General features: G+C 40.8%; 2 protein-coding genes and 1 pseudogene across 2 annotated transcripts; all 3 read left to right on the top strand.

Annotated features, from left to right (window-relative positions):
• The first annotated feature begins 486 nt into the window (after positions 1-486).
• LOC139444210 (glutamate receptor 1-like) lies at positions 487-13919 on the top strand (annotated as a pseudogene).
• Positions 13920-28361: 14442 nt separating this feature from the next.
• Positions 28362-39821, top strand: LOC139444115 (probable glutamate receptor). The gene is made up of 13 exons (XM_071225018.1): positions 28362-28440; positions 28932-29069; positions 29469-29768; positions 30799-30980; positions 31960-32133; positions 32615-32704; positions 33204-33389; positions 34806-34906; positions 35085-35172; positions 36494-36818; positions 37493-37710; positions 38595-38863; positions 39518-39821. Exons 1-13 carry the CDS (start codon positions 28362-28364, stop codon positions 39819-39821), a joined length of 2454 nt encoding a protein of 817 aa, XP_071081119.1.
• Positions 39822-43152: 3331 nt separating this feature from the next.
• On the top strand, positions 43153-71273 carry LOC139444218 (glutamate receptor ionotropic, kainate 3-like). Its single transcript, XM_071225139.1, has 13 exons — positions 43153-43228; positions 43611-43748; positions 52028-52321; positions 53333-53514; positions 54030-54203; positions 54421-54510; positions 55902-56090; positions 58867-58967; positions 59152-59239; positions 60259-60583; positions 66605-66822; positions 69486-69754; positions 71030-71273. The coding sequence occupies exons 1-13, from the start codon at positions 43153-43155 to the stop codon at positions 71271-71273; spliced, it is 2388 nt and encodes a 795-aa protein (XP_071081240.1).
• Positions 71274-72089: the final 816 nt, after the last annotated feature.

Here is a 72089-nt window from a genome sequence, read left to right as displayed (position 1 = left end):
AGGGATGTCAACCTGAAGGTATCAGACAGAAGAACATCACTTTGAGGTTGCAATATGCGATCAGGTATAAGTTTAAGGTCTGTGCATTACACATGGCGTGGAGATTTACATTGACTTCAGTCGTGTAACTGAATAGTTTATTTGTATTGACAGGCATCCATGTCGACTTGGATGTTTGTCAAATGGATGCATCCAAGCAACAGCAGTAACAGCGTCTTTCGGGTGGTGAATATTAATCAACTATGGTGTCACTCTGGAGCTGGGATGTTGAGTCGATGATGTACACGGCAAAAGCCATCCGAATTTACACCGACATATGCTAATCGATGCTAGAAAGCGTTTCGTAACAGGTGTTATTTTTGGTATGTATAGGTTTAAAACATATTATGGCCTGAGGAAAACAGCCGACTTCCTGTTTTAATTGACCAGTTTGGAAGAAGTTATCAGGTTTTGTCCAGACACACACCCTCGGAACCAGACGCCTTTATGATGTCTTGGATTTGGACCTTGCAGTTGATCATCTTCATGATGAACACATCCTCGCACGTTTGGACACTGTCTCTGGGTAAGTTAATCAGTTCATTATGCTACTATTTCCTTCAAATATATCTTGGTTTGGTTTTCGTTGTTGTTTAACGCCGCACTCAGCAATATTCCAGCTATATGACGGTGGGCTGTAAAACAATCGAGTCTGGACCAGAAATTACAGTGATTGACATCATGAGCATCGATCCACGCAATTAGGATACGATGACATGCATCAACTAAGTCAGCGAGCCTGACCCCGGATCCCGTTCGTCGCCTCTTACGACAAGAATAGTAGCCTATTACGACAAGCATCGGTTGCTGAAGATCTATCCTACCCCGGATCTTCACTTGTGTATCTTCATTCTGTATTGAGTATTTAGATCTGTCGAATTGGTAATGTGATGACATGTTTATCAAGCGCAATTGTACACTGGCACCCAAGAAACATTATTTTATATGGGCATTCAGCCAAATAAACTGACGTCCAAAAGAAACTTTACCAGAGTTTGAAATCACTCTTGCTCATAAACAACAAAACATACATGCATGAAGTAAAGTTTATTGAGAGGATCAATATGTCAACAAAATCAACACTGAAAATGACAATCATACCGCGACCGAGAATGACGTCAGAGCCCCCCAAAGTTGGGTGTGGTACAAAATTCGAGCTTTCAGAATCATGGACAATAGGCAGAGTACATAAACAATCGCTCACGTTCAATAACAAGTCATTAGTAGCGTGTGTGACCACCAAATGCCTCAATACACGCAAAAACTCTTCGACGCACAGAAAAAGTCAGTCGTCTGATGAGGTCACGTGGGATTTGACGCCATTCTTCTTGGAGGGCCAAGATCAGTTCTTGCCGGTTGGCTGGAGAGTGTGGTCGTTGTCGAACACGACGATCCATCAAGTCCCAGAGGTGTTCTATGGGGGACATGTCGGGTGAGCGTGCAGGCCACGGCAGGTGGTTGACGTACGCGTTGTTGGATGCGAGGAAGTTAGTGACAATTCTGGCTGTATGGGCTCTAGCGTTGTCATGCTGATAAATGACACCACGTGGCTGCTGTTGGAGAAATGGTAGGACAATTGGACGAGGAATGTTATCCATGTAACGCTGAGCTGTGAAGTTTCCGTTAACGATGACCAGCGGTGTCCTCACCTGCCCACAAATCCCTCCCCACACCATGACACTCCCTCCACCATATGGTACGACCTCCTGCACGCAACACGCCGCCGTTCGTTTACCCCTTCGGCGGTAAACACGTTGTCTTCCATCAGCCCAAAACATACAGAATCGACTTTCGTCAGTGAAGACAACCCTCTGCCAGTCACGTCGTTGCCAACGTCGTACAGTCCGGGCCCATCTCAATCGCAGACGACGATGTTGCGCTGTCAATAGCTGTCCTCTGTATGGTCTAAAAGGCCTGATTCCATGAGCCCTAAGTCTCCACTGTCTGTCGACTAACCCTGTGACCTTAGGCATTTGTCGCCGATGACGTCACTGTCAGGAAGCGGTTTCCGAGGTGCAAGGTACGCAAGTACCGGTCATCATGGGGCGTGGTCACCCTGGGTCTGCCTGTTCTTGGCCTGTCAGCAGTCCGCCCTGTCTGTCTGTCTGTAACGTTGCATCAAGTTGGTAACGGCAACACGAAGGTTCGTGCAATATGGGCGTGGGTGGTTCCCATCTGTACCATACCCAAGGCTCGTTCACGTTGTTCGACTGTGAGTCGTGGCATTTCTTTTGTGTGGATGTCTGACTTGCCGTTGCAATCGTTTTATACCCTTACCCGCAAGTGCATTTGCAGTTGTCCGTGGGGCACGTGTTTTTCACTTTTTCGCGTGTTACAGACGATTAACATTTTCTGCATACGTTATTGTTGTATTTAGGTTATGTGTTTTAGATAGACTTCATCGGGGAAAAAAAGTATACTTTGTCTGAAATTTATATTTTCAGTAGGTAAAGTTTCTTTTGGACATCAGTTTATTTACACCCTGTGCTTTCATTTTTTTAATTCTGATGATACCCTTTCACCGTAATCAACCTGTAGTTTTAATAATACCATTAGTACAATTTATAGAAAGATTATGTCTGTGAAACAGTAATATGTTGAATATGGTAGTCATTACTTATTTAATAATATTGTCAAATGTGATGAAGCGAAGGTATGTGTGATGAAGAGAAGGTATGTAGCATAGATTCTAAAGAACAACGGAAGCGGGTCAGTTTATTGTGTGTATTCAGTGAGTAATATGATATATTATTCTACTAGGTTCATGCATGTAATCGGTATACTTTTCTTACCAGATATCTTGCTGAATATCAAGGAGCATGATAAATGCCCACATCCTGTGGTGTGCCATAGAAATGTTTCAGTCAATAGTCAGTTAAATGTGACCAAATGGCTGGTTTCAGCTGGGGACCAATTTACTGCGTCGAAGACAGGTAATATTTGTTACTTATTTAGAATATCGCTCAGTTATCACTTAACATGTTTACAACTTCAGTTTTAATATGACTGCTTCGACTAATTAAATACTATATGTAGTAATATTGGTACATACACTCTCCATAAAAGGTAACGCACAGGTAGAGTTTTAGTAAATTTATTGTATCTAATAAAGTCTATATATTTAATTTAATATCATAGATACACAAATACAATTTTGGAGCTCGATAGTCACATGTTGGCGTTGTACAAAGACATTGAAAACTGTTCATTGTCATGTCACATAAGGCCACAAGATTGCACTGAACTCAGTATCTCGTGTGACCGCCCCGGGCAGCAATCACGGCTCTGCATCGCCTCGGCACTGTCTGGATAAGTGTATGAATTCAGTCCTGCGGATTTCTGCGCCATTCTGCTTGTAACGCGTTGGCCAGTTGTGGGAATGTCTGCGGCCTGTTCTGACGTTGTCGTACACGTCGATCGAGTTCATCCCAGAGGTGTTCCATTTAATTGAGATCTGGAGATCTCGACGGCCAGGGCAAATCGTTGATGTTGGCATTATGAAGGTAGTCTACCGTGACACGAGCTGTGCGGTGGAGCATTGTCCTGTTGAAACAGCTCCCTCTGGCGGATTGGGAGAAGGTCAAATTTCCCAGAAAAACAACCAAGTCAGATCGCGTGGTATAGGATATGTCCTCCCACACCATGAAACTGCCGCCACCGAAATAGCCACCTTGTCTTCCATCTCGCCGGTGAAGAAGAAATCGGGATTCATCGCTAAACCACACTAAGGCTACACAGGGTATGGCACCACCGCAAGCGACGCTGTCGATGGATCTGTTGCAAAACAGGGACGATAACTGGTCTTCTGGGTCGGATTCCAGCCTCGCGAAGATGGTTCCTGATAGTCTGGTCCGACATCCTCCTCAAACCAGGGATGCGTCCTGCAGTCTCCGTAGCTGTGGCACTGCGATGACGTAGGTAGAGCAGTCGAATGTAGCAATCCTGTGCAGGGGTGGTAACTCTTCGTCGGCCGGTTCTCGGACAGTCTGCAGTGGAACTGTGTTTATCGGTGACAAAGGCGGTAAATGGTGCTGTGAAGGACGTTGAAAAGGCGTCCAGCAGAAGACTGAGATTCCCCTCTTTGTATACGTTTTATGGTGATGTTCCGATCGGCAGCGCTGAGTCTCGGCATTTTCGAACTTGAAAAATGTTGACAATTGAATGACAAATTATTGGCTTATGCTTGCCTTTTTATAGCCACTACCACGGGTTACGAATGCCATAACTTGCAAGTGCAGTTTGCTTTACTGTTTTTCTCCATGACATTTTTTAACAAGTGTGAAAACAATGCCGTTTAAGACATTACAAATCGACAATGGTTGCGTTTTGACGCACCGTTTGTCGAATATCAGGCCACCATAATTTTCCCATAACATATATCCAATTCATATATCGGATTTTTTGTGTAGCCGGGTTCAGTCAACTACATACTACCTGTGCGTTTCTTTTTTGAAGATTGTATCTCCTGGTGGCACAGTTACGGCAATACAGTGTTCATGAGTTTCAGTGAGATCGGTACATGGGGATGTGGTGGTCCTAGCATCTCTCTCTCCCTCTCAGCATACCTTCAATCCCTCCTCCCACAGGGATGATCTCAACATCAGCCTCTGCTCCGTGGTCTGCCCCGACTTCCTATCCAGACATACAATATATATTCAATCAGTGTTCAGCGTCAAAAACACAAAGCAGTCCTACTTTAATGCCCTTGTCAGACCCAATTCTATGGAGGTTGTCATTGGAGGCATTAACTTGATACTCGATCATGCGAAGTGGAAGACGTTCGTTGTTATTGCTTCATCTTATGATGGTAAGAGCACGGCCGGATAATATACTCACACGCAAAAGAAACGCAAGTCGAGTATGCAGTAAACATGATATTTATTTTCAACAGTAAAGACAATAAATACTAATAGGGCAAGATTGACAAAAATTTGACTGAAGACAGTTTAATGGATTAAAAGGCAGATGACATAATGTTTTTTTTTCAAATGTTAAGGGCTTACACAGTTTCGGGTCAACACCCAAAGTGTCTGTCAATACCTAGCATTGATCACTGCCACACATCTCCTGTTCATTGAGTGGATCAGACGATTTGTGAAGGCCCTAGGGACCCTCCTGCACACATCCAGAGCAGCTGTGCGTAGTTCATCGGCAGTTGTAGCGACTGGGCACACATTGTGCAGACGCCTTTGAACCTCATCCCACATGTGTTCGATGGGGTTCAGATCAGGGCTGAGGGCTGGCCACGGTAGAACAGTGATGTTGTGTTGTTGCAGAAAGGCCATGGTAGCTCTGGCGACATGGGGACGAGCGTTGTCCTGCTGGAAAATGTGTTGTTGATGTTGTGGAAAAAATGGAACAACGTGGGGTCTCATCACATGGTCGATATACCGCTGAGCAGTGACGCCGTGTCCCCGACCTTGACCAACATTCAGAAAGCACATGGGTCCAAGTCTCGCATTAAGTACAATGCCTGCCCATATCATGACGCCAGGTCCACCCCATGGATCCCTTTCCACAACGTTTCTGTCAGCAAAATGATCACCTCGACGCCGCCAAATTCTGACTCTTCCGTCTGCATGGGAGACACAAAAGCGATGACGCCAATTGCGATGACCCTGTGTCCACTGAAGTCATGCTTGTCGATGCCGTGGTTGGAAAACAGGACGACGTGCTGGTCGGCGACATCTGAGGTTGTTGGAACGGAGACGTCGGATCACAGTGTCCCGGCTAATGTGTCGATTATGTGTTGCTATGGTCTGTCGAGCACTTTCACTTGCAGTTAGGAACGGATGTCGCTGGTGTTGACGGGTAATCTGCCGATCTTGTCGAGGTGTGGCGAGCCTAGGACGACCGCTCCGAGGAAGGTCATCTGTGGTCTGTGTAGCATGGTATCAATGCAGGAGACGGTAAATTGTGGTTATGTTAACGTTGAAATGAAGGACAACATCTTGGACAGACTCTCCAGCTTCCAAACGTCCGATAGCCTGGTTTCTCTGAAAATGAGTTTGGCGTGGCATTGTTGACCAAGGAGTGGTAGGTCCAAGAATCGGCCACAGTTTTATACCCACTACAGTTCGTGACAGTTCGTGCATTTTCGATTTCGCGAGAAATGGGTGCTTGATACCCACATAATTCATTGAAATGGTGCGTTTGGGCGATTCGTTTTTTATGTTGCGTTTTAACTCGGGGCTTCCAAAATGCCACCAGGCTTCACTCCATGCTAAAACTCGTATCAATTTATGGTTCCGTGTTTGTTACCTATTTGCTTAAAACAACTTGCGTTTCTTTTGCGTGTGAGTATATACAGTATTCTCCTAAAGGACCATTTCTTACAATTACAACAGTCAACTACGAATGTAATATACAATTCGGACATAACATACAATTATGGATATAGTATACAACTTCGAACACAATAGACAGTTACTGATATAATACACAAATAGGTATAACAATTGCCATTCAACCAAGCTATCGTACTGCTAAGACGATTATAACTGACATACGTATGACAGTTATAAAGCTGGGCTATCAATTGAATAAGGCCATGTCACCTACATCCGAAATTGACTATCTGCATACAAGATCACTTGCGTTAGATCTCCGTGTGGAGTAAAATATGTTTGGTTATATTCAATACTTCACTTATAGCTTTCTTCGTTCGGTCCGAAGTTAAACATTAACCATTTTACACTGAATGTATGATACTTCCCTACTGACAATTATTTTAATACATGACGTCGGACAAAGATATGATTAATCTTGTAACTGACTATCCCATAAGAAAATCCGTGTTAAACATATCAGCAGAGAAAGCTATAACGGATATAATACCTACAAAATGACGTTATTTACAGTTTTGACTGCACTATCTGGAGGTCGACTGGGTTCTCTCAAGTTACTGTTGTATATGATAGATGATCCCAAGAAGCCACAAGAAAGTACTGACCTCTCCAACATATACCAGCTACTTCATGAGAAGGACCTCAACCTTCTTGCGATGTGCCCCTCCGATTGTATACAGAAGCTCCTCACTCAGGTAGTGCCTGCAAATTGCTGGTATGTTTCTAGTTCAGTTTAACCAACAATAACATTACATCGCTTTCTACATGGAATGAGTTTGTTCCTGGAAACTGTTTAAAGTATCACAACATAAAGAAAATACATTATTACTCATATTACAATTCCAGAACGAGATTTTACTATGATCTACATCTACAGTAACTAAAGGAACGATTCCATTTCACAACACTATGGATAGGAATACATAGTTTCTGAAGTTTTACACCTGTTGTAAGGAATATTAATGTGTTATATTTCGTTACGTATTTCGTACATTTGCACAAGGATTTGAATTAGGCATAAGTGTATGGGATGTTTGTATGAAGATCATACAATCAATTCTATACTGCATTGATATTGCTTGGAGAAAGGGAAACGGATGTACATTGTCGATGTACATTACTGTTTTTTGTCAGGCTACTTCTTGGAATCGAACATGTCAGTGGCGAAGGCAACTGGGTTCCCACAATGGCTGATGGTTCCTTCATCTGGAAGTGTCATGGACATTGCTCACAGTCGTGAGCCAATGAAAATTGATGATGTTGTTTTCCTGGAGTTCACTCCGTGCTCTCAATTTTATTCACCACTGGTAAGCAACTATGAGATGTGGGTGTTATTATATCGTATGGATATGTATTTTCCATCCCCCGAGGAAATGAACTTATAAAAATACTTTCAATTGAATTCCTTCATCAGAATCAATACCCTTGTAATTGAGTACATATTTTATTTATATGTAATGATGTGTTAGCTCCTGTCATATTTACAGAACCTGGAGAATATCACGAAGCATTTGTCAAGCTTAGAAAGGACACATGTGACAGCCCAGGCGGCTGACAAATCAGAATGGATACAGAAGGTATCTGTTTTCAATATCAGAAGCTAGAGAGTGAACTATTTGTGGCCTCATTAACTTTTGGACAGGGTGATTAAATCCCAGGTTACGATCTAACACATGTATGTCTGGCCCAAGTTGTATTCAGGCATATAGTTCTGGTCAATACCTTAGAACTTTCTAAAACCCATTTATCAGCGCATATACGTTCACTGCTAACTTGCGTGCGCTCATACAGATATGTGGTCTGCCTTCAGTTTTAAAGCATATGTATTTCCATTATCTGACTACGGTGAAAAACCCTGTTGGTTCAGTAAACAGTTGTATTACCTGACAAAGGTGTACAACTTTTATAACTATATAGTTCAAGCACCAGCATTGGAGTACTTTTACGTTTGAATAGTTCAGTGCAAAACTGTACATAATTACACTACACATGGGGTAGAGCAAGCTTTTGTACTGATCTTAGATGCCCAATTGAAGACAAACCGCATGTTTCATTGGAGACGGGTTTAAAATCAAATCTATCCACGAAAGTAAAATAAATAAAACAAATTTGAAATTTGACAAACGTTCATTTTGAGCTGCATGACGTGACTTTTATTGATTCGTAAACACCGTGCAGGTTTTGGCCTCGTAGCAGTGTGCAAGAGATTTGTTGTACAGCCTGTTTTTTTTATGGTAGAGCATAAGAGATTTATTCCCCGCTCAGAGATTTATTGCCGTCTCCTCTCAGGCAGGTTACCCAGTATTTTATCAAGATCACGTGAACAAATCAGATCTAAAAATTCTGACATGAATGTAATTCATTCGACAAATTTAAAGAAACTATTTCACTAGTGTATAGATAAGTTATGTAGATTGAGTGATGGTAATGACAAAACACTGTAACCAAGGATACGAGGGAGTACGGGGGAGGTAATTGACGTCAGCCCATTATGACGTAACGCAGAAAGTGTACGTTATCGCAGTATAACATGCAGTGGGCGTCTTTGATTTCGCAGTGAAACCTCTTTGAACAGCTGATACAGTTGTATTGTCTACGGTGTGAAACCCCATTGGTATGCTAATACGGGTGTATTGTTTGGCTACGGTGCAAAACACCAGTGGTCAGCTAATACATTTATGCTATCTGACTACAGTGTAAAACCCCATTCGTCGGCTCAAATGGACACCATCTTATTTTGCAGAATGCAACCACAAGTGAATCCCCCGTTCAAGCTAAAATGCAAATTATCAGTAAAACCCATACTGGAACAGATGTTGAAACAGTCGGCTATATTGGGAGAGATGAAACAATGGAGCTCAAGCATCAGCTCTATCACGGCAGCAATTATGGATTTCACAACCGAACGTTAATTGTCGGGACTCTGGAGGTATTTAGAATACACTTCATATTTGTTCTGCTTTTTTATGTAGTGTATAGTGTAAACAGTGCACGTGAAGATCATATTGAGAACATCATTGATTCTCCGCCGTTCCCTTTGGCAATTTGTTAATGTGTTGATTTATTCCCCTGTGCGTCGTTAAGGCTTTTGGGTAACTATTTTCTAAAACTATTTTAACTTGCTATAAACCATGGTCCACGTGGAGAGACTTACATGGTGATCGCACATTTAATCAAAACGTTCTTGAATATTCTTTTTGATTTATGGAGCCTTGGAGAGTAATAAACCTTTTCAACGATTAGACACGTGGTTGTCGAGCTTTACTTGTTTTTCAGCAGGAACGGTTCACCTCCATACAGTTTGACATTAATGAATTATCGATCCAAAATGACATTTTTAGTCGTACCAGAGTACCAGAGTGCAATTTACATAATATCGTAAATATATTTATACCTACTTGCTCCCAACCATATATTTTTAAGTAAACTGAAATTCGATAGAAAATGTATTGTGTAAAAACTTATAAACATGATGGGGTAGAGTTAACTGCCTCCGTCAATGCGTTCAGTGAGTGAGTGACTTTAAATTTAACATCTTATTGGCATTATTTCAGCCATATAGCGACGAAAACAAATTGATATATACACACTTAAGTTATGAATACATAGTTATATTTGAAAACGTCTGTGTGCAAACAAGGGTAACAGCGGTCGCGGCAGTAAACGCAAGTCTTTCGTGTTTAGTAGAAGGTTATATAAGAAGACGTCAATCCTTACCAACCGGATGTAAGCTTGCAGTGCATGTGTTACGTTCGCAATTAATACTGAAAGTGAACCTTGAAGGCGTCTGTAAATCGGTGTTTCAAATTGAAATACTCCACAGCTATTTTGTTAATGGCAAAATATTTTAATATTTATTATTAGAGATGTCATTAGTAACATGTTCAGCAGCATGTTACATGTGTAGAAGAAGTAGGCAATTGTTGAAATTCATCATGGGACAAGAAGAACATGAAATAGTCGGGGCGAAGTAGGTCATCACAACCTTTTTTGTATTGATACAGTGGCCGCCATTTGTGATCAAGCGAATGGAGAATGGTTTTGTCAGCTACGACGGCCTTTGCATCCAGCTGTTGCAGGAACTGGCAAAACAACTCAATTTCAGGTTTCATGCCATACTTCTACGTCCAATCAACTTTAATAATCGGCAAACAAGACCCCAATACCAACAAATGGTTGACCCTACTCTCCCTGTTCCGCTATGAGGTTCTCATTTGTATCCTTGTCTCCCTCATCTTCTCCACTGCCTTCCTCTTCCTGATAGAAGAAGTGACACCTGTCCATTCGTGGACAGACGACAGACCCACGGATATGCCGACCCGTTATTGGGATATACTCTGGTACCATTTTGGAGCTCTCATGGCGAATGGTAAATCAACATAGCTCAAAAGCAAAGGTTCTAAAATTCCATTAAGTTTGCTTAGCTTTCTAATTGTGTTCGCTCTAATACGTTCGTATTATTGCAACGCATTTTCATTTGCACAGCAACGTTCCTCCTTTATCTCCGTCACTGGTATGCAAACATACTATCTTATTACAGGAGTATTTGTCAAGAGTTTCATTTGACATTGAAAACGATAAAAAAAGATACCATAAAATGCATATCACCTGATGAGACCAAATCACAGGTTCTACATGGCGATTCGTGTCATGCACCGATGGAATTAATTGATTTTGATTTTCTGAAACATAGGTCAGCCTGTTCCATGCACGACCCCATTGTTCCGTGTCTGTAATGAGGTTCCATATACACATATGATTACAACAAGCACACGTGTGGATGACAGCTTCGGTGCAGATGTTTATCAAAGCTTTTATCAATATTCCAGGAGGAGCATATCTTCCCAACACTGAGTCCGGACGTACAATGCTCAGCTGCTGGTGGATGTTCGCGGTGATAATGGCGGCAACCTACAGCGGTAATCTCATAGCCTTCCTCACCGACGGACGAGAGAAACCTCCCTTCTCCAACCTGGCTGAGATGGTGCAGCAGGACACATACCGATGGGGGTTTAAAGGGGGATCTGTATTGGTCACTCTCTTTCAGGTCAGTAAATTAACGTTATGTGTGAGTTTTTTGCATGACGAGCCAGTTAATACAATCCATCTCAACCGAACATATTGACCAAACCAACTGAATCCTCTTTTTAAATATATAAACATATGTTACCAATCACACGTTCTATCAACTGATTTTATCATACAGTAGTGGCTGCATGAACTACTAGCACAACATAAACCTTTAGGCCAGGCTTTGACGACACTTTGCTCATAGTGATCTGTGAAAAATGCATGAGATGATGTATTATTAATTATGATCAATGATATATATTTATAAATTTGAATTTTATACGATATACGGCTTTTCTATTGGAGGAAAGGCCGTTTACTTGACCGCGAAGCTGACGTTCATAAGCGTATGAACGACACAATTTGTATTGTGTATTCTTAAAATGAATTACACACTGACGGACTACTTCCACATTCCTGGGGGGAAAACGGTGATTACCTTGCACGAATACATACACCAGCGCTGCTTCCGAATAGTAAGACCCTACAATCTTAAACTCAGCGTTTTAGGATACATTGAGAAATGTCAGAGAGTTTGACTGCGTTCACGAATATCCTCGTTACGACCAATCCTTGTGACCAAAGTGTGGAAATATCCATACACCATGTAGTATCGACTCTATCCGTGTCCAGACTGACAGTGACAGTCTGCAGCAATATATGAATTTACCTTAGCATCACATCTTTATAAACACCTTTAAATGGTCGACCCACTGATCAGTGATGATTAACACATGTAACCACAGGTTGACTAACAACTTCCGAAACCTCTCCCGTCACGTTTATCGTGTCAGCCAAATGTCTTGTACCAAATGTATAACAACGCGGTGTCATTGTGACTGACTTACTGAGGCAGATCTTAACATATCTTTCTCATCCATTGATGATATTACAACTACAACAGATGGTCCTGTAAAGCAAATTGTTAAAACATACGCGTATGTCACCTCTCCTTTTGGGGAACTATTTTATTCCCCAAAACAGCTGGTTGTTGTATGACTGTCGGTGTTAACATGAAGTCACACGTCCTACATAAAAGTGTGTTGTGATCTAGGCCGACATTCTATGAGGTAAAAATAGTGATATAACAAATTATAAACATTGACTTTGACATTGTGTGAGTTATGAACCTAAATAGAGTGAGTCGCAAGCTCCGACGTTCGCTCTATGAAGGTTCATACTCCAATGAATTCACATAGAGTCAACGTCATTCCTTAAATATGGAACCTATGCCCTTTTTCAGGAATCCAACATCTCCGTCTATCAGAAAATATGGCATCGTGTGGAGGATATCACGACCAACGACCCGGATTGGTTGAGTAAAGAGGGCGACGAGCACCTGCGCCGAGCGGCCGAGAGCCAGTACGTCTACATCGCGGAAGAGTCTACTTTGGAGATGTGGGACGACCCACGGCGGTGTGATTTACAAATGCTAAGCGACCACTTCTATTTCAGCAAATATGCAGTTGGCCTACCCAAACACAGTATATACACACAGCTATTCTCTAAACAGTGAGTACATGATGTGCTGATTCTTTGTTTTGTTATCCTTGTAGTTTTTCAGGCGCTTAGAAACATTCGTGTTTGTTTCACTAAACACATGAACTGCTGTAAAATATCTCACTCACCTATAAAAGACAACTTTATTATTTGAAAAGAAATCATCATCCAAACGATGTCGGTGTCACGCGCATCACTCGCTGAAGTCCGAGAAATCGCCGAGGTGCGTAGGTGATGTGGCGGTGAGTGACTCGGAATGTATCTAATTCTTATCAAGACTTATCTTCAAGATGGTTAAATGTGCTGAACCTACCATGCTGTGATACTTCAACTTGAATGAGCAGCTGCCACCCGGATACTTTCTTTGACCTCATTTCATGCTGTTTCACACCCATACATTCATTTAAATCTTATATCGCTTCAATACAGTCAACGGTATTTTGCCTCTCCAATGCAGGTTAAAGTGCTATAACACAGGGCGCACAAATGGATATTTGCATAGATATCATTTTGTTGTTTTGTAAGTACAATCCACACCAATCTCAATAAATCATGGAAACATATTGATGGAATAATTACGAAAGTAATCCGGTGTCCGAATAGATGTTTGCGTAAGCATGTTGAGGAGGAGGATAGTGTTGCATACTTTCTGTTCACTTTTGCAGAATATTGAAAATATATGAAAGCGGCCTCCTGCATATGTGGTGGAATCAATGGAAACCCAAACAATGTGAGCCACCAAGCAGAAAATCGAAGAGGATGGACATCTGAGCCTTGCAGAGTGCTTTCTATGGCGCAGGGGTGGGTGTGGCCATGGCACTCGTGGTCCTTATGATTGAAATCCTTAATAACCGAAGATGTAAACAAAGAGAGCAAGGACAGTCTGAGAGTGTTGAAGAGTCAGTTTGCCCTGATAACTCATCCCAGGATCAATCCTACCAAGACACACCTTCCACCACCTGACGTACACCAATCTTGCACAAGAAGGACCTTTTGGAGGCTTGGCATATGTTACCCCATTTTGATCATATATGTTGAAATGCATAGGCCAAAGTTTAACTTAACAGTTACTGTTCTCTGTCCGTTTGGGTTTTACATGACAAGATCATCAGTGAAATTGTCATGGAACCACTTTTGATGTTGATCGATGTTTTCTGTCAGGGATGGTCTTCACAGTACCAAATGTGACACATACAGTCAATACAATGCACTACTCTAACCTGGAAAAATACTTAAGCTTCAGAACATAATTTACGCAGATGTTATAAATGCCATGAGTGGAAGACTCCCCAGTTTGGCATTTATAAGCTGCAAATGAATATTGTTTTAATAACAATTTTACTCATTGTCAAGATTTTAAGATTATGTAAATCAGTTAACATTGTATAACTGAACCGATATTAATCGTTCGTGTTATGAACTATTATAACATTACATTTCTCTTGTTAAATAAAACTTGTTACAAGCAAATTCTATAGGTTTGTTACCCTTTGAATCATGTAGCTATTATGTTTTTGTTTCTCAAAAATAATATGTTGAGTGAGTAGAAACTATAATATATATTATGATGCATAAGTGAGTACGCTGCTTCAAGCAATATATGGAAGGAAATTCCAACCGATCAATGCCTCAACCGATTCCCATCATGCATTATCAGCAAATGGGTGAGTTAATATCTAACATAGCATCCAGGCAGAAGACCCGACCAACATGTACCTTTGTGTGCAGAGTCAATACGTTGATGTTGTCATTTTTCTCGAAACCTTTCCACGGCGTCCTATATGACGATGGCATCGATATCGATCGGACATAATCAAGGCAACCTTGGGAACCAAGGTAAACGTCTTGACCGAATTCCCTAGGTTCAATTTTTCCAATCCGAGAAGAAGGAGAGGTGGCACGGGTGGCCAAGTCGTCTAAGGCGCCGCGATTTGCTGTGCAGAGTTGCGTCCCTTGGACACGCCAGAAACTTTGATTGGAGGCTCGAATCCCCGTTCACCCCAAGTATGCTTCTAGGTTCGTCAGCACCATAACCGTGCTCGTGGGTTTCACCGAAGTGGTAAAGGTCTAAGACTGCATCACTTCGGGCTTTCTCCCACATTAGGCTGACACGCCGCGATATAACTGGAATACTGTTAAAAGAGGCGTTAAACCCAACTCACTCACTCACTCAGTGGCTATTCACATAATTTTCACACCTATTTGGCACTTTACCCCAAATGGAATCTGTTTCGGCGGATGATCTAGACAGGTTATTCTCTTGGTTTGACAATTTCTATTTTCTGAGTAAACTGCAGATGACATTGCCTTTCATCTTGGAACAACTGACAAAACGCTTTGACGGCGGAACTGTAACTATACCTATGGTTATCACGTTGAGTGGTGAAAGCCCCATGGATCAAGGAATGAAGTATTTCCTCACGACATTTGCTGGTCAGCTCGTACGGTATCTAGTAAATATGTCTCGTCATTAACACGCAAGAAACATTGAAGAGACAACGTCTTACGTCTTATGGCGGTTCGATTCCACCTTGATAGAACCTTTGTAATATCAGCGAGTGTGAGCTTATTGCTTTAGATTTAAAATGTCAATGCAAGAGAATACAGGGCAAATAGCGGTGAAACATATATAAATGGACCACTGAAAATGAGTGAGACTTCATACCTGTGAAGATCAGGGACAGAATAGGTCCTTAGCAACCCATGCTTGCCGCCGTAAATGGCGACTATGCTTGTCGTAGAAGGCGACTAAAGGGATCGGATGATCAGACTCGCAGACTTTGTTGATGCATGTCATCGTATCCCAATTGCGTGGATCGATGCTCATGATGTCAATCACTAGATTATCTGCTCCAGACTCGATTATTTACAGACCGCTGTCATATAGCTGGAATATTGCTGAGTGTGGCGTTAAACAACAAATATTTTTTTTAATTTGAAGTTTATAAGATATACGGCTTTTCAAGTGGACGAGAGGTCGGTCACCTGACCGCGAAATTGACGTTCATTAGTGTATGAACGACACAATTTCACGTTCATACGTTTTTCACGAGACCGTGTTCTTGAAATGACGTAAACACTGACGGACTACTTCAACATTCCTGGGGAAACCCCTTGGAATTCCCTAGCGCGAATATGTACAGAAGCGTCCTTTCTGATCATTTAGACGCTTTAATCTTGAACTCAGCGTTTTAGTATACATTGAGAAACGTCAGAGTTTGACTGCATGATCGTTCACGAATATCCTCTCTACTACCCATCCTAGTGAACAAAACGAAGCAATGGACACCCAAACTGTGGTAGTATCGACTCGATCCGTGTCTAGGCTGGCAGTGACTACAGCAATCTATGACTTTACCTTAGTGTAAATTCGACACATCTTTAATCACCTTTCAATGATCGGCCAATTGATCAATGATGACTAAACATGTAACCGCCATAGGTTCATTAGCATCTTCCGAAATCTCTCCCGTCACGTTTATCGTGTCGGCCATTTTGACGTCTTGTACTTAATGTAAATGTATGGCTGTCAATGTAAACATAAAGTCACACGTACTAAAAAAATGTATCTTTGAGGTAAGAAATTGTGATAAAAAAATATAAGATTTGACTTTCGTTCATACGCTTTGGCACTCACTCTATGAAGATTCATACCCCAAAGAAGCTCACATAAAGTGAAAGTCAATTCTTAAACAAACAGTGATACTTTAGGCGTTAAAGCAAACGCTTCAAGCACAAGGATACCCACACCGCCTTCCACTTTGGTGAAGTAGTAGTGCATGAAGATGGGGGGGGGGGGGAACTAGTAATCCTGCCGGCCTGGGCGGCAATAGTGGTGCTTTCATGGCGTTTCCGCTAGCACAACGAGAATTTCAGTGTCAAGAAGAGCTGAGTCAAAAAGAGTTGTCTCCCGTTCTGTGACTGTGGCGAGATTTACAGGTCAGGTGGGGTGAAATGGGGTTTAATATAGCGACCAAGATTATTGCACTTATATAACAACGTGCATGCACGTGTCTGTGTGTGTGGCTGCTTGTACTAGTCCAGACTGATGCCGGTTTTAAAGTGCTGACCCACTGAGATAACATGCCTCAGTTTAACATGAATGCCTCACCCAGACACAGTATACTGACTCCGAGCCGACCAGTCCTTATTTTAGCCCCTTAATGCCGAGCGCCAGACAGGGTAACATGTCAGGGTACCATCTTTTAACGTCTTTTGGAATGACGCGGCGGGGATCGAACCCCGGACCTTCCGCTCTCCGGGCGGACGCTCTACCACTAGACCACGGAGGCGGTCAGAGATTTAAAGACATTCTTGAGATAACCTGAGCTCGGAAGGAGTATTGATATGACCATGGAGATGGTGGTGGGGCCAGGCCAGTACTATTTAAAGCGTTTGTCCCTCATACCAGTGTCTTACAAAGCGAAATACCCAATCTCAAACCATCATACGTGTAATACGGCAATAGCAAATGCAAAAATCTAACATCGATTGGATGAATTGTCCTGCCCAGACTCGATTAGTGACAGCTATATAGCTGGAATATTGCGGCGTTAAACAACAAACAAACAAATATCTTGAAAGAATTAACTATAATTCTGCTGGACGTATTGCACTCAGAGAAGCGAGACGTACACAATATTCAAACATGATATAAACCAAATCCGCTCATAAAAATCAAACAAATCAGACTTTCGTAATACGAAATGTATGTAAACAGGAGTGGCGGGACATTATTATCTCAATTCTAGTTTTAATGTGTATGTTCCTTCGACTTTCCTTCATCCTCAAATAAACGTCAATCAATGTCAATTCCTCATTTCACGTCTTCGTAATTACATGCCAAGAATAACGTCGCGAGGCTGGCACCGAACAATGGCGTATCATTGGTTACGTGAATAAAACCCTGCACATTTCCCGAGAGATTTTACGTGTAGTTAAAGACAGTGTATTTGTGCTGATTGAAATAGTCTTCAACAAACAAAAGCACAAAGAATACAGTCTAAAGAAATCTCAACGAGGTCAGAAATAATTTCTCTTAATTTAACAAAGTGTAATTTTCCGTATGCCGTCTTAAGTAGGTGAATGTGTTAGTATCGACTTAGTGATTAGTCTGTGTGATCTTCACACCTTGACAAACCAGTTTGAAACGAGTATACATGACACGGTGACATGTTCAACACCAGAAATATCACTTCTATGTGGATACCAGAGTACTCACATAAGCACGTCATAATATATAAGTTCTATGTATAGTTCTCATCCTAACTAACATTTTTTTCACTTGCTTTTCAATACACTTCTCATATCGACAGTGAAGCTTTCTGAAACCACCCTGAAAAACTCATTCACGGCAGCTCTGAGGTCATCGTTGTCGTCATACCGCTTTCCACGAAAGTTTCAGTTTAGGCAACAGGGGGAAATCACTGGGTGCCAGGCCTGGCGAGTACGGGGATGAAGAAGCTCTTCGAACCCACATTGTCGCACAGCAGTCTTTGCAAGTCGATTGGTGAGAGAAGAGGAATTGTCATGAAATAGTAGAACTCCAGCAGTCAGCATTCCTCGCCACTTTTCTTAGATAGAATATCTTAGGCGATGAAGCAAATCAGCATAGCAGACACCGGTAATCAGCTTTTCACTTCCTATGTTATTTGTTTTGTTTGTTGTTAATCCCCGCACTTACCAGTGTTCCGGCCATATGGCGGCGGTCTATAAATAATCGAGTCTGGACCAGGCGATCTAATGATTGACACAATGGGCATCGATCCACACATGTCGGTGAGCCTGACCACCAGATCCCGTCAAGCGCCTCCTTACGACAAGCATAGTCGCCCTTTACGGCAAGCATGGGTTGCTGAAGACCTATTCTACCCTGGATCTTCACAGGTCCAGAAGTATATTAAGTCTATTTATTAGATATTATTAAGATACGGCAAAAGTATATGTTGGCAATTTGTATTTTTCCTAAAAACAGCGATAACTTGTGGAAAGTAGGTATTGGGAATATGACTGCCCAGGAACAGGTACCAAAAAATGGTGAAACAGGTTTCCCGCCTATGGCAAAAGATGCACGTGCATGTTAGCTGTATAAATGCGTTCGTCTGCAGGGTATAACCACACGTGATGAAAGCACACAAAAGAAATGCCACGACTGTCACAGGAGCAGAGAGAGAGAGAGAGCCATCGGTATGGCCGAAATGGGGGCAACACAGGTCCAAATTGCCAGAAGGTTTGGTTGTACACCATTGACAGTATCCGGGCTGATTCAACGGTACAGGCAGACAGGGAGGTCACAGGACAGGCCTAGAACCGGACGACCCCGAGTGACAACACCACTGGAAGACGGTCAGATACGGCTCATTCAACTTCGTAACAGCGACGGCGACGGCAGCAACAGCTTTGGGACATCCCATTAGCCAACGTACAGTACTACGACGACTTCGTGCTGCTGGAATCCGAGCGTATCGTCCTTTCCGAGGAATGGTACTGACTGCTCAACATCGACGCCCGAGACTGCGATGGGCGAGGCAGGTTCGACGCTGGCAAGTGAGAAATTGGCGTCGAGTGCTGTTTACTGATGAAAGTCGGTTTAATTTGTTTCGAAATGACGGCAGGGAACGAGTTTAACGACGCAGAGGGGAACGGTTGGCTCCGGCGTGTATTAGAGAGGTCCATCCATTCGGCGGGGGAGCTGTCATGGTGTGGGGCGGTATTTGTAGAGATCAGAAGACTGATTTGCTGCTTATACAGGGAAACATGAACGCTGTGCAGTACAGAGGCCAAGTGTTGCAGCCAGTTGTGCTTCCGTTCTTACAAAACCAACAGCAAGGGACATTGTTTCAACACGACAATGCCAGGCCCCATACTGCAAGACTGGCTCGGAACTTTCTAAACCAGCAGAACGTTGAATTTTTGCTCTGGCCTGCCCACTCACCCGATATGAATCCTATTGAATATCTGTGGGACCATCTTGACAGACAGATAACAGTGCGCCATCAGCCTCGCGTCAACAGAAAAGAATTGCAGCAGGCCCTGAGAGACGAGTGGCAACAGAATCCAGTCCACGTCATCAGAAGACTGACGTAATCGATGAGGCGGCTCATCAGCCGCCTCTGTAGCTCAGTGGGAAAACAGGGGGTTACAAAACTCAACACGTTATGTGAGCCTGCAGGTTCGATTTACGTCAGGGAATTTCCATGTAAAAGAATTGTGCCTTTTAATCAAACAGAATTGTGTTCTCATCAAGAGACAAGTTTGTGAAACCAACGTATTACAATTGAAATGTAAAACCTCAGCAGGTTTAGAAGAGTACCGCTTCAAAACCTGGGCTTTGAAGATGAGCAGGTTCGTAGGTTTACCCGAGGCTGTCAGGAACCTAATGCAATATGGAGTTGTACGGTTATAGGTTTATAATGCATGAACTTTACCTTGAAAAAGACATATAGATTGATTATGGAAATTCCTTTCCCATCACCCGAGGAAAAGAACTCATATCAATAATTCCGATTGAATGTCCATTATCTCTCTTCCTGTCAGTGTTACTTCATCGTAATCAATACCCTTGTATGTTAAACACGGTTATACTGTGTATGTAATGATGGGTTAGGTCCTGTCATATTTGCAGAACCTGGACATGATCACGAAACATTTGTCAACCTTAGAAAGGCTTAGTTTGACAGAAAAGTCCACTGACAAAACAGAATGGATACAATCGAAGATGCTCTTTCTACAAAAAATTAAAAGCGCGTCATACGACTCTTGCTCAGAAATGGTTCGATGAAGGTTACAACATTCAAGGTGTCAGTAAAGCTTTCAAAACGTTTTATGGAAGACATTTGACGCACCAGTGACGAAAATGATGTCCGATGCAATTACCTATATTGACTCGTACCATATGTTCCCGTCAGGTAAACAAATGACTTACCTTTGCATGTGTTGGTGACGGGGGCCACCGGTAGGACAGGATTCGCTAACCTTTTAACGAAGTCCTGGTGTCATGACTATTTGATAGTGATTCCTAAACACATACTCATGATATAGTTGGGATCGTGCAATCGAATCTGGTTTACGCAGATATTTCTGTTGGATATGGAAAGCGTTTTGTCGCTTTATTCAGATGAGGATCGGGTGGCCACAATGGCCCCATTAACCTATTGGGCGGGGTGATGAAATTCAAGTTTGAGCTCAATTGGAGACATAGCATCAGGCAATACCTGAGCACTTTAAAATTCCATTCATTAACTGGCATATATGTACACTGCACAACTAGCATCAGTTGCATCAGCATCAGCTGCAGTTGCATTGCCTGACATCGGTGTAAAACCCCATTGGTCAGCGCATATATTTACACTGCATAACATAGGTAGGCCAATACAGATGTATTGCCTGACTTTAGTTCTATTGGTTCACTTATACAGTTGTATTGTCCGATGACGGTTTAAAACCCCACTGCGTAGCTGAAATAGTTGTAGTGGTTGACTAGGTGTATTGTTGTGCACTGAACTATTATTCTTAAAGCATAAGGTCGCTTGCCTCCGAGTGCGTTTACGTTTTCAGTTCCGGGAAAAACCATACTTAGTTACGCTATACATAGGGGTGGGGCAAACTTTATGACTTTTCAAAGATGACGAACTTAAGACGAACCTTATGGTTCATTGGCGATTAGTTCAAATCTATTTTAAGCGAACAGGGCTAACTGACGGGCCGTTCCACGTAATTGCCTGCTTCCTATCATTAAGAGATACCGTATAGTTTTAACCATAATATAGCACCACTAACATAGGTAGATTATGGTTAAATAAGTAACATTTTATTGTGTGTTCAGTGTGTCATTATTCATAAACAGCTGTTGGATTCAGCTGAGGATAACTTGTGCCCTGTCACGTGACTGTTATTAACATGTTATTAAAAGTAACAAAGCCCTTGGCATAGTTATATGCATAGTCATGACAATGTATTGAGCATGTGCTTCTGAATCACTATCAAATAGTGACGATACGAGGCGTTCGCGAAAAGGTGAGCGTATGCTGCCCCACCGGTGACACTCGTCACAAGCCATTATCCGAGTATTTACAATATGTGTGTGTCGCGCATCACTCGCAGCAGTGACATACACATGGCCATCCGAAAACGTATAATCCAACTGTTACTCAGATCTGAGTGTGTCTTTATGACTCGGAATGTATTAATGTATTAGCAAGGATAATCTTAGTATTAACGGGGTTTCGGGGGCACGGGTGGCCTAGTCGTCTAAGGCGCCGTGATTCGCTGTGCAGAGTTGCGTCCCCTGGACACGCCAGAAACCTATGATTGTGGGTTCGAATCCCGATTCGCCCCGATTATGTTTCTAGGTTTGTCAGCACCATACCCGTGCTCGTGGGTTTTACCGAAGTGGTAAACGTCCGAGACCTGCATCACTTTGGGCTTTCCTCCCACATTAAGCTGACACGCCGTGATATAACTGGAATACTGTTAAAAGCGGCGTTACTCGTCACTCGCTCATTAACGGGGTTCAAAATGATTTAGTGTGTTGAACTTACCATGCCATGAAATGTCTACTTAACAACATTGTTATTGAATGAGCGTCAGCAAGTGTCGAGGAGGAGGAGAATCGTGTTGTATATTTCCATTTACTCTTTCCAAATATGGAAAATATATGAAAGCGGCCTTCTGCATATGTGGAATCGATGGAACCCAAACAGTGTGAGCCCTCAAGCAGAACATCTAAAATGTCTCACAGCACACTTACAGCGCACTTTCTATGCTACAGGGTAGGGTGTGCTTATGGCAATCGTAGTCCTTGTGAGTGAAATCATCAATAAACGGAGATGTAAAAAGAGACAGCAAGGACATTCTGAGAGTGTTGAAGAGTCAGTGTTGCACTAGAAGGACCTTATGGATCTTTGATAATTATGTACTTCAGGGATGGACTTCAGCGTACCCAGTACGATACACACAGGCCATTCAAAACACTCCTCTGACCCGAAAACTACGTACGTTTTACGACATTTCAATATTTACATCGTTAACATGTCCAATATGTTTGATCCGACTGACCTCCCTAGGAGTGGAGGAAGAAATTATTCCGTGGAAAAAGATTATTTTTGCATATGTGCCCAGTTTGTCATTCACATTTTAAAAATGTATGGAGTATACATCTTTATTCCTCACTTCACTAGATTACTACATCTTGTAGATCAGTCATCATTTTATAAGGGAACTGTGGTGAATCATTCGTGTTATGAACCATTTTAATGTTATATACTTCTTGTTAAAATAGCCTCATTGTTACATGAAAATTCATTGAAGTTGGTTCGTTACCCTTTTTTATCGTCTAGCTATCAAGTGTTTTTTCTCAAAACGATTTTGACTTAGGAAACATATGAATTGTGTATTATATTAAATAAATGAGTAGATCGCCTTAAGCATCCTGTCATTGTGGAATTCAGACAGACAGACAGACAGACAGATTCGGGTTTTTTTAGTACAGCCATAATGATCCAATATAGTTCGTCGAGTGAGAGTTACAAAGAGTTTACAATATTTCACATGTTATAAGTGCACATACAAGATATTAAGCAAGTGTAAAAATGAGGTCGCAATTATAGATTGAATAATAGATATAATGATGTGGGGAGTAACACATCCCTTATGTTCATTCAATACACCAACAAACACAGTTATACAAAATATGGTTTTCATCTTCGGGCACTTCACATATTTAACATAATTCATCAAGGTTTTTGAAACACATATAATCCTTTCGTGCTTTCTTGATGCCTAAGCTATCACATCTTTTTTCTAAATTTGGTAAACATGCTTCTATGAATGAATTATTCTACATGTGATAAACACCACAATAACTTTTCAGTCTAGAATGGATTTACATTAATGATTTGTTGGTTGCTATATGGCGGAAATAATGCCGATGCGACGTTAAATTTCAACTCGCTTACTAATGATATGTTGTCGAACACAGAAGACCAGTTAGTCGATATTTCTCAGCTTCATTGCACAATGCCAATCCAACATTGCACAATGCAAATACAACACACACTGTGAGCGATCTATGCCTTATTACTGCAAGGAGTCCCAGCGTGTATTTGGGAGTAGTACATGGCTATAAACAATTTACCATGAGGGAAAATTGGAAGATCCAGATCAAAGAGGCTTCAGTATATGATTAAACCTTAGTATTTAGATCCCCCCAAAACGACTACACCCTTTCCATATTCATTAGAAATATCTAGAGTCGAGCGTGCGATGTAGCTACATGTATGGTCACCAGGTTTAGTGATAAATGCCCCATGGATCAATGCATGGCGTTTCCCGTTAGACGTCGTGCTTGCTAGTGGTGTGCAAAGGCGAAAAAGGCTTGGACGTAATATGTGATGCACTCCATAATTTCACAAACTGCTTTGTTAGTAAACGTAATGTTGACAGTTGACCATGTAAAATGTTTCATCAAGTCTGGATTTCCGACTCACGACATACGTTCAATTGCTTGTTAGATCGCACTGTGTCTAGTATATATTTTTCGTCATTTAAGCAGCCTAACGTTTTATATTCATCAATTTTCTTTAGAGAGCCTGAGAACCATGACATCTGATGCAGCATCGGGTGGCGGGTGGACGCACTTTGAGGCTCACATTGGCTGTTCGACCTACGATATCACGTAATATCACGATATATCAGCTTAAAGTTGTAGGGAACGTTTCACAGAAAGTAGGCATTTACCCGTGAGGTGAGTGAGTGGGTTAAGTTTCATCAATATTCCAGCTCTACAGAAGATGATAGGACTTCCCGACGGAAGACACCAGAAATTGGCGTGACATATTTGACTCGAACCCAGCTTAGATCACGTTACCTCCTGGTACAAAGAGTGCTTTACAACGATTTGTCTCCCGTTATATCACCAGAAATCACTTTGTGTTTTGTTTGTTGTTTAAAACCGCACGCAGCAATATCCCTGTAAATATACGAGTCTGGAGCAGACAAACAAGAGATCAGGATGCTTGACAATCAAGAGATTAGGACGCAGAGAGCATTGCACTCAGAGTAGAGAGGCGTAAATTATATTCAAACATGATATAAACCGAGTCCGCTCCCAATAATCAAGCAAATCAGACTTTCCTAATAGGACACGTTAAAATATAGGCATAGCTTAGCATTTTTATGTCCTTTCTAGCTAGAATACACGTCAACCAATGTCAATTTCACGCTTTTGTAATTACATGCCAAGGATAATGTCGCGAAGCTGGCTCCGAACGATGGCGTATCATTGGTAACGTCAATAAAACCATGCACATTTCAATACCCAAGGGATTTTACGGGTTGTTAAATGTTGTGTCGACAATGTATTTGTGCTGATGGAAATATTCATCTATCTTCAACAAGTCAAAGCACAAAAAAGTCTTTAGAAAATATTGTGAAATATCACGAGGTAAGAAATCAATTCTTTTGATTGAACCAAACACTTCCATATGCCATCTTAAGAAGGCGAATTTGTCAGAATCAAGTTGGCGATTAGTTTGTGTGTGATCTTCATAACGTGACTGACCAGACTGACACGAGTATACATGACAACGTGATACTAGCAAATAGTTTGTCATACAGACTCTGAAACAAAAGTATCCGATGCAGCCCATGCAAGTCTATAATAGTGGGCATTACAGATTACTGCTGTAAATAAAGGAAGTATCTGGTCTTCTTTTCTTTTCTTTTTATAACTATAATTAAAAAACTGTTGTTTTTTCTGTAAAGTATGTTCATTTCAGAGACAAGATGTTGGTCTAAGTGATACATTCAACACCAGAAATCTTCACGTCTATATGTCTACTAGAGTACACACATAATCAGGTCATTTCTTAAACATGTCATGTAGCCTGCGTTTATTGTGACAACACACGGGCGGTCGGGTAGCCTAGTGGTCAAAGCGTTCGCTCGTCACGCTGAAGACCCGGGTTCGATTCCCGACATGGGTACAATGTGTGAAGCCCATTTCTGGTGTTCCCCGCCGTGATATTGCTGGAATATTGCTAAAAGCGGCGTAAAACCATACTCACTCACTCACTGTGACAACACACCAAATGATGACGGACGTACTGATCACGGATGTCACGGGATACCAACCTAAACATATCAGACAGAAGCATGTCTGTGTGAGGTTGCAAAACACGTTCAGGTATCTATGGAATCCTTGAAAGGACATTGTCGCGTTTCCATACTTACACAATGCGACAACACGACATTTTGAAAATTTTACGCATTGTCGTGCTTTGAATAATATTTTTTCACTTTAACCAAAGAGCCACAATGCGACAACGTGACATTTTCAATGTCTCGTTGTTGCGTTGTCGCCCCATCACATAATGTGTGTAAAAGATGCGCATGTGTAGTAAGTGAATTAATCTACGCATGGTCATACCTAAAACACGCCCTAAAGCTTGTTGCATCTTAAAAGTATACAAAGCAGACTGATTCATATTTAAAAAAATAGAAACGCATAACCAAACTGATTGTGTCAGAAGTTACACGCATTTACTGCACACATGCAAACAGCGTATCAGTAGGCACTTTTCAACACGAAGACAATTCCCGGAAAATGACAGATGTAAATGAAATGAGCATTTGTGTATCAACCATTACTACCAAGAGCTGCTGCCCATTGATTAAACGAGAGTACTGATCACACTTTCAGTCTGTAAATGAAGTTGATACCAGTACAAACAAAAGTCTTGAGATCGTGCCACACTTCACATATCGTTTACATGCTAATGCCTTTCAGATATTTATATCAATATCACCTTTGCGTCTTAATCCCCCAGCTTACATTAATATTGACGAATGTATTTAGGCCCTCCGACACAGTTTATACTCTCCAAACCAGATGGGAAAATAACAGATTATGACAGAAATACAAACAGGTATCGAATGATGATAATGGATTGATGCGAATCATAATCCATGATCTTTGTTTTTGACGAATGCGCCTGGGGATCGAACTCAGTCACAAAAATTATGTGCGCATACATAGGTGACGTCTACGAGCTCAGTCTGAAGGTTCAAAGGTCGTGAGTTATCTGAAGTTTCAGCTTGATGTGCCTGGAAAGCCAGAGGTGGTGTACATTATTTTTCTCATTATTTGACTCCCTTAAACGCCAGATACGCTTTATGCTCGTAATCCTCCCAATAGCGGAATAATCTTTGCATTAAACGCTGGTGGCAAAGAGTATCTGAAAAAATACGGGCGTTTCATCGAGGAAATTCGTTAGACCTAAAACAAGAAAAAGATAATCGTGAATTCGAACCTACGGTCATAGAATTCGGTCACGCCTTGGGTACCACAATCTGAACAGCGAATCCTTCGATTTGAGCAAGCGAACGAGTTTGGTTTAACGCCGCTTTGAACAATATCTCAGTTATTTCACGTATTAGTTTGATGCCCTGGGAAGCCCTAAGTGATGCATGTCTATGGAGCGGGGATTCGAACCCACAATCATAGTTTTCTGGTGGGTCTATGAGACGCAACTCTGCACAGCGAACTGCACCATTCCAAACGAATGGGTCAGGCATGTCGATTCAAAAACCTGTAGGAGACCGGAATTTCTTGTTGCAGAAACACGTTTGGTTCTTAAAAAACTACACCTACAACCAGTTTTTGCACACAGGTAAATTAATTCACTTTCTACACATGCGCACCATTAATCGACAAAAGGGAGACAATGCGACATTATCAATTTATCCGAATTTACCTTACCTTGTAGAGCATTTAACGCCTTTTCACTCATTTTAAATGTTATAAATCTTTTTTTTAAATGTGACGACAATGTGACATCTTTTGACCTTAAAAGACGTTACGTTACGTAAGTGAAAATTAATATTAAAAGCCCGACAATGCAACAGCGTGACATTTCGAAAAATGCTAAAAATGAAATTTTGACACTTTTTGCTTCTTTGGAAAGTCGAGACGCGACAATTTCCCTTCCAGGATTCCATAGGTATCTAACTATGTTCTGTGCATTTAATCAGGCGTGTACATATACATTGTGTCCAATTGATTTTTTAAATACTTTCTTTACTGACGGGCATCCATGTCGGCTTTGATGTTCCTCAATTGGGTGCATGCAGCCAGTAACAGCTGGAGCTGAACATAAATCAACACAGGCGTCACTGTGGCGAAACTGATATGTTAGATCAATAAGAATCTCTGGGCATGAGCATTAACACCCACATACGCTAATGGACGCTACACAACGTTCCGCAACATGTGTTGTATTTTAGTAAATCCGGGTTTGACACATGGCTGGACCTTAGGATAAAAGTTGACTTCCTGTTTTAGTCGACCGGTTCGAAAGAAGTTTTCAGCTTGCGTCCAGAGGTACATCCTCGGAAACAAACGCCTTTATGATGTCTTGGATTTGTACCTTGCAGCTGATCATCTTAATGATGTACATATCCTCGCACGTTTGGACACTGTCTCTCGGTGAGTTCAGTTCATCATGATACTATACTGTACAAATATATATATATATATATATATATTGATTCGCACGTATTGTGTATTTAGATCTGTTGAATTGGTAAAGTGCATCGTAACTTTTTTCAACTACCATTGTACATACGCAACCATAGAAACGTATCATAGTATTCGACAAACATAACCCCCTGCAAATCAAATTCACTTATTATTCTGATGTATCCTTTCACTGTAACCAACCTACAGTTTTAACAATATCATAAACAGTCTACTTAATGGTTCTGTCCATGAAAGTATTACCACATGATATGATGATTATGGTAGTGATTGATATTTTTATAACATTGAGAAATGTGATGAAATAGAGAAGACAAGTAGCGTCGACCGTTATGAATAATTGAAGTGGATCAATTAATTGTATGGTTACATAAAGAAAGATGGTCGATGTTTTTACTACATTCTCTCATGTAATCAATATGCTTTAAATTTGTAACCAGATATCTTCCTGAATATCAAGGAGTATGATAAATGCCCATATCCTGTGGTGTGCCATAGAAATGTCTCAGTCAATAACCAGTTAAGCGTGACCAATTGGCTGGTCTCTGATGGTGAGCAATTTGCTGCATCGAAAACAGGTAACATTTGCTACGTATATAGAAATCTCATTACATTATGGCCTGGAGCTGATAATTTCGTTCTTACTTTCTTTTGGTGTATTCTAAATGTAATTAGTTTTTATATAGTATTTTGTTTTGTTGTTTCTTGGGTTTTTTTACTGTGTGGTCAGGAGGGGGCGGGAGAAGGGTAAGGGGAGAGACAAATATTATTTTGTCAGTATTTCATGATGTGTTAAGAATTCCTAAAATCGTCTGATTGTAATGTATTTTACCGAAATCATAATAACCCCTGCAAACACAGATCCAACGGTAAAAACGCGATGAGTTTAATGATGGCTTCAACAACTTAAATTCTAGTTATTTGGATACTTTACTCCTATTGACACAGTTCCAAAAATACTGTGTTTCGAGTTTCAGTGAGATCGGTACATGGGGATGTGGTGGTCCTAGCAACTCTGTCTCCCTGTCAGCGTCACTTCAGTCCCTCCTCCCACAGGGATGACCTCAACATCAGCCTCTGCTCCGTGGTCTGCCCCGACTTCCTATCCAGCCATACAATATATATTCAATCAGTGTTCAACGACACAAATAAAGAGCAGTCCTACTTTAATGCCCTTGTCAGAAGCAATTCTATGGAGGTTGTCATTGGAGGCATTAACTTGATACTCGATCATGTGAAGTGGAAGACGTTCGTTGTTATAACTTCATATGACGAAGGTGGGATATAGGAACACTCTGTATTATTCGAAATCCTTATGACAGTGATTTAGGAGCATGGACGCAAAATATATCGCATTCCCTAAAAGCATCATATCAACGAAAGCCTAATGGGGCCACTTTGCTAGCTTAAGTGTTTTAATTCGAAATATATTTCTATTTTCTTTATTTTCTTGGAATTTCGAGGTTTTTCTCGTTACTTAGTGGGCTTTTTTCGTTACTGCAATTATTTTCGCTATATTTCAGATATATCTCAAAACTCGGAATTTCATAAAATAATGCTACCAAAAGGCGTATTGATATATTATCATAACAGTACGAGATATTTTCACTTTGATTATAACCTCAACTGCAGGGAACTCAGAACGATGTCCTGCAAACCGTTTCCATTTTCACAACAATATATTGCGTAGCTTATGTCATTTATTACAGTAACAGGAACCGGAACAAATGAACATGATGGTGATGATGATGAGACAGAATTCCAAATTTCGATGAAGTAACTGAAAAAAACAAGAAATTTCAATTAGTAAAAATGAATTAATGCTTCCAATGTGGCACCATTAGGCCCTGTATATATCTCGCAATTGCAACGGTCAATGACGGATATCATATACAAAAATATCATATATTATTGATATGACGAATCTGCAAATGCCTTTCACTAAAGCTACACGAGTGATAAGACGATCGTAACCGACATACTTTAACACCGAGCTAGGCTGTCTTTTGCAGGGTGTCCTGTTCACTAAAGCCAACATTCACAATCTGCATCTATCACCATTGGCGTTAGTTTCTCGCTTAAAGTAATTATGTTTGGTGATATCCATTCCTTCACTGAAAGTCTATTCCCTTGGATCCGAAGCTGAACATAAATTATTATACAATACAAATGGTACAGTAACCAAGTGAAAATTATCCTCATACATTACGGCGAAGATATGTTTAATTAAGTAACTATCCCGCCAGCACATTATCAGTAAAGAAAGCTACATCCGATAAAATACCTACACAATAACGTTCTTTACAGTCATGACAGCACTAGCTGGAGGAAGATTCGCTTCTCCCAAGTTACTGCTATACATGATAGATGATCCCAACAATCCACTTGTAAGTATTGACCTCGCCAGCGTCTACCAGTTGCTTACAGACAAGGACCTCAAACTTCTTGTGATGTGTCCCTCCGATTGTATACAGAAACTCCTATGTCAGGTAATGTATGTTTCAAGTCCAGTTCACCAAAAATAACTTTATTATTTTCTACATGGTATGAGTTCGTTCCTGGAAACTGTTTCACGTTACACAACACTATACTGAGTTTATGTCTGTGCATATTACAAGAACAGTACCAGATAATACTGAGTTCATATCTGTGTATATTGCAATAACAGTATGAGATGATACTGAGTTCATATCTGTGTATATTACATTAACAGAACGAGATAATACTGAGTTCATATCTGTGTATATTACAATAACAGTGCGAGATAATTCTACGTTCTTATCTGTGTATATTACAATAACAGTGCGAGATAATACTGCTTTCATATATGTGTATGTTACAAAAACAGTATGAGATGATACTGAATTCATATCTGTCCAAGATAATTTCACTTTGACAGAACGTTGCGCTGCAAACTGTTTCCAATTTAACAACATACTGCGTTCCTCAGGTCATTTAATACGATAGCAGGAACCTAAACAAATTGAATATACCTGTATAGTGCAGGAAATAAATAGTTCCTGTAACCAGTTTCAAGCTTCTAGATAAATTAATGTGTGCACTGCGTCATTTAAAACAAAAATGGTTGAAGCTTTACTCCTGTTTTACCCTGTTCTGGCAGGACAGGACATGCTTACCCTTTCCGCGAACACCTGGTGTCATCACTGATTTTCAGTGGTCCATTTATATAATTTTCACTGTTATTTTGCCTTTTAAGAATGTGTTTCGGTGGATAGCGTAGAGTGGTGTTTCTCATGCATTGACAATTCATAATTCAGTCATATGTACATGTTCTATTCTGCAAATCTTTGTACAATAACTTGAATTAGACACTAGGGCATGGGCATATTTTAATGAAGATCATGTTATCAATTCTATACCACATGAAAATTGCTTTGACAAAGACATATTAAGGCAACAGGGTACAGAATGGGGGGTTATATGATGTGCATAACTGTTCATTGTTAGGTTCGCTTGCTGGAATCGAACTCGTCAGTAACGAAGGCAACTAGGGTCTCACAATGGCTGATGGTTCCTTCTGCCGGAAGTGTCATGGATATTGCACACAGTCGTCAGCCATTCAAAACTGATGATGTTGTTTTCCTTGAGTTCATGCTGTGCTCTAGGCATCATTCACCACTGGTAAGCCGCTTCGAAACGTACTTGTATTTTATACTGTAAGGGGTGAACCGTAAACTGCAAAAACTAGTGTTGTTAAATTGGTATTGGTGTGAAATTATTTCGGGGCAAAAGAAAAAGCTGTGCATGTGTATGTGGATCATAGTGATATGGACATCCCCCTTCTGTCCTCCGGATAGTCTAGTGTTTAAAGCGTTCGCTCGTCACGCCGAAGACCCGGGTTCGATTCCCGACAATGGTAAAATGTGTGAAGCCCATTTCTGGTGTCCCCCCGCCGTGATATTGCTGGATTATTGCTAAAAAACATACTCACTCACTCTTCTGTCCTCTGTGGAAAAGAACTGAAATAAAACAATCCAATTGAATTCCTAGCTTCTTATCTTTCTACCAGTGTCTCTTCAACGAAATGAATGCCTTTGTCATTTACATAGTGATGGTGTATATGCAATTATGTATACGTAATTAGCTCCTGTCATGTTTACAGAACCTGGAGAATATAACGGAACATTTATCAAGCTTAGGGAGTATTAATATGACAGACCTGGCGACTGGCAAAGCAGGCTGCACACAGAAGGTATCTGTTTTTAATATCTGATGCTGAATGGTGAATCTTGTGGGGAGCAGATGGCCACAATGGCCTTAAATCTGGCGACCACGTGTATGTCTCCTCCAAGTTCTATTCATGCATATAGTTTCAAGCAATACCATAAACGTTTGAAAAACTCCATTCATTACCTAATATATGTACACTGCATAATTAGCAGACACTGGCCAGCCATTTTTTTGTCATTAATACAGGGGAGATAAGAACGTAGCAAAACAATCAGTTTCGCGTTTCAATTAATTTCAAAGGGAAGCATCATTTGTGAATGAATTTCTGTGTTGATTTCAGGTTAGACGATACAATAATTATGAAATTTGTTATGTATTTTTACTAAATATACCGGAACAGAAAAGAATATTTTAATACGAACCGGTGTAAAAACCCATTGGTTAGTTACTATACTTGTCATATCTGACTCTAGTATAAAGCCCCATTCGTTAGCTCAAATGGACACCATCTATTTTTGCAGACTGCCACCATAAGTGAATCACCAGTTCAAGCTAAACTACAAGTACTCAGTATAAGCAATACTGAAACAAATCTAGAAACCGTCGGCTATATTGGGAAAGATGGTGCTGTGGAGATCAAGCATCAGCTCTATCATGATAACAAATATGGATTTCACAACCGAACATTAATTGTCGGAACTCTGGAGGTATTTAATATATACTTCATGATGTATTTGCTGTGTACTGTGGTGTTTATTGTAGACAGTGTAGCTATATATACCTAATAATAACCAACAAGAAAACAACGTTATCACCATCCTCCGCCCTTGGGCACATTAGAACTTTGTTTGTTCATATAATACTGAATATAAAATATAAAAAGAAGTCCAATAAAGCCTTAAAAATATATGGGCACTTGGACCGCTTCTTGACATCAGACAGAATGATTAAATGTGATATATTAAGAAGATATTGACGGATATGTTTCGGGAGCGTGGGTACGTATTTAAGCAACAGATTAAATGAGTTGATAAATAGCATACATTGGATGTCCACTGGTGTGACGACCTCCCTCTTCACGATTGATTGATGGCTTGGCTCGTCTGATATGGATAGCTTCTTGAATATTGCTTTGATCTATCGTTTTCAAGGCTTCGGACATTAACAAGCCCTTTCAACGATTAGACACCTGGTTTTTCGTGTTTTACTTCTTTTGTCAACAGAAGGGGTTTATTTCCATTTATCATCCAAAATTGGCTCCCACTGGATATATCGCTTGGGTGAGATCAAGCGATATCTACAAGCGATATCTACATTGTAGATATCGCGGCAATGAAATTGCATCACGATGCTCTGCAGATTGTCATGGAAACCAATGACATCACAATGAAATGACATCACTAATGGCTCTGCTACTGAAGCTGTCAGCAGTACTTTTTACACTTAAGACACTGCTTATTACTGTCTACAAACTAACTACTTTGGAAGAATGATGTTGGATGATAGATATAATTTCACGCTTGTGTCTTTAGATATCAAATATATCAACACTCGTTGATATATTTGATATCAAAAGACACTCGGGTAAGATTCTATATAGAAAATTTATATATCAGTGTGTGCCTGCATCGTCGTTTTTCTATCTGTGCCATTTACATAATTTCATGGAAATGTTAATAGTTCCTTGTTCCCGTCCATATATCTTTGAATAAAACCTGAAATTTCGATAGCAACTACTAGTATATCTCGTCAAAAGTCTTGAACCTGTAAGGCTGATAGTAAACTCGACCTCTTCGTGTTTGTAGTCTCGATGCTCATATTAGGTTATATACGAAGACGTGATATTTCTACGATTTCGCTGTTTGTTCAAGTAGTGCTGAAAATGGACCCCTACAGCGTCTGTAAACATGTTTTCAAATTTATATTCTGCAAAAGCTATTTGTGTCAATTGCAAAATACTAATGATTAGATATGTCATAAGTACAATCAGCAACACGTTAGAAATATGATTCATCGTGTTTTGCAAAAGAAATAGGCAATTGCTGAAGATAATCAGGGGACAAGAAGAAAATGAAATAGTCGGGGCAATATATTTCATCGTATCCTATCTCGTGCTGATACAGTGGCAGCCATTCGTCATCAGGAAGGTGGAAAATGGAACTGTCAGCTTCGACGGCCTTTGCATCCAGCTTTTACAGGAACTGGCGAAAAAACTCAATTTCAGGTTCAGTGTATATCATATATTTGTGTGCTTGCGTGTGTGTGTGCGTGTGTACTATAACAAGGTGTAATATTGCTTCTAGGTAATCACTCTAGTACTATAACTCCACCGTGCCAGGTAATACCAAGGTGTACTCTTACTTGTTGAAATGTTGTAACAGGACTATGCTTGTGTTTGTCAGCTACACCCTGGTGGAGCCCAAAGACAGAGAGTGGGGTCGGGTACTGAATGGCAGTTGGACAGGGCTGGTGAAGTTACTTACTCATGGGGTATGTTACAGTCATAACACACAGTAATATTGAGGGTCTGTCCAATGTGCTGGCATAAATTGAGTGCATCTAGCAGCATATATACCCTTGCTCCGTGTACTGGGTGTTTATGGTAGAGAGAAGATGGCGGCAGTTCGTAAGATGTACGGTGTTAATATTCTTACCAGCATTACCAGTGCCTACCTGGTAAATAAAAGCGACAAACCCGTTCCACATCCATAAGAAATATCTGCCCATAACAGATTGTCCGATTCCGACTATATCATGAGCATGTGTTTCTGAATCACTATCAAATAGTCATGATACCAGGTGTTCGCGAAAAGGTGAGCGTATCCTGCCCCACCGGGGTCACCCATCATAAACACATGCAGAGGTTAGTCAGTTGTTCACCTGAAACAACACGGGAAGATCAAGTACAAGTCAAAATAGGGACATCTTTTTTGTCACTGATGCGTCAAATTTTGAAATGTACTCCACATATCTACCATTTACTTAGGCATTGGATGTCATAAACTTGATCAAACAATTTCTGAGTAAGAGTTGAATGACGCTTTTCACAATTTTGGTATAAAGGGCATGCTCGATTATACGTCAAAAGTTGTGAAATCTGAACACCAAGGGCTGGAGCTGAAGGAATATGGCTCGACATGAAGGGAAGGTTGACTATTGGAAGGTTAAAATCATCCCTCTTATCATACGTTTTGTTGGTCTTGTTTTGTTACTGCGAATCTGAAATGCATAGATCTGAAAGAGCTTAAGCCATCTCACTGGTCTCCTCAATTACCAGCTTAGGAGGATAAATCGGTGTAAGGGAATTGGGTCTTTGATGGTTATTGAAGTATATCAGATCATAGATATACCTGGAACGTAGGTTGAACTTCTTGGCCAAATTACCTTAATTTGACTTTGCAAGTCCGAGCAGTATTTCTAATTCATATGGATAAAAACAGATCAGCAAAAAATTATCTTACATTTAACGTTGATTTCTTAAGAACTACAATAACTGATGATATGCAGGAATGTTTATGTGCCAATATTATGAAACAATTTAAATGAAATCAGACGTCCATTTAAATAATGTTTAAGGAATAGCCTAGCTGTTAAAATTAGCAATTGTAGCAAACCGACACATTATATCTGCACAGTTAATATGAAAATAAGATTGCTCTACATCACATACATTTTGTTACCAGTCAAACAGTGGTAATTGAAAGGTTTGCTAGGAATGCCAGTTTTTTTCTGAACAGAGTCCCCCTTTAATGTGCACACTAACAGCTTGTTCATAAGTGAGGAGTAACAGTAGTTGTTTCCGTTCTTCCAGGAAGTTGATTTGGTCGTGGCACCAATCACGATGAGTGACGGCAGATACACAGTCATCGATTTCACAGTGCCCTACTTCTACGTCCACTCAGTACTTATACTCAGCAAACAAGATCCTAATTCCAACCAACGCTTTACACTACTCTCCCTGTTCCGCTATGAGGTTCTCATTTGTATCCTTGCCTCCTTCATCTTCTCCACTGTCTTCCTCTTCCTGATAGAAGAAGTGGCACCTGTCCCTTCGTGGACAGATGACAGACCCACGGATATGCCGACCCGTTATGGGGATATACTCTGGTATCATTTTGGAGCTCTTTTGGCGAACGGTAAAGGTTCTATTTGTTTGATAAATTGCTTGTTGTTTAACGCCGCACTCAGCAATATTCCAGCTATATGACGGCGGTCTGTAAATAATCGGATCTGGACCAGACAATCCAGTGATTGACATCATGAGCATCGATCCATGCAATAGGGTAACGTGCATGACCAAGTCTGCGAGCCTGAACACCCGATCCCGTTAGTCGCCTCTTACTCGCAATGATACGTTCTTATTATTGCATATTTCATTTGCACAGCGATGTGTTTTTGTGTTATTCTTTTACAGACGTATGCACACTTTCTATCTCCATAAAAGGGTATCTATCTATTTACTGATTTGTATCTGTTTATCCGTCATTTTGGACATTGATAAATAAAGACGACACATTTTGGACATTGATAAATAAAGACGACAAACACATACCATGCAACGCATACCACTTCATGAAACTGAATCACGGGTCTTACATCGCAGACATGTATTAATTGATTTTGATTTTGTGGAACATAGATCTGCCTGTTCGAGACCCTGTTGCGTGGTGTCTGTAATACGAATACACGTGATAACAAGCATACGCGTGAATGACTGCTTCTTTACACTGTTGTGCTCTTTCCGTGCAGATACTAGCACCTTTATACACATGGGCCTCAATTTTCAATACGCCTTTTACTAATATTCCAGGAGGAGCATATCTTCCCAACACAGTGTCCGGACGTACAATGCTCAGCAGCTGGTGGATGTTCACGGTGATAATGGCGGCTGCCTACAGTGGTAACCTCATAGCCTTTCTCACCGATGGACGAGAGAAACCTCATTTCTCCAACCTGGCTGAGATGGTGCAGCAGGACACCTACCGGTGGGGGTTTGTGGGAGGAACAGCTCTCATCACTCTCTTTCAGGTCAGTAAGTACATGTGTGAGTTTGGTTTAAGTCACAGGTGTATATTCTTATATGCTGTATAACATACACGCACGGCATTACCGTTACGCGGTGAAATATCTATACTACACTGGATGTTCTTAATTGAATCATAATGTCTCGTACTGATCTGTAAAAGGACCCATAACATGCTTTATTACTAATTATGTTTTATCATAAAAAGTTGAAAGTCTAAGATTAACCCGGGAATCGGTATGTACAGAACTAGATGAAACTATTGAAATAATTACACACATGATCAATGAACAATTTACAAATTCTATTGAAATGCACATGATATAAAAGGATCACAATCAAATAGAAATACGTCAATAAAATGGATGGAAAACATGCGATACAATGACCACACTATGAAGCAACAGCAGTGAAAATATTATTACAGGCTCTATTCATAAAGTCATTTCATCCAGGGATCAGTCACACGAAAGGGTAGGAATGTCGATGCTTTCCTAGAAGTACCCAGGCAATGATGTGCAAATAGACAGACGCAAGGTAGGTCGTGGTAGGAAGGCAGAAAGGCCTCGAAACGCCGTCGTCTTGTACGTTATATGGATACATTTTTCCAGAGGCTTTTTCATCGAACATTGTCGTTATGCTGGAAAAATATAGCCATGTGAAGCTTCCAGATTCTTCCAGTGTCAACAGCGAAAGGAAAGTAAATCTGTGTTCACGACACAGAGGAGCTCCTCCAAGTGGCGGGAGAGTAGCGACAATGCCAAGCGCTGAGTTTCATAATATTCTACTGGCGCTTCAATCAAATAACCACGTTCTTCATATGTAGTTACATGATAGGAAATATATTATTCAATGCCACATTATAACGGAACCTATGGCATGTTTTCAGGAATCCAACATCTCCGTCTATCAGAACATATGGCACCGTGTGGAGGAAAGCATGGCCATCGACCCGGATTGGTTGAGTCAGGATAAGGACGAGCATCTGCGCCGAGTGGTCGACAGCAAGTACGTCTACATTGCAGAAGCATCCACTTTGGAGACGTGGACGGACCCACGACGCTGTAATTTACAGATGTTAAACGACAACTTCTATCACAACAAATTTGCAGTTGGCCTACCCAAACACAGTATATACACACAGCTATTTTCCAAACAGTGAGTACAGGATGTTTTTGATTCTTTGTTTTGTTATTAATTTTCATCTGGGTGAGCGTAAATGTTTTGCATCAAAGTCCTTATGGCTCAAATTTTGTAAATGTTTATCATGACTAATCTAAGCTATAACAGGGTGATGACTAAATGTGATGAACCTACCGTGCTATGTTACTTGTCTCAGTAAGTGTTCAACCTGAATACTTTCTGTGTCCTCAGTTCATGCTCTTCTGCACCCATACCTTCATTTAAATCTTATATTGGCTATATACAGTCAAAGTACCACATATATGTGAGGATTACAGCTTCAAGTTAAAACAGGCTATGTCATAGGTAAGCATCCACACCTATTTCGAAAAGAGGGTTTTAAACACATCTACATAAAATTATCATAGAAACTGACTGATGGCTTAATTACATAAATAAAAGAAACATAATCTCTTTCCACCATCAACAGAAATCTCGATTGTATGTTTCCGGCTGTGTTATGAACATGTGTATAAATGACTATCAAATAGTGATGATACAGGGTGTTCGCAAAAAGGTGGGCCAAACCTGCACCACCAGTGGCCTGAATCCGTCACCCTTCACCTTAACCGATGTGCATGCTCGTCGTAGAGGAGGGTTGCATTGTATACTTTCTATTCACTTTTGCAGAATATTGAAACTATACGAAAGCGGCCTCCTGCATGTGTGGTGGAATCGATGGAAACCAAAACAGTGTGAGCCACCAAGCAGAAAATCCAGAAAGGTCGACATTGTAGCCTTGCAGAGTGCCTTCTATGCTGCAGGGGTGGGTGTGGCGATGTCACTCCTAGCCCTTGTGAGTGAAATTATTCATAAACGGCGATGTAAACAGAGACAGGAAAGACAGTCCTCTGAGAATGTTACAGAAGAGTCAGTTTGCCCAAATATTTCATCCCCGAAACTATCCTATGAAGAAATACCTTCAAGCACCTGACGTACAACAGTGTTACACCAAAAGGACTCTCAGGCTCTGAACACCCACCTTGCATAGACATAAAATATAACATAGTTACATTTCTCTTGTCATTATATTGTATAACTAATTCATTCAGGTGAAAGCGCGTATGCAGTTTTTTCTTTGATCAATATGAAAACAAGAACATGAGAACCATGGAACTATAGGATCACCAGATGTGGGCTTCAGATATTGTACCCATGTGAACATTCCTACCCGGGTAAGGATCAATCTGAACATGAGATGTAGGTGTTTGGTGGTGGTGGAATGTGTTTTCAGGGGACTAATGTAAAAAGCGTTGTTCCTCAAGCCGAAATTCTAGGTTTATTTCCCACATAGGTATTACGTGTGAGGCCATTTCCATATCCCTCCCGCCGTGAGAAAAGCCATACCCATATTATATTATGCATAATATGCTGTAAACACTGGAGAATATGTCACTACAAGCAATTGGCAATTGTACAGGAAAAGACGAAATTTCACTACATAAAGTATTAATGCAATAGAGATAATACAATAAAGCAACAAAGTCCTTTCCATAATCATAAGAAATGTCTGCTAAAGGCAGCGTCCATCGTACGGTTCAAAGTGTGTCCTGCATTCATGAATCACAGTCAATCAAGACACCAGGTGTTTCACATGTACTATCATAAATACAGTAGGAGGTGTGGCTGCTGAAAAGTCGAACTATGCTGGACCGCGTTGATGGAGTTGGTTGTTAATTAAGGCCCATTCTGTCTATAAATAGCCCGCAAGGTGGCGGTGTTTCAGTTTCGAACAGTGACTCACAACGTAAACACAACCCATTGTCGAGAGAAGCTTTCTGATAACCGTAAACTTCCTGTAGTTTTATCATGACGATTCTGTCGCGTTTAAGGCGTCTGCATCAATCACAGTGGGCGGAGAATATTTAGGGTTGCGCTACAAAATAGCAAAGCACACGGTCATTGGTACATGTGACACTTTCGATACATTTGTGATCAAATTGTATTGTGGTGAATCTATTTACAGCAGCACAACAACAGTTTCGGTAAATTAACAGTAACGATACATAAATACGAAATTGACGTTAGGTATATAAATATTAGCGACAAGATTGTTTCAGTTCAATCTGAAAATGACAGATAGCCTATTTGTTTTGTATTGTTCAGTTGCGCTACAACACAATAATCAGATTATATTTTTAAAACTTCAGTTATAAGACAATTCTTTCAACTGGAGACTCCTAATATGACACAACTGGGAGTTGCGCCAATATTTCTTAGCTTGACAACAATATATGAACATGACACGTGTATCAGCATAACAATGAACACAACTAACTAATAAATAAGTAACGACAAAATGGGCCTCTCTAGATAATATTGTACTCACGAAAAATCCAATACACATGTTCTACGACAAGTTTAATCACTGATTTTCTTTTTCCACAATCAAAACTGAGTTGGATCATTTGATCCACTTGTGTCCCATGTATTATTTGTTCGGTTGCTTTGGATACAATTTGTGCTTTGAAAACAATCTTGCATCACTTCCCGTGTTGTCGACGCCAATTCTTCATCTGCGCCTACTTCTTTAAGTCCAGGTATCTAGGCTCCCGTCAAACACTTCGTCGTTTCAGCTCAGTCCAGAAGTATACATAGCCTGTCTTCGAATCCACGAATTTCTGCAACGTTTTGGGGCAACATTCCCTAACCACGGTTGCCTGTGCTGTGTCACGACTGGTTGACAAAATCAGTGGGGACACACATCTTCGGACTTCATCTGGTTCCATAATAAAATCTGTCTGTGACACTGATCCACTAATCCCAAGAATCGGCACTGAATTTGTCAAAGTTTCTGTTGAGAGGCGCCACCTTGTTGATTCGAGACGGAATGATGTCATCTTGAATTGGAACTTTCTCCACAATAAAGTCATCATTGTAATATTTGAAATGACTAAAGGCTCCCGTGGTCTCGAAAAACTCTTCCTTCAAGTTAAGCCTCACAAGAAAATGTTTTGTTGCTCATATTGAAGACAAGCGAACGTGCAACCTCCTTAACAGTTGTGGTAGGCAATAATCCAATTAGGATTAGGGGCGTGGTTCCATGGATTTGTTTTGTTTCTGTGTTTGTTGTTTAACGCTGCACTCAGCCATATTCCAGCTATATATCATGAGCATCATTACACGCAATTGGGATACGATGACATACATGAACCAGGTTGTTGCCGATTTATAGTGTTTGCCAACTGAGAAACCATGCCGCAGTTTAAGATGAATATCCCACTCAGGCACAGTATACTGACAACGAGCCAGTCTTCAAAAGAACCAGGTCAACGTTATCTTTCTTCAGCTGTTAAAAAAAACTGTTTCCGAGGCAACGCGACTTGATCAACGTCATAAATTAACTTATAGACTAGTACTACGTGTTTTAAACTTTTTGAAAAATTTAAAAAATAATTATAACTCACACAATTGTTGGAAGACATTTGTGTTTAATTTTAAAAAATATATACATTTTGTTTCGTCCGCCCGCTCTCTTGTTCATTTAGGTTGGAGATGAGACACACAAAAAATAAGCATGGCCTTAAGTAAACGATACAAGGAATTAAAATCTGGGTCACGGGGACCCGCAAAGTTTCCCGGAGTGACTTGGCACGAGGAGCTTTCGGACAAGTGTGCCTCTTACAAAACACATTGCTTCTGGTCAATGTTTGTTTGTTTGATTGCATGCTTGTTGTTTAACACCGCACTCAGCGATATTCCATCTGTATGACGGCGGTCTGTAAATAATCAAGTTTTACCAGACAATCCAGTGATTGACATCATAAGCATCGGTCCAAGCAATTGGGATACGATGACATGCAATAACCAAGTCAGCCTGACCACTCGATCCCGTTAATCGCCTCTTACGACAAGCAAAGTCGCCTCTCAAGGCAAGCGTGGGTTGCTGAAAACCTTTTCAATCCCTGATCTTCACGTGTCCTAATTTACACTGGACGCTGCAAATGTCGATTTATACGAATGTCAACCAATGTTAAACTTTGCCAACACAATCCGACATCAACGTTGTGCTCTGTGTATCTTACAAGCGTTGACTTTAGCATCGTCTCCAATCGATTATTTTTATACCCTAATTTACTCAAATGGGTGCATGTAAGCAACAGTACAAACAACAATTTGCGATGTTAAGGAGCTGAATATCAATCAACACAGGCCTTCCTGTGCAGCAGAGATGTTAAATCAATGACGTGCACTGATTTAACGTCAGAGCGATCATTAGTCATTAGGATTCGCTCAGAGGCACAGCATCGGACACAAGATCCAAGATGTCTTGGATTTGTACCTTGCAGTTGATCACCTTGATGATGTTCACATCCTCGCACGTTTGGACACTGACTCTGGGTGAGTAATGCTACTATATTTTACAAATTTGTAGATACTTGAATAGATAAAGTGCATATACAAATGATAAAACGTATCGTAATTACATTTTTTCTGAAGTACCATTGTGCATACATACCAATAGGAACGTTCCGACATAAATATGATACACAGTTTATTCTGATGGACCCTTTCGCCGTAATCCATCTGTAGTTTTAATAATGACATTTGTACATTAAGTAGACGATCCTCTGCTTCAAAATCGATGATTTAATACTTTTGTAAAAAGAAGAGAAGGCAAGTAGACCGATGCTGGTCAACTAAATGTGTCCGGTGTTCACAGCAAAAAAGGTTGATGATTCAACAAGGTATAATTATGTCATCAGTGTCTTTCTCTTACCAGACATCTTGCTGAACATCAAGGAACATGATAAATGCCCTCATCCTGTTGTGTGCCACGGAAATGTTTCAGTACATAATCAGTTAAATGTGACCAACAGGCTGGTCTCTGCTGGGGACCAATTTGCTGCATCAAAAACAGGTAATATTCGTCCTGTTGTACATAGCAGACGTAGTTCAAACTTACAACAAACTCAGTGGTTTCATTTCGGGTCCATTACTTGAGTGTCTGGTTTGTTTACAGGCCGTCGTAGCTTTCCAGGAGTATTGCTGTGCAGCGTCAGGCAACAAACAAACATGTATACTGAAATGATCACCCATTCGCGAACACCTGGTGTTAGCAGAGATCTTCACTGATCCATTCATATTATTTACATATCTATAAGAAACGCAAGTCGAGTATGCAGTATATATGTTATTTCTTTTCAACAGTTAAGACAAGAAATACTAATAGGGCAAGATTGACAAACAAATGACTGAAGACAGTTTAATGGATTCAAAGGCAGATGACATAATTGTGCTTTTTTCAAATGTTAAGGGCTTACACAGTTTCGGGTCAATACCCAAAATGTCAGTCAATACCTGGTGTGATCACCATTAGCATTGATCACTGCCACACATCTCCTGTACATTGAGTGGATCAGACGATTTATGAAAGCCGTAGGGATCCTCCTGCACACATCCAGAGCAGCTGTGCGTAGTTCATCGGCAGTTGTAGGGACTGGGCGCACATTGTGCATACGCCTTTGAACCTCATCCCACAAGTGTTCGATAGGGTTCAGATCAGAGCTGAGGGCTGGCCACGGTAGAACACGGATTTTGTGTTGTTACAGAAAGGCCATGGTAGCTCTGGCAACATGGGGACGAGAGTTGTCCTGCTGGAAAATGTGTTGTTGACTTTGTGCAAAACGTGGGGTCTGATCACTTGGTCGATATACTGCTGAGCAGTGACGCCGTGACCCCGACCTTGACCAAAATTCAGAAAGCACATGGGTCCAAGTCTCCCATTAAGTCCAGTCCCTGCCCATATCATGACGCAAGGTCCACCCCATGGATCCCTTTCCACAACGTCTGTCAGCGAAACGATCACCTCGACGCCGCCAAATTCTGACTCTTCTGTCTGCATGGGAGACACAAAAGCGACTTTCATCAGACAAGATGACACGCCTCCACTCACGATGATGCCAATTGTGACGACCCTGTGCCCACTGAAGTCGTGCTTGTCTATGCCGTGGTTGGAGAACAGGACGACGTGCTGGTCGGCGACATCTGAGGTTGTTGGAACGGAGACGTCGAATCACAGTGTCCCGGCTAATGTGTCGATTATGTGTTGCTATGGTCTGTCGAGCACTTTCACTTGCAGTTAGGAACGGATGTCGCTGGTGTTGACGGGTAATCTGCCGATCTTGTCGAGGTATGGTGACCCTAGGACGACCGCTCCGAGGAAGGTCATCTGTGGTCTGTGTAGCATAGTATCGATGAGACGGTAAATTGTGGTTATGTTAACGTTGAAATGAAGGGCAACATCTTGGACAGACTCTCCAGCTTCCAAACGTCCGATATCCTGATTTCTCAGAATTTGAGTTAGGCGTGGCATTGTTGACCAAGGAGTGGTAGGTCCCACTACAGTTCGTGCATTTTCGATTTCGCGAGAAACGGGTGCATGATAACCACATAGTCATTGAAATGGTGCGTTTTGGCGATTCGTTTCTTATGTTGCGTTTTTACCCGGGGCTTTCAAAATGCCACGGGTTCGATCTTGACAGCCGTCGAGTTCGGACGTCTTTTGCTTCTCAGCAACTTGTCTAGTGTTCTACACCACACTTGACTGTTTATGTTCCTTCCTCTTTGGTTCTTTTGGTTTTGATTTCTCTTGTGTTGGACTGCATTCACACTTTTCATTTTTATTTGGTGTTTGCTGTTTGTTACAGTCAGTTGTTGGGGATTGTCCTCGGCAATGGCTGACAACAGAATGGAATGTGAGGACGGATTTAAAGTGGTGGCTTCAGGGAGGAAGCGAATTGGTCGTATTCCAGATGGTACTTCTAAAAAGGCCTGTGTTGCCAAGCCCCCTACTACTGTACCTCCTCCTGCTTGGTCTGATCTTACTTTTGTATTTGATGATCCAGCGCAGGTCAAATCAACCACTGTCATCTTTAAAGCCGATGTAGATGAATATGATGATGGTTCAACGACCCTCTGTCAACTTATGACACAGCGTGCTTTGGCTCGAGCCTTGACTAAGGTCACTACAGAAATAGTCAGTGTTAAGCGGATGGCCAGGGGTGATGTTAGTGTCACAGCCAAAACTGTTGAGGCTGCCAAAAAACTTTTGCAGATCACCGAACTTGATGAACATTTTGTCACCGTACATGAACCTGATTCATTAATGAGAACACGTGGAGTCATCTATGGTATTGATCTGGATATTGAGATGAATGAACTTGAGGATGAGTTAAAGCCTGTGTTACCATTATTGTGCTCTGCTGTGCGTCTGACTCGTGGGCCTGATAAAGTTCCCACCAAATCTGTCCTACTTACGTTTACTGGCCAATCTTTACCAGATCATGTTGTTATATTCTTCCAGAGATTTCCTATTCGGATGTATGTTCCTCCTGCTCTGCGATGCTTCAAGTGTCAGTCTTTTGGGCATGTCTCTGCTAAGTGTAGGAGCACTCATCATGTGTGCACTAAATGTGGAGGGAAGCACAAATACGAGGAGTGCAATGAACGTTCCCTTAAATGTAAGAACTGTGGTGGTGCCCACTCTGCGGCTTACAAAGGTTGCATTAAATACCAGGAAGCAGTCCAGATTCAGAAAGTCCGAGTGGAGGGTAAGTTGTCTTATTCTCAGGCTGTTCGACAGGTGCGTGGAGATTTAAATGTCGCTCAGGTTCCAGCAGTCCCTAAACCACCTTCTGCAGCTAAACCACCTTCTGCAGCTAAACCACCTTCTGCAGCTACACCACTGTCTCAGGTTGTTACAATTTCTGATGTTGTGTCTTCTCCAGTCATGGTGACTGCTAGTACTCAGACTGAGTCTCTGGAAGTTGAATGTCAGACTGATCCTGTTGTTGACATCTTGCCTGAATCGTCTTGCACACCTCTCTTAAACAATGTATCTCCTGTTGATTTTCTCAACTTTGTTATTTGTATAGTTGCCAATCTTGGCACTACTCGTGCATTCAAGACTGATGGTCTTCAGATGATAGCGTCAGCTGCCCAGTCCCTCTTGGGGTTACATTTGTCCCCGGATGATTTGACGAGCATGGTTCAGGGTCAACAATGGCAGTCTTAATCCTTCTGATGGCTCTCTTGATCCTTCAGTGGAATGCTCGATCAGTAAATGCTAATGGTCCGGGATTCAAGGTTTTTATTAACAGTCTTGATCCTATGCCTGATGTTATTTGTCTTCAGGAGACGTTCCTGAATCCTAAACAGCAATTCCGTTGGGAAGGTTATGTCTGCCTACGTAAAGATCGTCAGGTTGGTTTAAGAGGTGGTTGTGCTATACTCATAAAGGACACTTTGTCATTTAATGAACTTACGTTGCCACCATCCCAATTAGAAGCGAATGCAGTCACCATTCATTTGAAGGACAAAAGATCCGTCTCCATTTTTAATGTCTATAATAATGCTCTTGCTACCTATAATGACTATATTTCTGTTTTGACCGTGTCAGCCAATCTTACAGTTGTGTGTGGTGATTTTAATAGTCATAGTCCATTGTGGGGAGCTAGTAAGTTAGATGCTGGAGGTAAAGCCATTGAGACACTACTTGATGAAAAGAATCTTTTCCTTCTTAATGATGGTTCTATGACCCGGTATGACTTGGCTTCTGCTTCTTTTTCTGCCCTGGATTTGACCATTGTCAGTCCACAACTGGCTCCACATTGTGATTGGGAAGTATATTTGCAGGATTCATTTGGTAGTGATCATTATCCTGTGTTTACCAGCCTTCAACTTGACCCAATCGCTGATCTGAGTGGTACCCCTCAGCGGTGGCTTTTCTCTAAAGCTGACTGGTCTGCGTTTACTGCTTTGTGCTCTGACACAATCACGCCTGCTCTAAACTCAATTGATATGGAGCAGTTTTCCAAATGCTTTGTCTCTAACATTATTGATGCTGCCAATAGATTTATAGGCAGAAGTTCTGGTACACGTCCGCTTAAACCGCCTGTTTGTTGGTGGACTGATAAATGTCAATCAGCACATGATGCCAGGAAGAGGGCAAAGAAAATTGTTGAAAGATCGGCTTTGCCTTGTGATTTAATTGAGTATAGGCACACTTCCGCATTACTGAAAAGAACTGTTATTGAAGCAAAACGTTTGTCATGGTCCAATTACACCAGTTCTATAAATAACAATACACCTCTATCCCAAGTATGGAGGAAAGTGAAAAAGATTTCTGGTAGTTCAAGTTCACATCGTGCTCTTCCGTCTATTGGTAAAGTCACGCCTGCAACATCAAATATAGACAAGAGTAATGCACTGGCTAAGTCATTTCAAAAAGTATCGAGTACAGATAACTTTAACTCCGATTTTCTCCGCTATAAAGAAACACTTGAATCTGAATTCTCGGACATCTTACATTGTCCAACATTTCATATTGCTGATTACAACTCCTTATTTAGTTTCCAGGAATTAAAGAATGCTATTTCTGGACGGAAAAATACTTCTCCAGGAGATGATTCATTATGCTATGATATGTTTAAACATCTTCCCCGTATCAGCCTTGACACCATGCTTTTACTGTTTAATAATATTTGGTTTGAAGGCAAACTTCCCTCTTCTTGGAAAAAAGCAATTGTAGTTCCAATTCCAAAGCCTGGTAAAGATCCTACTGAAGCCACATCCTACAGACCTATTGCTCTTACCTCTAACATGTGTAAAATAATGGAAAGAATGGTAAATAACCGGCTGGTGTACTTCATGGAAAAGAACCATCTGTTTTCAGAAGTTCAATCAGGATTTAGAAAAAATAGATCTTGTGCTGATCATTTAGTCCGACTTGAAACTGACATTAAAAAGGCATTAGGTAGCACTGAATATTTAATGGCTGTTTTCATGGACATTGAAAAAGCATATGACATGTTGTGGAGGGAAGGTTTGGTAATTAAACTGTATAACCTTGGAGTTTGTGGACGTATGCTTGATTGGATAAAAGCTTTCTTAACGGGTAGAACTATACAAGTTCGCATTGGAACGTCACTGTCAGATATTTATATTTTAGAGAATGGAACTCCTCAAGGAAGTGTGATCAGCCCAACATTATTTAACGTCATGATAAATGATTTGTTTGAGAATATTAATATCCTGGTTGAAACATCACAGTTTGCCGATGATGGAGCTTTGTGGAAAAGGTCCGGTAATTTTGACACTGTCTTCAAAGTCGTTCAACAATCTCTCTATCTTGTACAGAATTGGTGTGTTCATTGGGGTTTTAAGATTTCAGCTTCTAAATCTTCTGCTATCATTTTTACTCGTAAAAAGATTCCTCACGATTCCAAATTAGTCTTGTGCGGTTCTGAATTGGAGTTTGTCGACAAAGTCAAGTTTTTAGGTCTCTGGTTTGATAAGAGGCTCACCTGGAAACCACATATTGACTATCTGATTCAGAAATGCAATAAAGTCCTGAACCTTCTGAGAAGCATTTCCAGTACCAAATGGGGTGCAGACAGGAAGTGTATGTTAATGTTATATAGAGCCCTCATTAGATCTCGACTTGATTTCGGTTGCCAGGGCTATGGATCTGCATGTGCTACACAAAAAGCAAGACTTGATGTTGTTCAGTCGAAAGCCCTAAGATTATGTCTTGGTGCGTTCCGGACCACATCTGTTGAGGCTTTACAGGTTGAATCTGGTGAAATGCCTTTAGATCTCAGGCGTGAAATGTTAGACGTTAGATATATGTTAAAATTGAAATCTTTTGGGAAAAAACACTCAACGTCAACTGTGTTGAATGATTGTATAGAATATTTTCATGACACTTGGAAAAATGGTATGGGGCCTTATGGGATGCGATCTCAGAGAACGGCTTTCAATCATACTGTGCGTGATGTTCCAATAGATGACCCTACTGTTCTGCCTGAAAAGCCACCATGGCTGCTTGGACTACCATCAGTATATTTTGATGTCCTGGAGCAGGTAAATAAATGTGAGCCAGCTCCTCGAGTTAAAGCTATAGCTGAGGAACATATCCGAAGTCTACAATGGTTGAATGCTATGCAGATTTACACTGATGGCTCTAAGTGCCCAGTGTCTGGTCGTGTTGGTGCTGGTATATTCATTGTTAATGAAAAGAGAGAACTTTCTGTCCGATTGGCTGATCACTTATCAGTATTTTCTGCTGAACTAGGAGCAATCATTGAAGCATTGCGTTGGATTACTTTTTTAAGGCCTGTTTCAGCTGTAATTTTCAGTGACTCTGTCAGTGCATTACAAGCAATTCGGGTAGGTGCTTCCTCAGCGAGACAGGACTTGATCAACATTATTCTCGTCCTTTATAATGACTTAAGTAAAGATCTGTTAGATGTTGAATTTTCATGGATCCCCGCTCATATTGGATTATTTGGAAATGAGAAAGCTGATAAATTGGCTAAAGCTGCACTAGACTTTGATGACTCCGAACTGGATGACGCAATTTTACCTTCTCCTGCAGAGTTAGGCACCGTCAGTATGGCCCATGCTAAAACAAAATGGCAGCAGAGATGGGCATCATCCTTAAAAGGACGGCATCTCTTTGGCATCGATCCTGTTATCACTAAATTACACATATCTAGAAATAATCGGAGAGAGGAGGTTCTCTTAACCAGACTTCGTCTTGGGCATTGTGGTCTTGGAGCCTATCTAAATGTTATTAATAAAGACGTTTCTGCACATTGTACAGTGTGTAATCAGCTTGACAATGTAGCTCATTTTTTATTGCATTGCCAAAAGTATGTTAATCAGCGTAAGGTCATGGTGGAGGCACTAACAGTTTTCAATATTGACTTCTCATTGTCTGGTATTTTCTGTTCTAGGAATATTGTTCACCATGATGTTCAGAATGTCATTCTCGCTTATATTAAAGCGTGTGGCAGTTTTGATACTTTATAAAATATCCAGGTACTTCGCAAACCTTTATTATGGGCAAGGTGTAAATGGGCCTAGTTGCCCGAACACCTATAAAATATTTTTCTAATCAATCAATCAAAATGCCACCAAAAATATTGATAACACCATAAGGCTTCACTACATGCTAAAACTCGTATCAATATATGGTTCCGTGTGTGTTACCTATTTGCTTAAAACCACTTGCGTTTCTTTTGCGTGTGAGTATATTTTGCCTTTTTCGCCCACTGGAATCTATGTCGGCGGGTTATTCTCAGGTGTTGAGGTTTAAATTTAGAATCTCGCTAATTGTCTTTAATCAGGTTGACCTTGAGCTAATAATTTCCATCGTTATTTCTTTTCATCCGGTTATTTATTCTGGGACGTTTGGCATTGTGCCTGGTTGACATAGATCAATTATATCGTTATCTTCAAAGGTTAAAAAAACAAAACAAATGCCATCTGAAGTTTGCTGAGAAGCATATGTGAATTGATGGACTTCCTCATTGATAACATGGGTGTGAAATTTTGGGACAGGATAATTAGGCCAGAAGTAGGCATCCGAAGGGAGCACCCTTGTTGATCTCTTTCTTTATGCATACGGGTCAAAATTACTTCTCGGATTAGCAAAACCAAGCTTTGCCAATAAGTTTAAGCTATGCTTCAGGAATGTCGATTTTCTTATACTATTCACCAATTGTCAAATAGCCCATTCTCTTCCACTGATTTACCCACCAGATCTAGAAATACAGCGTAATTGCCTCATGCGGGTCATATTTAGATTAATGTGTAACAGACATTAGTTGACATTCGTTTTATGCTAGATATGTGAAGGATATTACCAAATTTGTCGCATCAATGACGAAAATGAACTACGAAGTAATTCCCTATTCCCAGGTGTACAAATTGCTTGCATTGGCATGTGCTTGTGTCGTATACCACAGTTTGGACAAGATACGCACGTCTTTTCACAAACACCGAGTACTTCACTATTTGCTAATGATCCATAAACTCAGGTGTACTGTGGAATCGAAAAAAAGCGACAGAACCCTTTTCATAGTCATAGGGAGAAAAACATATTATTTCGTTATCTTTTTATACATTAATGTACCAGTAGTGACCATGTGACCCTTTTAAGGTACCCATGATTTAGGTTGCTTGATTCCAACTGATTTTTATTTGTTTTATTGAACTAATTTATTAACTCATACAACTAGACTGTTAACAGCATTATTTTAAAGGTGAATGATTCTACAAATTAAAAACTTGTTATATTGATACATCAGTACTAGTGGCACAGTTACGAAAATAGTGTGTTTCGAGTTTCAGTGAGATGGGTGCATGCGGACGTGGTGGTCCTAGCATCTCTGTCTCCCTGTCAGCGCCACTTCAGTCCCCCCTCCCACAGTGATGACCTAAACATCAGCCTCTGCTCCATGGTCTGTGCCGCCTTCCTATCCAGCCATACAAAATATATTCAATCCGTGTTCAACGCCACAAAGCAGTCCTTATTTGACAACCTTGTCAGACCTGATTCGATGGGAGTCGTCTTAAGAGGCATACACACAGTACTCTGTCATATGAAGTGGAAGACGTTCGTTGTCATAACATCATCTTATGACGGTAGGATATAGGAACTCTCCGTTTATCCAAAATCCTAATGACAGTAATTAAGAAGGAAGGTCAGAAAATAGTTACCCCTCAAAGCAACATTTTTGGCATATACAATTACGAATACAAGCAATTGTGGATCAACATGTAATAAAGAAATACGAATACAATGGTCAATTACAGATATATAATATACGATTTCGGATACAATGTTCAGTTATGAATATCGCTTCAACCAACATTTGTGGCATATACAACTACGAATACAACAGTAAATTGTGGATAAACAGGTAATATAGAACTTTGGACAAAACAGTCAATTACGGATAAAATAACAACTTTGCATAAAAGTTCTTTATTATTGATGTCACGAACCAGCAAATGACGTTCAACAAAGCGAAGACGATCTTAACTGACATATTTTAACGCTGAATAACTACATTCAGTATCCGCATACATGACCAATTGCATTGGTTTCTTCATGTTGAGTGAAATATGCTTAGCTATGTTCAATATTTCAACGGACCCGTGAAGATCCGTGGTAGAATAGGTCTTCAGCAAACCATGCTTGCCGTAGAAGACGACTGTGCTTGTCGTAAGAGGCGACTAACGGGATCGGGTGGTCAGGCTCGCTGACTTGGTTGGTGCATATTATCGAACCCAATTGCGTGATGTGAATCACTGGATTGTCTGGTCCAGACCGGTGTCATTTTGCTGGATTATTGCTGAGCGCGGCGTTTAACACTAAACAAACAAACTATATGTCAACGATAGCTAAATCCCTTACATCCGAATTATTTTTCAATGAAAACATTATACTAACCAAAAGACCATTTGCGTCGATCAAAGATATGCTCACCCGCGTGAGTAAATATCGCATCAGCAAATCAGTATGGAATAATTAAGCAACAAACAAACAAAACGTGCAAAGAAAGCTATTTCACATAACATACTTAGAAAATGGAGTTATTTACAAAGAAAGTTATAACGGATATAATACCTACCAAATTACGTTATCAACAGTTTTGACTACACTGTCTGGAGGGAGACTGGCTTCCCTCAAGTTAGTGCTGTATGTGATAGATGATTCCAACAATCCACTTGAAAGTATTGACCTCGCCAGCATATACCAGCTGCTTCTGGAGAAGGACCTCAACCTCCTTGTGATGTGCCCCGCCGATTGTATCCAGAAACTCCTCTGTCAGGTAGTGCCTGCAAACTGCCGGCTTCAGCTTCAATAACAATTACATCGCTTTCTACATAGAATGAGTTCATTCCTGGGAAATGTTCACGTTTTGCTAACAGTGCACAATTTATAATAGCTTTACGAGAAAATTGTTTGTAATATAATAATGACATCTACTGCAGCATACAGGTGCATATAACCTGTTCCTGCAAACTGTTGCCAATTTCACAATATACTGTGTTGGTTTGTTCATATTACAACAGACATCGACAAAATGTACTACTGCATGTATTGGAAAGAATACGTTGTCCATGTAAACTGCGTCAAGCTTCAAAGTGAATTACTTTGCTCATTAGATCATTTGTAAGACAAAAGATTGAATCTTTACGCTTGATGCATTCTATTTGAGTATGGAACATATTTAGGAAGTGCATAAATAAACTTTATACTGCATGAGCCGTCATATAGTTGAGTGCGACGTTAAACCAAAAAACAAACAAACTAAATTGCATGCACATTGCTGTTTATTGTCAGGCTCACTTGCTGGAATCAAACATGACAATGACAAAGGCAACTGGGGTCTCACAATGGCTGATGGTGCCTTCTACCGGAAGTGTCTTGGACATTGCACACAGTCATGAACCATTCAAAACCGATGATGTTGTTTTCCTGGAGTTCATGTCGTGCTCTGGGTATTATTCACCACTGGTAAGCAACTATGAGACGTATGCTTATCCCATACAATAAAGGACTCATCGTTCGTGCTGTGAACCCTCTTCAAAACTGCAAAGAAATAATAATAATAATTGTTATTGCTGTGAAATAATCAAAATTATGTGCATATGTCTGTCGATCATCAGATACAAACAGATAAATACATGTGTGATGTATTTTAATGATGTGGTAGCTCCTTTCATATTTACAGAACCTGGAGATTATCAAGAAGCATTTGTCAAGCTCAGAAAGGACAATTATGACAGACCAGGCGGCTGACGAAACAGAATGGATACAGAAGGTATCTGTTTTCAATATCTGAAGCTGAAGAGTGATCCATTATCATAGACTCCATTAGGGGTGGGGTACGCTTCCGGAGCAGAATTCGAAAACCATTCATTATATTTGATCGAAACTTTAAAGATGTATCATTCACATGCTGAAGTGGTGCCTTTTGCTTCTTTGTATTTTTTTAAAATATTTATTTTTGCTAATTATGAATGTTTCAAAAATTCACTTTCCGTGTATCCATGGACACAAGTTAGACTTTGCCGAAATGGAGGTAGGTGTCTTTTCTGGAGCAGCACTAAAAAAACTTTGACTCAAATTTGGAACATGTATTATTCAGGGGTTGAAGTGGTGACTTTGGCTATTTAGGAATTTAGATAAAAAAAAAATCCTGTTTCCATGGCAAGAAGTTTGACTTTGACTACCTCTTTAAAACTAATAGGTATTCTTCCTTCAAACTATGCACACATATGACCAGTTTGTCATCTGGTGCCTTTTGTTATTTAGGGATTGTTAGAATCTATATTTTTTCCGTTTTCCTGGCAACAAGTTTGACTTTGACTGTTCATGTTGGTGTGTACCTGACATAGAAATACAAAGTTCCGAATCCCAATTCCATGGTATTGTTTTAATAGCTCAATACCTACACTTGTATACTGACAGACAGATCAGACAGATATTCTTCATTAAGTGGACTTAACAGGCAGATAATGTGTACTTTCGAATTTGTTTGAGCCGGGGGGATTTGTCATCTTCTGATAACTCTTGTTACAGCATGTTGCAGGAATGAGAGAGAGTCATATTAGTCTTCAGCAACCCATGTTTGTCGCAAGATTGGTTGATCAGGCTAGCTGACATGGTTGATGCATGCCATCTTATCCCAATTGCGTAGAAATTTACTTACGATTACATACCACCGTCATTGTGCAAATAGACAAACGCTGGATTTTCTGGTCCATCGATTACTTGATTGTCTGGTTTGTTCACATGCCACCGTCGCATGTCAGGAGTACTGCTGTGTGGCGTCAGGCAATAAACACTTACTTTGTTATACAAAATGTGTGAATAGCGGGTGCTTCTGGTAGGGCAGGGCATGCTTACCATGGCGTCATCACTGATTTTCAGTGATCCATTCATATATGTTTCTCAGCCATTTTGCCCTTTACGCAAAATGGAATTTGTTTCGGCAGATAATCAAGACTTGTTATTTTTCTGCATTGAAATTCTATACTTAACCAATACAGTTTATTATACTATAACGTTGTAAACCACTTTGGTTTGCTGATACAGTAGTATAGTCTGACTACGGTATAAAATCCCATTGGTTAGCTGGAGCACATGTGATATCTGACTACCGTGTAAAACCCTATTCGTTCGCTCAAATGGACATCATCTATTTTCCAGATTGCAACAGTCAGTGAATCACCCGTTCAAGCTAAACTACAAGTTCTCAGTAAAACCCATACTGGAACAGATGTTGAAACCGTAGGTCATATTGGGAGAGATGAAACAGTGCAACTCACGCAGCAGCTCTATCACGGTGGTGGCAAATATGGATTTCACAACCGAACATTGATTGTCGGGACTCTGGAGGTGTGTACAATTGTGTGTAGACAGTCCACTTGAAGATCATTTTCCGATAATGGCATTCTGTTTGCCAGTATTTCCTCTCTTAATTAACCAGTCACGATTATCCGCCAAGCAAAAGTGTAATTAAAGGCGGAGGGGTTTCCATTGATGTAATGGGGATTTCCAAGCCCCAGGCAATTCCACCAAGTCGTGGTAATACGGAATTCATCATCTCTCGATTGTTGTCATCATGTGACGTTGTGCAACACGCACTTATCTGAATTACTTTCCGCCTTGTCCTCAGTGTTTTCTACCTGTGTAACTTTTGTTCGTATGAGAAAAGGAATGCGTTGTTGGTAAGCAGCGATCATTTGGCGTAAACTTCGTAGCAAAGATCAGAAACACGAGCTGTTCTGAATGCATTGCGGCGAATAAAAAGTGTTAATCACAACTGTATTTTTTCCGGGTTACAGTCATCCCGTTCACACATCAGCTGTACAACATCAACCTCCTCACAAAAGAGAATCGCATGTATGACGTATATCAATTTGGCATCGAAACCCCATTCAGGCTGATGTATCGTACATGTAGTTACATTTATTACATCATGATGAAGATTCTAGCCTTTTGTCCATATCTTTGTAGCTTACGTGTGCCTCGTGCGCATGTTTCAAATGCAAGAAATGTTGTCAACAATAAGTGTAGTGTTGATCGAATATACTTCAAAAGTTGTGAAATTTAGTCTAACAGTTGTCAAACAGTTTTGTGGAGACTTTTTTGTCACTCTGAATCTCTATACACAGGTAAGAAAATTAAACAGATGAAGCAGTCTCACTGGTCTCCTTTATACTATGTTCAGCTGGCTAAAACAGTGGAGCGGAATTTGCTATTGTGCGGTTAATGAACGATGTCAGATCATTGATTTACCTGAAGCTAAACTAAAATTTTGACTTTGCCAATCTGAGCAGAAATTCGGATCCAAATCAGATCAGCAATAAGGGTAGCAGAATTGGTGCCCATGGGGATGCCTACTTCTTGCCTTATGTCTCAACACAGATGTTATCAATGAGGACGTCTAGCATTTCACATATTATTTTCTCAGTAAATCTCCAAAGATAGATATGTAACTGTATATATGGTCATCATGTTTTGTAACAAAAGCCTCTTGGATCAAGGGTGGCCCTGTCGTCTAAAGCGGCACCGCGATTCGCTGTGCAGAATTGCGTCCCTTGGGCACGCCAGAAATCTAGGCTTGTGGGTTCGAATCCTGTTTCACCCCGGTTAGGTTTCTTGGTTTGTCAGCACCATACCCATGCTCATGGGTTTCACAGAAGTGGTAAACGTCTGAGACCTGCATCACTTCAGGCTTCCCTAGAACATTAAGTTGACACGCCGTGATATAACTGGAATGCAGTTAAAAGCTGCATTAAACCCAACTCACTCACTCTTGGATCAAGAAATGAAGTTTGTCCCTAAGTTTGTCATGTGGGATAGTGGTATAGAAAGTTGAAAGAAAAGTCAAATGTGTTTATGAAATGGAACTTGCAAACAAAAAAATCCTTTGAGTTTTTGAGAATCCACATGGTATTAATTTCATGTTATTAATTCCATTGTATGAAACTTCTGACAAGAACTTATAATAGATGCTTCAATCGCACATGCATAATTACCAAAACAACATTTGTATACAGGTCCAGCCTGTAAAGAAAATCCACAAATACATTGTCTTTGCCATTGATATGCTTGATCTCAAACTTAATCTTTTGCAAAGACAAACTCATACTCTGATTTATCTTCTTCTTTGGAAGAAAAGTAAGCAGATTGTAATCAGTGTAGATTTGAATTAGATAATTAGCAGGTCCCAAATACAGCTCGAAATTGCAAAGACAACGTGAAGGCTCGGGCCATGATCAATTCATATATTTTATACCACTGTTTCACCTTTTAGGCCCTATGGAATCCGTTACAGTGGATAATCGAAAATGGTTTAAAATATTTTGAAGTTACAAACAGGGTGCTTGATATCGTTTGCACTTTCCTGTAACGATATACAGTAGATCTGATATAACGAACATGGATATAGAGAACAAACGGATACAACGAACTGTTAAAAAATACCCGACCTATCTCCTGTACAAATCATTGCTGCAATAACGTGTATTGTGTTTTGTTTTATCCAAGATGGCGGACGTTTCCGAGTGAAAACGTATATAACGAACAACGGATATATCGATCTGATTTCTCTGGACCCTTGTAGTTCGTTATATCCATGTTCTACTGTACCACCAACACCAACGTCACTTGCCAGCTTAAATGTTTTTTTCTAAAATATATGAAACACTTTACAGTTCCCAAATACACCTTAAAATTCTCTTGACACATCATGAAACTTTTCGAATGATCACTTCGGTTCTGTTTTACAACAACCAAAGGGAAGTGACTCTAAATCACCCTCTGAAGCCGATTGGTCACTACAACACTCAATAGTTTACGAGCACCTAACAAGCAATGCAATTAAACACAAACCCACAACACTTCTACTCTATACAAAGAATGTCGGATAGTTAAAGTTGTTTTGTTCGTGTTTTAAGCAATATTGAAATTCAAATTCTGCTTAGCTGTCTCTGGTTAATAACAAAATCTAAAAAATGATTTGATATGCCATTACTCATATGATCATCAACATGTTAGAAATATGGTTCATTATGTTTTGTAAAAGTTGAAATTCATCACGGGACAAGAAGAACATGAAATAGTCGGGCAAGGTATTTCATCACAACCCTTTTTTGTTTTGATACAGTGGGCGCCATATGTCATCAAAAGAGTGGAGAATGGTTCTGTCAGGTTTGATGGGTTTTGCATCCAGCTGGTGCAGGAACTGGCGAAACAACTCAATTTCAGGTTTCAGTGTTCATTACATATTGGCGTGTGTGTGTGTGTGTGTGTGTGTGTGTGAGTGCGTGCGCGAGCGTGTGTGTCATAACAAAGTGTCCTGGTTAAACATACTACTTCTACAATTAAAGAAAACGAAGTATTACTAGTACTTTTTGAACGGTTGTGACAGGACTAAGCTTCTGTTTGTTAGCTACACCCTGGTGGAGCCCAAAGACAGGGAGTGGAGTCGGGTACTGAACGGCAGTTGGACGGGGCTGGTGAAGTTAATTACTGATAAGGTATGTTACAGTCATAATACGCAGTAAGATTAAGGGTCTTTCCAGTATGCTGGAATACATTGTGTGCTTACCATTGCTCCTAGCACGGGATGTTTATGATAGAGAACATAGTGAGATGTTAGGTCCAACGTGATTGGTCAACCGAGTAAAACGTTATCTTTAAAAATGGGCGTGTACCGCCGAATGCTCAGGCCAAGGACCATGGTGTAACATGAACATCATAACTACAGTTGATATGCATGAATCCTGACCATATTAGATGGGGGGAAAATGGTTAAGGAGTACTGTAGACTATATCCGCATGTTCAGGCCAATGAAAATCTTTTCATATTGGCATAATAACTACAGTTGTTTTGTTTATTTGTTGTTTAACGCTGCAGTTGATATGCATGAAAAATGATCAATTAATATGATGAAACGCATCTAATGATATATAATGGGGAGTTCTAATGAGTAGATCCGGGATAGAATATATCTTCAGTAACCCATGCTTGCCGTAAATGGCGACAACGCTTGTCGTAAGAGGCGACTAATGGGATCGTAACATAACCATCGGTCCCCAAAATGAGTAGTCTCTCTGGTGTTGTCGCCTGCGGGTGTTTCCATTTGCAATGGTTGTAGCAGTAGGCTCATTGCCATCACCGGGTTGTGCTGTGAGCATCCACCCAGTGTATGGAGTTCAGCCCATTACAGTGTAATTGCGAGAGGCGCCTCACGGGATCAGGTGGTCAAGCTCGCTGACTTGGTTGATACATGTCATCGTATCCAAATAGCGTGGATCGATGCTCATGATATCTGGATTGTCTGGTCCAGGCTCAAGTATTTACAGACCGCCGCGATATAGGTGTAATATTCCTGAGTGCGCCCTTTGATAACAAATCTACAAGTCCAATAAGCAACTGTGAAACTGACACATCGTATCTGTGTCAAACTGCCTATTTCCCCAAACATAGTCCTCCCTTAATGTGCACTAACAGCTTGTTTCTTAAGCGACATGTAAAAAATGTTGGTACTTCCAGGAAGCTGATATAATTGTGGCACCGATGTCAATGACTAACAGCAGAGTGACAGTCATCGATTTCACAGTGCCATACTTCTACACCCACTCAGCTCTTATACTCAGCAAACAAGATCCCAATATCAACAAATGGATGACACTACTCTCCCCGTTCCGCAATGAGGTCCTCATTTGTATCTTCGTCTCTCTCATCTTCTCTTCGGTCTTCCTCTTCCTGAACGAAGAAGTGACATCCACCATTCAGTTGACGGACGAGAGCCCCACGAATAAGTGGATCCGATATGGAGACATACTCTGGTATCATTTTGGAGCTCTCACGGCGAACGGTAAATCAGCATTACTTGAATGATTGTTTGCATGCTTATCTAAGAGGTACTTGTCAAGACTGAGTTCGAAAATTGGTATCGTCTATTATTATTGTATAAACTAACAGCCCTTGAACCATGCTATTTTACTTAGTGCATAGTGTGTGCAATGGGGACAAGTTTCTCAGAAACAACTGAAGTTGCAAAAATGAAAGTTATCAAGAGATAAGTGTCAAGACTGAGTTCGAAAATTGGTCCCTTACGGCCTTGGTCCATGTTAATTTACTTGGTGCATAGTGTCTGCAGTCGGGGGCAGGTTTTCTCAGAATACTGAAATAAGCTTATCAAAGAGACACTTATCATGACTGAGTTATTGTCTTTTGTGTGTATAGATTTCACATTTAATCATTTTTACTGATGACCTAAAGCGCCAAAAGTGCCTATCTCTTATCAAGGCTTTATAGGACTCTATTTTCTAGTTTATATTCACTATTATATGAACAAACAAAATTCGAAAAGTGTGTCCCATGGCGGGGGATAGTGATAACGCCGTTTTCCTATATATCTTAATAATAAAGACCCGGAATATGTAGAGGGCGTCATGGGAAATGATAAATACAAAATTCATTGGAATAGGCCCGTATTCAGTGGAGATGCAAGAAACACAAACGTCTGACACTCGCACCACACGGATTTTTATTACATGATGTTGAGCGTTAATCACAATGTTCAATACAAACGTTGATAAGAACAATATTTATTCAGACATAATCGTTGGTGAAGGATTTGAATTGAAGACTTGACGTTGAACCGGAAAGACGACTTCAAAATACAACTTCAAACTATGTTTACGTTCCAAGGCGATAAAACGAGGCAATTTCAGTCTCGTTATAAGACGACTATCTTTGTTTACATTTGTTTACGTTGAATACGTTGGTGGGTGAGGTTCAGAAAACTAAAATTGAAAGAAAATACAATCCTTACTTTAGGCTGAACCAATTAAATAGTCAAAATTACCAATTTTAAACGATAACAAACAACTTTCTTACAAAATACTCAAAATTGCTCACAACTGCAAAATATTTACTGAATTGAAGTTATAAATGCATTGATAAATAAAATAATATTAACTTTGGCATTGTAAAAAATGAGTTAACTTACATTTTTGTTGCTTAATACTTTGGAGACTTTAACCATGATCCGAACAGGATGGAGATTTGACTGATTGTGAGGGGAACATGTGTTTTTTTAGATCATGTGACTTGAAATGAAATTGAATCGTTGATCATCAGATTGCGTTGAGGTGTATTCCACTTATGGCGTTCTTGTAGAGAGAACAGATAGTCCTTTTTCCATCTTGTCCAGAACATGTTGGAATGATACGCGATTCGGCGCCATTGCCGATGCATGTACATATCATCTCGTTGAAACTGTCCAGGAGGAGCTAAATATACGTTGGACTTCATCTTTAGCAGATGATTTGGCGACAATGGATCGAGGTCTCTTGGATCACTGGAACGTGTTGTCAGAGGTCTTGAATTGATTATCTCTTCAACTTCACACATCAAGGTTCTGAATGACTTGTCATCTATTCTCTCAACAAACTCACACAGCATTGGAGCCAGAACGTTTCTAACTGATCGCACCATCCTTTCCCAGGCCCCTCCCATGTGACTAGCTGATGGTGGGTTGTAGTGCCAGTCTATGTTGACTTTGAGCAGATGTGATTTCACTTGGTTCATTTCCATTTGAGCTTCTTTCAGGTCTCGTGTAGACCCAATGAAGTTGGTCCCGTTATCAGACCAAATCTCCTGTAAAGGCCCTCTTCTGACAACAAAACGACGTAGAGCATTGGGAAAGCAGTCTGTGTCGAGAGAGTTAGCAGTTTCTATGTGAACAACACTCCATAACGTTTGACCTGCTTCCTGCCCTCCTTGATGATGACAGGGCCAACGTAATCAACACCAGTGAATGTGAACGGTGGTGCAAGACTTGTAAGTCGGCCATCTTCTGTTCACATGTTGGTGCGGTTAGTCGACGACATGTCACACACCGATGAAACACATTTCTGAATGTTGAGTTGGCACTGACCACCCAGAAAGTTTCTCTTAGCACTGACAACAAATGATTTCTACCCGCATGAATGAGTGTTGTCACATGGTTCTTTCTTGGTAAGAGTATCTGGTGCTTCATGGCATATGGAACTTGAACCTTATTGAGTCTGCTTCCAACTCTGAGTACTCCATCAGTATCTATGAATGGATCCAACTTGAAGAGAGAACTGCTCCTTGGTACTCAGGACACCGGGAATCTCTTCTCACTGTTGATGTAGTGGATAACCATTGTGGAGTCCATGTAGTATGAGCCATTGTCTATTTCCACATCAATTTCTTTAAGGAGTTGACACAGTTGCTGCTGTCAGGTCTAGATGAGGGATAGTGACAGTTTTCACAGAAGATAGTCTTGACTTACCTATCATGAAGGCAACATGGATGTTCTCACTCTTGTCACACAGTCTGAGATATACTTCACATCCATATCCCAGAGTGATTGTGTCGGAGAACACATGCAGTTGAGCTGATGTGACTTCTCGAAAGATAAATGGCTTTACATACAGTGAAATGTTCAACATTTTCAGCAAGTCAAGTCAAGATAACCATTTCTTCCATTGACATGCAATTTCACCAGGTATGTCATCATCCCAATCTAGGCTTCGGTCGGTGTACAAGTTCTGGAGTGTCTTCTTTGCTGGCAGAATTTCGGGGGACACAATTCCAAGTGGATCATACAATGAAGATACGGTTGACAGGCTTCCTCTGCGAGTCACTGGTTTATCTGGTAACTCCACAGAAAATCCAAACATATCAGAGTTCACATACCATCTCATGCCCAGAGCTCGTTCTATTGGTAGATCATCATAGTCAAGGTCTCTGGACTGAAGCTCTTTGGAATGATCATCTGTGGGAATCGACTTCAGTAGACTGCTGTTAGAGGTTAACTTGGCTAAATCCACCATCTGCACAGGCTGATACAAGATCTTGCACCAAATTCACAGCTGTGTCTTCATCCTTTGCAGATTTTAAGCAGTCATCTACGGAGAAATACTTATCTTCCGCTTTGGATGCTTTACATTTCAAGGCAAAGTTGGAAATGATTCGGGATGACACGGCGCCGAAGATATGTACAGCCATTCTGTATTCTTTAAAGTTAGTATCAAGAATACCTTCAGGCCACCAAAGGAATCTCAGATGATCGTGTTGTGAAACTTGAACCTTTAAATGATAAAACATAGCCTCCACGTCACTCATGAAAGCTACTGGTTTAATCCTGAATCTTGTCAGCGCACCAAAGAGAGTCCGTTAAATCAGGACCCTGGAGTAGTCTGTCATTAAGAGAAGATCCCTCATATCTGACACTGCAGTCGAATACAACACGAATTTTCTCAGGTTTCTTTGGGTGGTAAATACCATGGTGTGGAAGATACCATACGTTAACAGCAGATACAGAGAGTTCATCATCAGGCACAGGATAGACAAAACCTTTCTCTAGGAGATTGTTGATGAACACAGTGTAGTCTCTGTGGTAGGTTTCACTTGCCAGCATCTTGTTTCTCTGCCACTTAACTCTGCTGAGTGCTTGTTGTCTGTTGTTTGGAAAGTAGGCTTCAGGGTTCCGGAACGGTAGTGGCAGCTGATAGTGACCATTGATGAACGCAATGCTTCAGCTATATCCATAAATAGGTTGTCTTCTCCGGAACAGCCACGTTGACCAGGAAGATCACCAATGTCTTGTTCGCTGACGTCCTTCTCAAGGAGTGTAACTGCAGTGTCCGGTGTTAAAACATTCTTTTACAGCCGTTGATTCAGTGAAGATCACTCTTTTGCAGTTCTAAACCTGATCATATTTCACATGTAGAGGCCCATTTACAGTCCACCCGTGTTTATATAGCACAGCAAAGGGATCATTGACACCTGAAGGGATCACTTGTTGTGGTTCCAGTGCTTGAGGACAATTGCTTCCAATTAACAGTCCAACTACAATTTCGGTCCAACTTCACAAATGGCTTTGGAAGAGGAACAGGATTAGCACAATCAATGTTCATAACGACAAGACCAGTCACCACTGAGGTTGGCACAATGTCAATACCATGCATCGTGCGAAGCGTTAACGTTGTCTGTGTTGATGGAGAACCAAGCTGACACTGAAAATCTCCAGTCATGAAACACCCTGAGCTCCAATTATCCAGGAGAGCATATGTCTTTATGTTCAAAACACTGTCTTCAAGATGCACTGTAACTGGAAGAATTGACTTCAGAACTGTTTCCATGGAATCTGATGTTGCTGCACTACTTGACGTGGTTACGCCATCGCTTGACCTTGATACTTGTTTTACTTGAGTGTCTGTTAACTGCAGTGTTGAATTCATGGTGAAGTTGTCATCATGAAGTGAAGTTGGATGACACTTTTGCATTTCAGACGTATCCAGGCCAACGAACCTGATCTTTTCCTTTTTGATAAATCCAATGAAATCATTTATATTATTGAATTTTCTCTCCCTTTAACACCAGTGTGATTGACAAGATTCATGAAAAACATGGCAAATATGCGGACCTCGCTTTCGAAATGTCACGCTTGCATCACAAGTACCAAGTTGTCTGACTCCCCATTGTTCTTGGTGCCTTAGGTTTGGTACCTCCAAATATGTTGACTGACATTGGGAGAGTACCAGGGTTTGCTACCAGGAATACAGCCTGGGAGAAGTCCCATTCGCTGTCTGGGCTGCGTGTAGAGGGGGCAAGGGCCCTGAGCTGATGATGAGCCTAACCAGCCTGACTGTACCAGGATCATCCAAACCCTCTTTGTTGCATTTTCTTATTTTAATCTCTAAATAATAATAATTATGATTATGATAAATATAAATATAGCTGCAAAGCAGCTCCAAGCGGGCTCCAAGCAACACTGCACACAAACGCCCATGTTCGAATCCTCAAAGGGTTTCTTGTACCAAATCCGTCAAATGTAGGTACCACTTGCAGGGCATCGTCGCTACGAAATTGGCGTTTGCCGGGATGTCCAAGACTGTTATAAACCCATTTCCGACCTCGAACATGTTCGAATCCTCAAAGGGTTTGTTTGTACCACCTCTGTCAAAACATAGTCACTGTTTGCAGGACATCGCCGCTACGAAATTGGCGTGTTCAAGGGGTGTCCCAAATATAAATCACCACCAAGCGGTGTTACTTTTAGCATGCAAACAAGAACAAAAAATTAGATGCATCCCCAAATGGTCTGTTTGTGCCAACGCCGTCAAAAGTAAGGAAACAACTGCGAGACATGGCCCCTACGAATGTCCCAGAATGTCCCGGGGTGGTCTGAACCCATTTCAGACATCGTCCATATAATCGAATCCATACATTGTTTGCTTGTACCAACGCCGTCAAACGTAAAGAACATGTGTTCCAGTGTGTTCTTAACCCATGTTTGACTTCGACCATGTTCGAATCCTCATAGCATAGTCGCCTTTTACGGCAAGTATGTGTTGCTGAAGACCAATTCTAACCCTCATCTTCAAGGGTAGTAGACACCAAAAGGGAGATAATCCTAGATGTTATGAGCGCTTCATTCAGTATCATATACTCAAATGGACTTTTTTTCCCTAAAATCAAATATTACCACCAAGCGGTGTTACTTTTAGCATGCAACCAAGAACAGAAAATGAGGTACATATGGCACACTGACTTCATGTAAACCTTTTAGGCAGGGAGCCCTAATGAGACTGTCCAACACATTGTCAGTGGATGCCCCGCTTTGGCACAAACACAGTATCTTATGTGACATGAAGGAATAGCTCGATCCTTTTATTACCATCTTTGCAATGCTTGTGGTTTTGACACAGGGGTCCATCCATGGTTCGACCCGGAATATGCCACAATCCCCCAAACCATCTTTGCTTCGTTTATTTATTTTAATCGACATTCTTATAGCAACAGACACTAGCACCAACAAATATCTATCGATGTTCTATAAAACTTTAATTTCCAGGGGGAGCATATCTTCCCAACACAGTGTCCGGACGAACAATGCTCAGCTGCTGGTGGATGTTCACGGTGATAATGGCGGCTGCCTACAGTGGTAACCTCACAGCATTCCTCACGAACGGACGACAGAAAGCTCCCTTTTCCAACCTGGCTGAGATGGTGCAGCAGGACACCTACCGGTGGGGCTTTGTGGGAGGAACAGCTCTCATCACTCTCTTTCAGGTCAGTAAGTACATGTGTGAGTTTGGTTTTAGTAACAGCTGCAGATTCATATATGCTGCATAACATACACTGCGCAACGTGGCAAGGGTGGTGCTGCAGGACACATGCAAGTGGGGGTTTGTGGGAGGATCATCACTGGTCACTCTCTATCAGGTCAGTATGTGCATAACATATGCGCATTAGATTTAGCATAAATTCGGCCATGACACTGAAGATTGCTTGATTCTGATTGGTTAAAAGCTGTATCCTTTTCCTACTTATACCTCTGTAAATTGAGCCTTTTAACAAAGACAGTGCATATGGAAACCTCCATCTAGTTACAACCGACGCATCAATGCATATAACACTGGCTGTTGATAACCCAGTAGAATATTGTACACATTTAATATCATAACAACCTATGAACCCTGGTGAAAACACACAATGAAATATACACACACTACCCACTGTGCCACATAATCACCAGTCATAAAATGAGCAGTCTCTCTGGTGTCGTCATCTGCGAGTTTCCATTTGGAATGGTTTTAGCAATAGGCTCATTTCCACCATCAGGTTGATGTTTTGTGCTTTCCCCATCTTTATTTAGTGACGTGAGCATTCACCAAGTGTATGGAGTTAAGCCCAATAAAATGCACTAGTATGAGGCGACTAACGGGATCGGGTTGTCAGGATCGCTGACTTGGTTGATGCGTGTCATCATATCCTGCGTAGATCGATACTTAAAAAGTCAATCCTTGAGTTGACAGACAGCCATATATAGACCCCAATCTTAAAGAATTTTATATACTGAACAACAAAAGTTCCTGTGACATTGAATAAGATTTAATGCAAAGTTATGTTTTTTACCAAATCTGAAACAATTTCGGTTTGCAACAGATAAAAGACTCCTGTAAGTGTTCAAATGGTTTAATTTGCCATACTGACTTCAGAAAATGCGAGATTTCACAAAAAACATGAACATGCCAAAATGTCAATTTACAAATCAACAGCGTGTGTGTCCACCTCTGGTGGAGCATGTTTCGAAGTTCCTGGAGTGTCTGTGGAACACGTGGTTGACGTTGAAGGCGCCGATCCATCTCATCCCACATGTGCTCGATTGGTGAGAGATCGGGGAGCGAGCCGGCCAGGGGATGACATTCACATTGTTTTGTTGAAGAGAATCCTGAACAAGTCGAGCAATATGAGGCCGGGCGTTGTCATATTGAAAGGTAGTACTTGGGCCATGACGACGCAAAAACGGTAGAACAACAGGGCCGATGATCTTGTCGCGGTAGCGCTGTCCATTGAGATTTCCCTCTATCACTATCAAACGGGTCTTCTGTCTTGCTGTAATCCCACCCCATACCATAACGCTACCGCCCTCCAACCGATCTTCTTCCATGACACAAGATTGACGTAACGTTCACCTCGACGTCGGTATACTCGAATCCGTCCATCGCTGTGGCTGAGGTGAAAACGAGACTCGTCAGTGAATAGAACTTGTCCCCACTGCATGGCCGTCCAGCGTAGACGCTGTCTGCACCACTGTAGCCGTGCTTGACGGTGGTTTCCTGTCAAAATTGGGCGTCTGGCGGGTCTTCTGACGACATTCCCTGCACATCTGAGACGGCGACGTAAGGTTTGTGAAGATATTCGTCGAAGGCCAGGGATGCTTCTTGCAGTCACTGTTGCTGGCTTGAATCGATTTCGAAGGTGTGTTGTTCGAATCCAGTTGTCTTGTTGATTATTGGTTAAGCATGGCCTGCCACTCCAAGGATGGTCTCTGACTACACTCGTCTGTTGCCAACGTTGCCATAAACACCAAATGGTGTTTCAGTGGACATTAAATTGTCTTGCAACATCACGTTGACTCGATCCTGCTTGAAGCATACCAATGGCTCGCAGACGCTCATTTTCGGACAGGCGTGGCATTTCATAATTTTGTTGTCTTTCTGAGTGGTTGGTGTCAGCACGATGCTAAGCAATGCATATGGAATCCCGTTAACGCACATGTTTTTATACCCATTCTTGGGTAGTGAAATGCATGGGGCTTGCATAAAAGTCAACTTTTGCCTGGAATGCATGCTTTTCTGCAGCAGTTGCGTTTTTGTGACTTGATTCCACACATGTACTACAATATTGAAAACCAAACTTTACTTGTTTGAAAAATACACTAAAATATTGGTGTCACGGGAACTTTTGTTGTTTAGTATATTCATCATTTCCCATTACGCCCTCTACTTATTCCACGGTTCACCACTATTAGGTTTGGAGGTTTGTCAACACTATACCCGTGCTCGTGTGTTTCACCAAAGTGGTAAACGTATAATACCTGCATCACTTCGGGCTTTCCTGCCACATTAAGCTGACACTCCGTGATATAACTGGACTACTGTTCAAAGCGGAGTTGAACACAACTCACTCACTTACTCTACATATTCCATGTTGTGCCATGGATGGTAAAATCTGTGTCAAACCATAAGCATAGCGAAGACAGTAATAAAAATATCGAGCCATGCCATCATGTCGCTTTAGGTACTGTGTTTACGCCAAGTGGGAAGCGACTGTTCCTGGGCAGCAAGCAGATGTCCTTCTGTTTCACTTGTCACTGTTAAAGATTCTTGAGACGTTATATTATCAATTTTCATATAATGATATATACAGAACCTATGGCCTGTTTTCAGGAATCCAACATATCCGTCTATCAGAAGCTGTGGCATCGTGTGGAGGAAAGCATGGCCAACGACCCTGATTGGTTGAGTCAGGATGGCGAAGAACACATGCGCCGAGTGATCGAGAGCAAATACGTCTACATTGCAGAAACTACTACTTTGGAGAGCTGGGACGACCAACGACGGTGTAATTTACAAATGTTAGATGACAACTTCCTTTTCAGCAAATATGCAGTTGGCCTATCCAAAAACAGTACATACACACAGCTCTTTTCCAAACAGTGAGTACTGGATGTTTTGATTCATATATTTAGGTGTGGGTGAGTGGGTGGTAAATATTTTGCATTTACATTGTCATGACGCGGAATTTATTAAATGTTTATTAAGACAAATCTTAGTCAAAACGGGGTTCGAAATACTTCAACTAGTCAACAAATGTCTCACTTGAATACTACCTGTTGTCTCAGTACATGCTCTTTTGCACTCACACATATATTTAAACCTCTTATTTGCTGAATACAGTCAATAAAGTAAGGCCTCCAAACATAAATCACATTGTATATATCTTTGCATCATATACTAGTATGTCCCAAATACATGTACATATATGGAACATCATTTCGTTATTTTGTAATTATGATTCACATCTATTTAAATAAAGAAAAGCTTAATCAAATGTGCATTAAATTCCCGTTTGTGGATATCAGAAAGAAAACAGTTTGATGGCATAATTACATAATAACAAAAGCGAAAAAACCCTTTCCATATTCACAAGACACCTCTGCCAAAAACAGAGTCGACTGCACACTTTTAACCATATCACGACAATGCGTCCATGAATGACAGTGATAACACCAGATGCTCGCGAAAAGGTAATCCCCATCGGTGACACACTGCAGCTCCCGCAACAAACACCTGCTAAATTCAAGCCAACCCCTCACCCAAAGAAACATGGGAACACGTGGCACAGGTTGAAATTGGGAAACACATTGGACATTACGATTTGGAAATGTCATCCTTTGTACAATCCTTTTGAAAGCTTTACTGATGCCTTAAACGTTGTAACCTTGATCACACAGCAAGAGTGTATGACGATCTTTGAAATCTTTGCAGACAGAGCATGCACGATTGTAACTAAAAAATGTAGACACCAAAGGCTGGAGTTACTCGTATATTGCGCGACATAAAGGGAAATGTGACCATAGGAAAGTTGAAGTCAAAATCTTGGCATATAGACTTGTTGAGAGAGTTTTGTCAATCTGAATTTTTATGCACAGATCTAAATATGAAACCGCGGTCTCACTGGTTTCGTTTATTTCTACTTTAGGTGGGTAAATCAATTGAAGGGAATTGGCTTTTTGACGAGTATTGAATGATATCAGATCGTAACTATACTTGAAGCCTAAGTTACAGTTCTTGTCAAATTACCTAGTTTTGACTTGGCCAAACCATGCAGTAATTCCGATTCATGTGCATAAACAGATAAGATAGATCTAGTATTTTGTTGCCCGTGTGTCGAGGAGGATGGTGTTGTATCCTTTCTGTTCACTTTGCAGAATACTGAAAATGTATGAAAGCGGCTTACTGAATGTGTGGTGGAATCAATGGCAACCCAACCATCAGTGTGAAAGTAGAAAATCCAAGAGGGTCGACATGTTAGCCTTGCAGAGTGCTTTCTATGGTGCAGGGGTGGGTGTGGCTTTTGCACTCGCTGTCCTTGTGTGTGAAAACCTCAATAAACGAAGATGTAAACAAAGACGGGGAAGACAGTCTGAGAAGGGTGGAGAAGAGTCTGTCTGATGTATATAACATGTGGCCCCAGGAGGACATATTGGCGACTTAGCCTTTGTAAGCCGATCGTGATCATATCGGAAGAAATTCAAAGGTTTCAAGTATTAAACAGTTACAGTGCCCTGGTTGTTTGTGTTTTGTATGACTAAATCATTCAGATGGTCATGTAAGACGTTTAAAAAAAAGTGTTTTGTTCTGTGATAAAAATGTACTACAGATCGCTATTCTGTCCTGAAAAATACTTTAGGTATATAGACCTGTGAAGGCCCGGGGTCTTCAGCAACCCATGCTTGCCGTAAAAGGCGACTAACATGATCGGATGGTCAAGTTCGCTGACTTGGTTGATACATACCGTATGCCAATTGCGTTGATCGATGCTCATGATGTCAATCACTGGACAGTCTGCTCCAGACACGATTATTTACTGAACGCCGTCATATAGCTGGAATATTGCTGAGTGTGGCATTAAACAACAAACAACCAATCAACCAAACTCTTTGATCAAACAATTAATGTAATTATGCTCACATATAAAGGTTATGTTATCTGAGGCCTTATCTCTGGTAACAACTACAAACTTTTTACGTTGGGCAGTCAGACATTGGATGACCCGCTGGATGGGACAGAACTGGTTTATAGACCAATTCTTTTCTGGTGGCTCCGGCCGAACAGTAGTCCTCTTACGGTGGAGGTTTCAAAATGCCAATTTCTGCATAAACTGGGTATATTTAGAAAATTAAAGACTCGGGATTTGGTTGGAAACCAAGACAAAATGTTGAACTTGTTTTACCACCGGATCGCCGTGCTCGAGTGTTTGGTCTCTGT

The sequence above is a fragment of the Haliotis cracherodii genome, unplaced genomic scaffold (assembly GCF_022045235.1).
Source record: "Haliotis cracherodii isolate W230 unplaced genomic scaffold, xgHalCrac1.p SCAF_5, whole genome shotgun sequence".
NCBI classification, from domain to species: Eukaryota; Metazoa; Mollusca; class Gastropoda; order Lepetellida; family Haliotidae; genus Haliotis; species Haliotis cracherodii.
The sequence above is the reverse complement of the archived record's forward strand: the minus strand, read 5'-3'. Positions and strand labels throughout refer to the sequence as shown.

Excerpts from the sequence above, each read along its gene's own strand:
- LOC139444115 (XM_071225018.1), top strand. The coding sequence starts at position 28,362 with ATGATGTCTTGGATTTGTACCTTGCAGCTGATCATCTTAATGATGTAC. Across the intron at positions 29,769-30,798 it reads TATAACTTCATATGACGAAG|TCATGACAGCACTAGCTGGA; the intron begins GTGGGATATAGG and ends CGTTCTTTACAG. Across the intron at positions 38,864-39,517 it reads ACACAGCTATTTTCCAAACA|AATATTGAAACTATACGAAA; the intron begins GTGAGTACAGGA and ends TCACTTTTGCAG.
- LOC139444218 (XM_071225139.1), top strand. The coding sequence starts at position 43,153 with ATGTCTTGGATTTGTACCTTGCAGTTGATCACCTTGATGATGTTCACA. Across the intron at positions 58,968-59,151 it reads GCGAAACAACTCAATTTCAG|CTACACCCTGGTGGAGCCCA; the intron begins GTTTCAGTGTTC and ends TCTGTTTGTTAG. Across the intron at positions 59,240-60,258 it reads TGAAGTTAATTACTGATAAG|GAAGCTGATATAATTGTGGC; the intron begins GTATGTTACAGT and ends TGGTACTTCCAG.